At 43.7% G+C, this 72,089-nt stretch overlaps 1 protein-coding gene across 1 annotated transcript; it reads left to right on the plus strand.

The window, feature by feature from the left end:
* The first annotated feature begins 9,413 nt into the window (after window positions 1-9,413).
* LOC144762253 (uncharacterized) lies at window positions 9,414-56,033 on the plus strand. Its single transcript, XM_078647397.1, has 5 exons — window positions 9,414-9,549; window positions 43,221-43,316; window positions 43,871-43,990; window positions 45,295-45,509; window positions 55,989-56,033. The coding sequence occupies exons 1-5, from the start codon at window positions 9,414-9,416 to the stop codon at window positions 56,031-56,033; spliced, it is 612 nt and encodes a 203-aa protein (XP_078503523.1).
* Window positions 56,034-72,089: the final 16,056 nt, after the last annotated feature.

A 72,089-nucleotide genomic window follows, 5' to 3' on the forward strand; every position in this document is an offset into this window, starting at 1 on the left:
CTGGCATATGGGGTCGATGGTTCTTCACTGTGCAAGGGCTATGGCCCACTCAGCATGACACTCTGATGCTGACAGCCACTCCTGGTGTACTGTTGCCTTACTGGGCATAGGTTTCGGCACGATTTGCTCAGTGACAATTACAGTACACTTTGCGGCCCCCTTACAGGCATTCAGGCTCGTCGATGCCTCACTGCACACGGGCTCCAGCCTGATCAGCACAGTGATATCCATGGCTCACTTCACAGTGGCCCACCTTTAGCAAAAGGGAGTCGCCAACTTTGTCCTACGCGCAGGCAATGACCCGATCAGTGCAGCAGCTGTTTCCTTACTTCCTTTCCACGCTCAGGGAATTCATTCAATAGAATTCCCCCAACACTCTCCTCTGAGAGTCGCTTCCTCCAACACTCTCCTCTTCCTTTCAGGGCACACTGGTCTTGGCAAGCAGGCAGGCACTGGTGGTACAGGCTCCAGGGCAGGTAGTATTGGATTGCCTGGGTGATGCCCCTCACCCAGCAGGAAGACTAGTAAGGCTTGGCTCCCAGTCCTTGCTGAGCTTCTCCTCCTCACACCGAACCAACTGGCTGCTTGACAGATGACTATTTTAGAAAACTTAAGCTCCTCTTTTTATAGTCCATTTCCAGACACCAAATGTGATTTAGCCCCCGAATCTTTGAAGTTGATGTTGGGGGTCTGTTTTCTTTGCCCTCTCTTCCTCTTGAAAGCAGACTGCCACTGCAGGAGTGACTCCAAATCTGATAGCCCCACAACACAGGCCTCAGGAGTGACTAGAGCTCACACCTGCATGTCAGCTACAGTGATATGTGTATCAAAGGTTTAGCCAAGGGCCCCAGTCTTACACTTTATGATTCTTTTATCAGCCCTGTCTCCTTCCTGAGATGAGCCCAGGCCCCTTCCTCAAGACCGCTCTTTAAATCAAAGAGCACCCTTTAAAGAGTATGGGGAAGCCTGACTCTCTCTTTGCCAGTGTGTCACAGGTTCCAGGAATGCAGCAATAAACACATCTGGGGGATTCCTCTACCACCTCTCCTCATGTTTCACCAAGCAGCCCTGGGTCTTCCAAAATGGAACCCATAGTCTGCCATGTATTGCACTACTCACAAGGACAAATACAACCTGTACATGCTTATAACATGCACACAATGCATAGTGCTGCATTATCCCTGTATTGTACCTTTCCCAGACACACATAAACACAGTGCAGATAAACCACTCATCTGCTATGCAGCATTCCACATCAAACTGAAGTACGCCAAGTGATGAGTTAAGCACACAGCAGCGGATCTTTGAATGAGTGAGCCTGTAGTACTTACTCAAGTGACACAGGATAAAGAGGGCCTGTTCACTCCTACTGATTAGCATATGACATCACCGCCCTCATGGATCTTAACTCCTGGTAATGGCAGTAGCCTTTCACCACTATGATGGTAATATGATGGCAATGCTTTGGGCACCCCTCCCAGTCCAACAAAACCACAATCCATGAGAAAGTCGTATTTCATGGTGCACACACATGATCTGTGTTTGCCTATTTAACAGAAATCGGCATTAGGGATCCAGACATCAATTCAGTTGGGGGACGCAGGGTAGCAGCTCCTTTATTATGCAGAGGATTTTTCCGTCCCAAGAAACAGAATGAATGCATTCCACCTTCAAACACAAATATCATCCTTAGGGGTTTATGCATACGAGCATTGCTACTGAATCTGCATTCCAAGAATTAATTAAAGAGACACACAAGCTGGAGAGGGAGTGACTGCAAGTCCAGTGACGCTTGCAGGCGGGAGTGGAGGAGATGGCCCCCTCCTTTTCTTTTGGATTTCTCGCTACTAATGGGTCAATAGTTTTACACTGCACAGGGCATCTGGGATGGATATCGAGAGTTTGCAAGTCCCAGTGACACTTGCATGTGGCAGGAGGCAAAGAAGGTAGGTCCCTCCTTTTCCGTTGGACCTCGTGTTTCTAAAGTGCAATCAGATACCGATTGTGAAGGATGCTTACAGGGAGCGCTCGGATGTGGTGTGGGCAAAGACCAAGCCCATCTCATCCATCAGCAGCCAACTGAGACTGGGCTGGGCCATCCCCCTTCCATTTTGTTTCATATCTTGCTTCAAAATTGACAAAAGGAAGGGTTTAAGTAACATCAAAACTCCAACTAAAAGCACTATCATTGACAGTATTGTTGAACTCGCAGTTGGGGGTTATAACTAAGTTAATAGTGCTAACAGAGGGTCTTTAGAAAGAGTGGACCCAGGAAACATTTCTGGGAATATGGCTGTACCACTCCCTGCACTAGTGTTGCAGCAAGTGATGACCTAAGTGCAATTCAGACATCAAGCTCCTTGACTGTCTCATCCCTGTTGAACCAGCAGTCAAACGGAACAAAGGAAACATGTGTGTTGGTTGGGGGACCCAAAAATAATGCCACTTCTGTGTCCATTTTCCTGAAATTGATGTTGAGCCAGCACTCTTGGATGATTTAACGATTTAAAGTTTTCAATTGCAACCAGATTCTCATGGTGGATTGAGTGGGTCCCTCCAGTAAATGTATGAAGGGTGATTGTATTGTTATTAACTTTAGAAGTCCCATCTATTTTCACACCCCATTAGTGCTTTCAAATCTTCCTGATAGAATTTTTTTTTGAATGACTCATCTGCCTCTAGGGTAATTTTACAAACCCATTTGATATGAAAGCTATCAGTGCTTACCACCGAAGACCTATTTCACATAACCAATCGGTTGTCAAAGAACTGTCGCTACTCAATAGATTTGAAGTCTTACAAAACCAAATGACTGTAGATTGACTCAAACAACTTCCTCTAGTGAGGGGCCTTTGATGGAATCAGCATGTTATAAGTCAGATCTTGTTCCGCAAACTAACCATTTCCCACATTCTGTTAATATTCTGTGTTGGAACATAGCATGGATCAACACTAAAATAGCTCACCCTGATTGGATATCCCTGATTGACAAATACAGTATTATATTGCTTACTTGTTACTCTATTCCAGCTTCTCCCTCTAAATCAGAGTGGCCAAAAGGTGGTTTCTATTTGGATCAAGCTCTTCCTAAATGTCCGTATAACTGTTGTGAAGATCAACAACATTGAGATGCAGGCACTCTCAACGAAGGGCTCACAACATTTCCATTCTTATTTAATTATTTTTTGCAGTCATTATTATAAACTGATTTAGGTGGAATTTGTTAAAGCTCATTAGCACTACACACAAGTTAATGTCAATGAACAGTACAGCCCCTGCTGGATTTAATATAATCCTTTGTTGGGACTTAAATGCCAAACTCTTAGGGCCAGATGTAGGAGCCCTAATACCGGTCGGTAACGGCCGAATTCGGCCGTTACCGACCGGTATTAGGGTTTTCTGATGTAGGGGGCCTATATTTTACAGATTCTGTAAATTTACAGAATCGGTAAATTTACAAAATCGGTAAAATACCGAATCGGTATGTTTACCGATTCGGTATATCCATATGTAGCTGACACTCCTAAGAGTGCCACAGGCCCTTAAGAGTCGGTATTTTACCACCCAATCCTATTGGGTGGTAAAATACCGAATTCAGGTGTGCATGCACATCTGTGCATGCACACCTGTGCAATGTGACACACAGACATGCCCTTAGGGCATGTATGTGTGCCACATGTCACACAAGCCTGTACTGGGGTGCTAGAGGGTGTCAAAGTGACACCCCCTGCACCCTTGCAGGATTCGGTATTTACCGATTCGGTAAATACCGATTCGGTATTGCCCATTGATTCCTATGGGCTTCAAGGCCCATAGGAATCAATGGGCAATACCGATTCGGTGTTTACCGAATCGGTAAATACCGAATGTTACAGATTCGGTAATTCTAAATAAATAATTACCTACATCTCCCTCCTTCTAATTTACCGATTCATAAATACCGAATCGGTAAAATTCGGTATTTATGAGTCGGTAAATTAGAGTTACCTACATCTAGCCCTTAATGCTGTTCAAGTTTACCAGTCTGTTTTTCTCCAGACATGACATTGTGGGGCTCCTCTGATCGTAGGGGCACTGAACTGGGTGGGTATAAATCTGCACATGGTTTAATTAATACTCATGAGTCGGAGAATAGCAATGACAACCCAATACCCTCAGTCCATGAGAGAGGTTATTCTACAGTTATGGACATACTTACTATTATTTCATGCAACAAGTTGCTTAAAAAGAGAGCGCAGATATGTGCCATATCCATTAGATAGGGTGCACTTCTGCTCTCTCGCATCACTGACGCAAAATGCAATGTTTATCACCAACACGGGCACACTTACACCATAGTGCAAGGATGCCTGCATTACGGGCAGGATTGTTTTTGTGCTAGAAGGGACATCTTCCTGCACAAAAGCAATCCTTCTAAGTATTTTTTTGTTTCTTTGTGTGCTGCAGAATACAGCACAAGTAGGAAGATTATGTAACGCTGAGAAATAAAGATATTTCTTCTTGTTAAACGTCTGTTGTTTAGTCGCACCATTTTGGTGCAAACCCAGGTTTAATAGTCTGGGTAAATCTGCGTTCATGGGTGTATTCATGGGAAGGGCTATGTCAAACCACGTGATGCCTGCCCGACTCAAAATATCATAAGGCAGCACTATGCACAGAAATGTATTACTTTGTATTTACTAACCCACGCAAAGTGACTTAAGTTACTTTGTTAATGCAAGAAAGCATTTTGTTTCAGGGCTACGCTACAAAAGTGGCACAACCCCGAAGCAAAAATCATAGTCATTCTGGGCCTCTATGCTTTTGTCAAGATGCTTTTAAAATATCTTTTGGGGGCGGGGGAGAAACTTGAATGTACATTATGGGGTTTATAACAAACTGTCAGCCTCTCTCGCACTCCCTTCACCCTTTTGTCTTTTCTTCACAGCCTAGCCAAAATTACTTTCAGCCCACAACCCCAGCGCATTGTTCTTAAATTCATTTGGAATCTCTCCAACCCATGCTCGTTTCTAGCCTCTTCGATTAAAGTCAATCTAATCCATTTTACGGTTTGCCTTTCTGAGGTCAATTAACCTCAGCCTTCATCGAACTTTGCATTACTATGAAAGCTGCATTATACAAGTCTAAACGTAAGTATAATGATTCCCCATAGAGCTAGTTTGAGGCATCCTGATCCTTGGCAAATAGAGACGATTGATTTATACAAGGTGTTTTCGTCTATATGTAATGATCCAGGGCAGGTTTCCGTCTCCCGCTGTTTATTCCTATTAGTCTTAAAGGGAAGGAAAGGTGATATTCAGCAACAGTATCTGGGAAAATTTGCCCACTGCTGCCACTTAAAAAAAATCCCTAGCTATTCCGGAAACAAGTAAACACTGTCAGAGCAAACAAGAATCCAGTACCTGAGATCAGTGGGGTCACATCACAGGTGAGTAAAGAACAGCACATTTTAGGGGAATCTACTGTCCAATTTCCACTTGCGAGCATTCAGTTGATTTTTCTAATCATTCCACCACGGGCGTTAAGAATATTTTTACTCAGGATGAAATCATTTTTAGCTTTACACCAGAGCACCTTTGGTAAAGCTGCTAGACCTGACCGATGGCAATTGATTTATTAAAAGCTAACTTAGATTGTTGAGCCCTTCTCCTAACTGACATTTAATAATGTTAATGCATCAAAATGACCTACTTCTTGGCGACTTCAGTTATGTTCTCAATATACGATGAAGGCAATCATTTAGAACCTAAATGCTATAATCTTATTTCAATCATTGAGTCTTCGGTTAAGATTATTGGAGGAGTAATCTTTTAGAGAATACCCGAGTGGACAGAGGAGAAAAACATATTAAGTCCTGTCAATATGGCCCTAGAAATCTGCTAGCTAGAATAGAGCAGTGCTTAAATCTCAATCTTTTAATGGGAAAATATACTATATCTAAGCGATGCCTTTTGTACCTACTCTCAATGGACTTATCATGTGCTTCCGATAATATAAATAGATACTAACTTCGGTTACCTTCACTTTAACTGAGACTGGATGTAGTTGTAGTGCATGTTCTATCTGTCTTACATCAAGAATCTTCAGCTAGGATAAGATTTGGACCTAATAGAGGGCTTTCTGAAAAGTTGTCTAAAGCATAAATTTAACTAACATTTTATTGCTGGTTTTTTAGATGCACGCTCTATGTTACTGCTCTTGTCCTGTATGCAGATGATGCAGTCCTAGCGGTCCGCACCCTAAAGGCTTTGCAGTGTTCAGTTAGCGCCTTTTCCCAGTTTATATATGACTTAGAATTAGCTACCAACAACTCTAAGTTGCACACAGTGGTTAGTGGCACCATACGCCTAAGAATGCACACTCTTGCTATAAGCAACAATAGACTTAAAAGAGTACTTAATTTCCCTTATCCAGGGTGGTTTTTGATTCCTCTGCGTCCGGGGCAACTACCATTTCTCATCACAGTTTAAAGTTTACCCAAGCAACAGGAGCTCTTTTTAGTTTATCACAATCTCTGGTTGACAAACTGATGATACCACTAATGGACATATATAAAACCCAATGCATAACCTCAGCAATATATGGGGAGAGGGTTTGGGGTTGCACCAACTGCTCTGCCCTACAGGCAGTGGAAAATTAATTTTGAAGATCTCTTTTCCCTACCCCATTCTATATCTCACTACACTTGTCTCAGGGAACTCGCCCTACCCTATGTAGAAAATGTTGTTAAGCTTGCCCCAATATCACTGTGGATTTCACTCTGGCTCATCCCCCATATTATCTTAAATCACTTGATAATCAAGGACTGCCTTTCATATGACAGAGGGTTGAAAGTACCTCAGTTTTCGTATTTCGAGCAGAGTTAAGCAAGGTTGTGGCATTTATCTCGTTCAGAAAATACGTCCTTAGAATGCAAGAGGTAAGGTTGCAGATTAAGCGTATGTTTTTAGAAATGACGGGCCCGATTCACAGAACTAACTTAAGACAAAATCCTAAACTTACTACCATTTTGGTATTTACAGAAGGCACTTACTCATTTTGGTATTCACAGAAGGCACTTACTAATTTCGGTATTCACAGAAGTTAGGAGTCCCAACTTTAGGACTCCTAAATGCCTTCTGTGAATACCGAAAGTTTTAAAATTATGGTTTTTCTCAGTTTAATAGTAGTAAAGTTAGGGTTCGTTACTTTAGAACTCCTAAATGCCTGCTGTGAATACCGAAAGTCTTAAAATTAGGATTTTTCTCAATTTAGTAGTAGTTAAGTTAGGACTCCTAACTTTCGGACTCCTAAATGCCTTCTGTGAATACCGAAAGTCTTAAAATTAGGACTTTTCTCAACTTTACTACTACTAAACTGAGAAAAATCCTAATTTTAAGACTTTCGGTATTCACAGAAGGCATTTAGGAGTCCTAAAGTTAGGAGTCCTAACTTTACTACTACTAAATTGAAAAAAATCCTAATTCTAAGACTTTCGGTATTCACAGAAGGCATTTAGGAGTCCTAAAGTTAGGAATCCTAACTTTACTACTCCTAAACTGAGAAAAATCCTAACTTTAGGACTTTCGATATTCACAGAAGGCATTTAGGAGTCCTAAAGTTAGGACTCCTAACTTCTGTGAATACCGAAATGAGTAAGTGTCTTCTGTGACTACCAAAATGAGTAAGTGCCTTCTGTGAATACGAAAATGGTAGTAAGTTTAGGATTTTGTCTTAAGTTACTTCTGTGAATCGGGCCCGACGTGTCTAAGTAGGGAGAGAAAGGAGTTTAGCAAACCATTGGTGATATTTCTTTGCAACTTTGAAAACTTGTAATGGTATAAAACCCTACTTGATTGCGGTGAGTGGTCATGAGAACAGGGCCTTGTTATTGAGATTTAAAGCTGGCACACTTCAACATCTTTTGTATTTCCCTCTAGGACATCATAGCAGTTCTGTTGCTTGTGTTTGCCCTGGCGATCGTGCCTCAACAAGTCTCTTCTGTACTTTATTTTTTCTGTAAATGATATGACATTTTTACCAAACAATTTTAATTGGCTCTTTTAAAAAACGTATATTCACACAGCGCAGAGTACCTTTATGATTTTTATAATTGCTAAATGATGAGGTCTTTTTTAGTATTTTTTTCTTAAAATCAGCTGTATATAGTTCCACGTCCATGTTTTTTTAGCTTTTCACTGGTGATTATTATGTTTTTTACTTTATCATGTACTTTTATCCCTGTCTCTGACAATCATACAAAGATATTTTTCTTGATTGAAAAGCTAAGAAGCAAGTTTTCTTTAACTGGAGGCAAACCTAATATTGCTAAAATGTGCCCTACTTGAATTAGAAGCTTGACCTTAAAGTGATATGTTTAGAAATTTTTGTCATAACTGCCTAATGTTCTAGTTTAAAAAATGCATTACTTTATCAGCAACATTATATTCATGAACATCAAGAACCACCGGTTTCTCATGTTTGATATAAGGTTTGAAGAGAATAACTTGTGCATTATAGACAACCATTTTTGTTCGTATTAAATGGAATGCATTACCTAACATTGATTTTGCATTTTTGTTAGCAGTTCATTGTTCTCACAGTGAAACAAATTGAGATATAAAAGGTCGACCTATGCTAAAATTCCCATGGTAACTAAGTCTAATACTTCCAGAATCTATCTACGCAAGACTGTAGCTAACCTTGAGATAATTTTGTAAGCCACTTTTATTTATGTGGGAATGGAGAAGCTGACCCAGCTTTCCAAAGAATGCTGCCTTCCTATTGGTCCATGGAGAATGAACCCCGATACAATGTTTTCAACATGTATTCTTGACTTTTACATTAGTGTGTGCTCCTAGGTAGATGTAACAGTTTTCTCTTTTGCCTTGTTGGACCCTTGATTGTTGTGGCTACTGCTGCTACTGTTCCCTTTTTGCTTCACTTTTGCCATTTGATCTCCGACAGATTGCTACTGCAACTGTATGCTGATTTTTTGTGGATATATTCAGACTCAGCTGAGTCTTATGAATTACTCTTTATGGGAAGTTCTGCTGTTCTAATTAGATTTGAAGCTTTATGCTCCTCGGATCTCACTCTTTTCCGATTGAATCAGAACTCTGCATGGGTTCTACATATCTAAATCTCTAGAATAGGTACTTATTCCTTTATGGAACGTACTTATTGAAATATTTGATGCTTTATTCCAACCATTGCTTTGGTGAGATGTCTGTAAATGTATTTGTTTTTTGGACAACTGAAATAAAGACAAAACAAACAGAAGAACATTTACTAATCTCCTAATGAGAATGAACCAAATTTTACTTGTTATTATTGTAAGATAACTTTAGGGCCAGTGTGTGCTATCATCCATTACGATATTGAATTAGCACTCTATTGATATTGGCTTAATTGAGACTAAGAGTTAGTAAAACATGGAACATAGCTCATACTTTGAAAATGTCAGCGAGTTCCAAAGAAAATCTCATATAAATTATAGAAACAGGATATTTAATGCTTCCGATAATGCAGGAGCAGGTCACTTTGCAAAATATGAAAAGAAATACAAAGGTAAAAAGTAAAAAAAGACTTCCAGTTACAATTGACTGACTAATTGTTTACAATTATAGCATCAACATGACTTCACATCAATGATACTCCCATAGAATAATGCACTCTTGATTTGTACCCATAAAGCAATGATACAAGATCTCAAAATCTACTGATCACTAAGAGCTGAAGTAATATCATTCAAGATGAAGAATACCAATTCAAAGGTAATTTCTTAAAAAGCAAGAACAGCTTCACCTGCTAGTGAAACAACTCATAAGGAAGGAACAGTGTGCTGCAACTTACTCTTGCAGAACTCTTGGCTTACTCTTGAATTTAAGGAGTAAACTTAATGATAGTCTGTAGTACCAGAAGACTAAAGGCCTGATGTAAATCTTGGCAGATAGGATACTCCTCACAAATGTGACGGCTATCTCCTTTGCCGTATTACAAGTGCTTTATATCCGATGGTACTTGTAATAGGGTAGACGGGATATCTGTCACATTTGTGATGGAGTATCCCAGATATCTGTCACATTTGTGATGGAGTATCCCAGATATCTGTCACGTTTGTGATGGCCTATCAGCCAGGAGTTAAATCAGACCCTAACTCACACTTACTCATAGCAAGAACTTTGTGAATCAGCCCAAAATAGTGGGTTTAAATAAAATTGGCTACATAAATAATACAGACTAATCCTCTAGGGCCATGTTTACAAAGAGCTTTGTGGTACTTCAGGCTCACTCCTGAATTACCAAACTAAGCACAGACTACTTCTAACACAATCTTTTTTGAACAGGTCCTTAACATTTGACACAGTCCTAATTTAACAATAGTGTACACAAATAAGGGGAAATCAAATAAACAACACTTATGCTCCCTTTATATGGTTGATTATTCTCTCAAATATATGGCTCTATGAACCAAAGTGTAATTATTCATCTAAAATCTAAAAGTATGGGAAAAAATCCGGAGGATATTTCGTAATACTTAGAGACTCATTCACAAACATTTTGTCATGACTCTCTTTTGTAGTATTCATGGTTTACTCCAGAAGAAAGCTAGGAATATTGCAAGAGTGAGTTACATTTATCACTTGGAGGTGGGACCTCTAGATTCAGCGATTCAAGCGCCTACTCTAGGTATTAAGTATTGTAGAGTTAGGCGTGAAATAGACACCATGGTAGGAATGGTGAGCCACAGCTGCTCACAGAAAAATATGTGTGAATCTTTCACTTAAACTACATTAACTCATGGCTCTTGATTGATAAGGCAAAGAAAGGACAATAGGCCTTATTCACAAATATTTTGTTGCAACTTACTCATGTAGTGCTCTTGCTCACTACTATATTCCTGTAGTAAACTGGGTTTAAGCCTTGTTTACTGGTCTGGGTCTTAAAGAGTTTGTTTTCATTAGCTGAGATTTTATTCTAGAAGTATCACGGACTCACTACTGAATTGAGGTGCACTGCAAGAGTGCATCACATCACAATCTTTATGAATATGGGCTTCATACTCCAGGAGTACTTCAAAGTACATCAATACCCATACTGACAGAAAAAGCAAAATAGATTATAACTGCAAACGCTCATATATAAGATGATCAAAGGTACTAATCACCAAAGATAAGGAAATATTTACCAAAATAACCCTCTGTCCAGCACAAGAGCTACGATAGACAGAGGAATTTGCTCAATTTGGTGGATCATGAAGAAAGAAGTACTAGAAGCAGTCTGTCCAGCTGGGCCAGTTGTTCTCCTTCCTTGGCAAGCATCTTCCAGTGATGGCATGATTGTACGTATAAAAATGTAAATACAAAGATTTTCCCCTGAATGTAAATAACAAAAGTGCTTATGAAAATATAGAGGTAAAAAGTCAAATTGTTCTCACCATACATCTGACTTCTACATAGACATGTCTTATTTTTTAACTATCTTATTTCCTTTTTTATCTTAACCATAGTACCAACATGTTTTTCTTTACTCCTTATTGTGTCTCTGCCATTTTATAGTGGTAGGAAGTATACCCTATGTGTTAGCTCCCACGCCACCTTTCTCCTGCACCTCATCTTAAGTTCTATTACCATACATTATTCCTTCACTTACACTTTTCACTAATCTAACCCTGACCAAATTTAAATATAGCTTACAAGAACCCGAATTCTAAGGCACATGCTCAAACATTCTCCCTTCAACCATCTCTCATCATGAACCCAGCCCAAAAGCAAGCTTTGAGCTAACTCTTAAGCAGGAATAATATTTGTAGGACAGCTGGTAAGATGATAATCAGGAAAAGTGTGGTGTGAAACTAGAAGGACAAGACTACTTGTAAGAAAGTGGATAATTTGTTTAAGTGGGTGAGGACTCACTTCAAAGAATAATCACAATACTTGTCAGGGTGAAAGACAAGCGACATTACATAAATCTGCGCTTACCCCGCGATAGACCGGCACAAAGCAGTTAGGCTTAACTTAGAGGCAATGTGCAAAGTATCTATGTAGCACTCAAGCAGCACTCAAACAGTAATATAGTGAAAATAGAACACAAGTGTAATCCTAAATAAATAAATACAATGACACCAAAATGACAAAAATCCATTCAGTAGAACGAGAGTTATGTTTTTTAATATTTTAAGATAAAAATAATACAAAAACATGTGCACAATCAATTGTGGGTATCTTGTCATGTCGGACTGGTCAAAAGTTCAGATTGCTGTAGTGGAGCATCAGTCAGGAATGAGAAGAGGTGAAGCCCACTGGAATTGGTAACTTTTATCCTTGATGCACAGGGTATGTGGTGCTGCATTTTGAGTCCCAGCATCGCTCTGTGTTGGATCCATTGAGACACTAATCAGGAGCTGTTCAGGGCTACAATGCGTGGCTCTGCATCACACTGCATTGGATCTGGTGAAGCACCCAATCAGGAGCTGGAGGTGCTGCAAGGCTTAGCCCTGCTTCTGTCTGCGCCTCACTGCATCCTCTCCTATCCGGTGTAGATGCCTATCAGAAGCTCCAAGCTACTGCGGTGCATGGCCCTGCATTGCTTTGTGCCGTGCTGGGTTGGATCCAGAGAAACTTTGAGTTGAACCAAGACAAGTACACTCCAATTCCGGCCCAGGGTCCATGACCTTGGGGATTACACTTGGCGGATCAGGACTGACTCACACAGAAGTCAGAAGAGGGGATCCGGCCATGTCTAGTTCAGTCTAGTCAGCTGGGAAACAGAAGCCTCTAATTCCTGGTTCCCTGTATTTTAAACAGGAGATCAGCCCACTGACCCTTAGAGTCACTTCTGGGTTCATGACAAGTGCTCCTTCTTCAGACAGAGGGTCAGTAATTCTTCCGAATCTTTTCAGGTCCACGACATTCAGTAGCAAATGTTATGCCCAGTACCAACCTTTCGGTGGGAGACACCACCTTTGCTTAACCCTAAACTGGTTCTGACCAGGTCTTCTCTTTCCACTGGATTTGCCTTTAGCTTTGCTTAGTAAACAAAGAGCAAGCGAGCCCAGGCGTGATCTGCATTAGCAAGTGACAGGGCAGGTATGTTCTGAAATGAGGAAGGGGTACCATTTGAAGCACAGGAAGGGTTAGGTACAATCCCATCAGACCATCCTACTTATGAGAGAAACTCTCCTCCCCACACAAATGTCTTGGCACTCTGAATATAACTGACAAAATGAAAAGAAAATAGCCAACAGCATTATCTCTGCTTTGTGGATTTTAAGTCCATATTCGACTGTGTGCAACACAACCTTCTTTGCAATACACTACCCTTCTGGGACATACCTTCATGCCTTTTAAAATCAATACTGATGCTCTACATTTAACCTGGATAAGAATAAAAATGGGTGATGGCACTTCGCTATTGAGGAAAATGTATACCAATCAGTGCCTAAAGCAAGGGTGTGTGCTGGTATTGGTATATTTCTGTGTTAGACCCATGTTGTGAAGCAGCTTATTTCTTACATTGTCTCCACATATTCCATTTTCAACAGTGACCATTTGCACATATTTACATGTGCAACAATGTTGGATTAGTTTCCCTGAAACTAAACTTGTTTATACATCTAGCTTCACACAACATTATCACAATACCCTGAACATAATGTACAAGGTCTCTTTTCACATTATGTACAAAGGTCTTCTCTATCTTCATCCATGGAGCGACAGAGCTATCCATATATCCATAAGATCAATAATCTATACGCACATCGCAATGGTGCTTTCTATTATAAAAGATGAGCATCCGGATAGATTAGCAGATGAGGCTCTTCCGGAGACACTGAGGGTCCTTGCATGCTGAGAAATCACCATGCAGTGGTCCGACATCTGCTGATGGGTGTCCAGTTCTTGACCTAGACGGTGTCCTTCATTCTCTCCCATCAGGTAAGGGGGTTGGATCATCCCTTGGGGGTATCCTACTCTCTACACCTACACACACTCTCTGTGCAATTAGAGTGGGGCTTGCATAGTAGGAGTACTCTCGATTTCTGCCTTGTTTTATATGCCTGCATATCTACATTGTTTTCGCACCAAAGCTTGTAATCACATTTATCTGCTTCTGTCTATTAATCATTGCAGCACATGTATTGTATACAAGAATAACCTTGATTCTATAAATGCCCCACTGTGTATTCTCTGTGAACTTCTCTGAGAACAAGTGAGCACAAGTGACTCAGCGAAAGGTTCTGCACTGTTACCATGATTCCTGAGGGGTCAGAGTTGTCATGTTCAGTGGTTGCTAGAAAACATTTGCTTCCTGGTATGTTAGGGGGGCTTATGATGGCACTGTGAGCTAGATGGTCTATAGGCCCTACATGTCCTGAGGGGTGTCAGAAATCTGTCATGACAACAAGCCCCTAGTTTGTGTTCTCCAAACAATGCACAGATCCTATGGATTATTAGGAACTACGCGAAATCATCGCACCTATTTCATTTATCTTAGGCTGACATGTTCACATCCCTGGATGAGGCAAATTCTCAAGCCCCTAAGTTAGGAGATCTTCACATTTCAAATATGTTGTATGTGAACAGTGTTATTCTTCTCACACAAACAACAGTCTTACTGACAAACTATCCAGCTGCTCAATAAGCAGCTGCATGACTATAAATAAAAATACAAACTAAAGTCATGGATGTAAGAAACAAAATACAGGAAAAGTTCATTGGGTTTTTACAAGGTCAACAGCTGGAATGTGAAGGAGTAAAAATATCTTTCGCTGAAAAAGGCTCTTCTCGGACACCTAAGCAGGAGCATCAGTGGAAGGGCAGCACTCTTTTTTTGGCATTTCAAATTCTAATAAAAAATCTGTGAGGGCCCAGCAGAGCTCCTTTGCTAAATGTTGTCATCTCAGAATGACTCCTCACTTTAATATATGGAAGTGAAGTGCTATGAGGTAGGGATGCTGCTGTCCTGGAGTCAATTGTCTCAAAAACGTATAAACTCCTATTTCATCTTCCCCCCAATGTCACACCTGCTCAGATTCAGCTAGAGGTTGGACTGGTAAAACAATCAATAACCAGGAAGGGAGCATATATTAAAACCTGGCAGACACAAAAGCATTCAGCAGCCAATCCTTTGAATAAGGCTCTCGTTGGAAAATGCCCCTCCCTGGAGGATCACCCCATAATGTTTGCCTTCCTCCTTTATTTCTGACCTTGTTTTTTGGTTGGCTTTAGGACTCTGAGCACTTTGCCACTGCTAACCAGTGCTAAAATGATGGTGCCTCTCCTTAAAACATAGTAACAGTGGCCATGCCCAATTGACCTATATAATTTACCTGTAAGTCCCTAGTATAGTGCACTACATGGGCCCAGGGCCTTTTATTTAAATGCTACTAGTAGGACTGCAGCACTGATTGTGCCACCCAACCAAGTAGCCCCTTAAGCATGTCTCAGGGCTACCACAGCTGACCCTGTGCGTGCAGTTTTCACTGCCATGTCGACCTGGTAAGTTAAACTTCTTGCCAGGCCTACAACTCCCTTTCACTAAATATAGGTCATCCCTAAGGTAGACCCTAGGTGGGCTACAGGGCAGGGTGCTATGTAGCTAAAAGTAAGCACATCTACTTTTAAGTTTTGCGTATCCTGGTAGTAAAAAACTCAATTCATTTTTCGCTAGTGAGAGGTCTTCCCCTCTCATAGGTTAACATTGGGAATTCCTTAATGCACTTACAGCTGGAATTCCTCATTAGAAAGGAGTGGCTGTGGCATGATTTAGATCTTTGGAATGGTAATGATAAATCCTCTTTACAATTCCAATAGAAGCCCATGTTCACACAAGAACATGGACCTCTATTGGAATGCTCAAGGGCATGTTATCAAGCCCATTATCGCCGCATTAGCAGCAGTTTTCTGCCACTAAACCGGCGGTAATTTTTAACGCTGTTTTTGAAATATACCCAAAGTGCAAAGGCTGTGAGAATAAAATGTGAGAAAAAGAGAAGATAAAAATTGGATTATTAACTGAAGGACAGTGGGTACAGGTTTGAGACCGATATGTAGGATAAGTTTTTGTTTGAATTTAGATGTTGGTTCTATGAAATTGAACAGTTAAAAAGCTTTTTTGTTGGCATGTAGTTAGAAGTCACAGGGAATATGTGATGCAGCATTCTGCCTTCCTCCTCATTAGAGAGAGGTAACACAAATCTATAAAGAACTAATAGATACTCTCACCATAGAGCCTACTAACATAAGTAGAAATGATTACAAGAATTGGAACTTTCGATTTCAGATGGGGAGCGTCATGCATAAATATGAATATGCACTTTCAACCAATGAGCTCAATCGCCAAGGAATTCCCTGGTATTCAATATATCTATTATTCTGTACACCAGAACATCTCCATAAATTCCCAATTGAATGCTCCAAGCTGTGCACCTTGAGGTTGTGTGTGTTTGACTTGGAATCTTCACCCATGTGGTAGCCAGGGACTCATTTGTGTTCTATTTAAATTCAGTTATTTGCCACTTAATGAGTTACAATAGAAAATGACTCCTGAATGGCCCTTTAAAGTAGATCCTAAAATGAAGTAACTTACTATTGAGTTGTGAGTTAGATTTGATATGTTTGTGTCTTCATCATTAACAGCTTAAACATAGAGATTGGAGCTGGACCTGCATAGTTCTAAAGGGCTAATAAATGAAGAAAGTATGCTCCTTGAATAGATGCTCAATGTATTTGTTTGTCATCTCAAGATATTTGTCAAGACATTGGGGTCTTTTCGGGACTGTTTTAAAGTTCTTTAGTTGATAGAGTCAAGGACGGACTGGGAACACAAACCAGCCCTGGCAATTCTGCAGGACTGGCTGGACTGGGGGGAGGGGGTGGGGGCTGCCGCTTTTGTTACAGAGGACCGATATTGCTGCACTGCTGCAAAACTGGCCCTCAGTAACAAACTGGCCCCCACTGCTCGAAAACCGGCCCCCACCCTTCAGGCCCGCCAGGAACATGTCCAGTGCCTACTATGGCCAGTCCGGCCCTGGATAGAGTTGATGGAAGAGTGTGTGATGTTGTGATTAAAATAAAGATTTATAATATATATTAATTTCAGATGTCCTCCTTTGCCTGTCTTATAGTCTCATCTGGGTATATGTGCTTGCTATTAGTGGAACCCATGCACTTTCTGGTAACTAATGAATTATACTGTTTGTATATGTTGTGTATGCTCAGGAGCAGCCCGTGCAGGTAAGAGCAGTGGAGCGATGGGGCAGGGTGGAAGGGAGTACTCGACAGACGACGTCAAGGGAAAATTCATTATTTATTTAATTTCCCCCAACCTCGTCTGTCGAGACCTTCCCCACCCCACCGCTCTAACCTGCACAGCCCTCTCCTGTTTCTCCTTCTCTTGGTTTTGACTAAAGAAACCACTTAACTGCTGAGACAAGTCAATTTTAAATCCCCTGTTTCCAGTGTACAGTCCTCTGCCTCTCTGCAGTAGGCGCTGGCAGAGCAGATGAGGCAAGGATCAGCCTAATATATCTTTTTCTCAAAAAGGCCATTTGACTGAGATGAGAGAGGTTAGGGACTAATGTTAGTCAGAGATCCACAGGGTTCTCTTTGGCATACAAGTCAAGAATATGAGCTGATAATTGAAATAGGAATAATAAAAGGGATTTTGCACATAGCTCGGAAAAGCATCTCTTACCACATTGATCATTTAATCGTTGGAGCAAACAGCCATTACATCAGAAATCACCTTTCTATTCCACTGTGGTGTGCTTAAATTGTGCTCTTGTGGGTATTGCTTTCCTCTCAGTTTTCAAAGATGTTACCTGTAGAACCTGTGTTTTTAAGGAATTAGCAGTGTCCATTACAGTGGTAGTTCTGTCTGGTCTGAAGGTAGCATTTAGCCATGCAAAGTGGCTTAGTGCCACCTTGTAAATATGGAAAATGGCGCTGCACCATGGAGTGTCAAAAAAGTGAGGGCTTGTAAATATGTCCCCAAGTCTGCATGATGTTCAGTAAAGGTATGGCTTGCCTCATGATAATAACTTCCATGCTGACCTCAAAGATTCCAAACATTTTGATGATGTACTGTATAAGTTAATTGCTTTTTTACTCAATAGGCAGTGTAGCATGTAGAAAATGAAGCTGAAACATATCTGTGCCTCCTGTACGACGGCATGTATGGGAAATTCATTAAGTTGCTGCAGAATATTTTAGCTGCTTCAGGGTTTTAAAGAAATTGCTAATTTTGTATAGATCGTATTACAGTTGATTAGCATGTCACGTACTGCTTTTTGTAACCTTTTTGACGAAGTTCTATTAATTGAGGATATGCAGTCACCAAAACAGAGATGTTGGAAGCATTTGTGTTTGTCTTGGCACAGATTTTGTTACTGCCATTGTCTATGGCAGTGAATTCATCCCTAAAAACCCCAGCTTAAAGCCATTTCAGAACTGTAACATATTTTCCATTGATGTATGCAACAGTACTTGCTTTTTTGGTAAACATTTCAATCATTACATGTGAACAAATGATTTTGAAAGCATACAGCTGGTGGTCACACACTTTGCTATTCCCTCGAGAAAGGGTCCAGTGATGCACATAGACTCTATAGCTTGACTACTGTTCCACACATCTTTTGTGAGATGGACGTGTGCATGAAATTCTCCTTTCCCAGTGCACCCACGTTGTGGCGGCTCCTCCGCTGAGGCAAAGGAGTGTCGCCCCACTGCCAGGAGCAGCAAAGAAAGGAAAAAATAAAATGATAATAACAAAATGTTATTATCAATTTATTTTTTCCTCCTGCTGCAGCAGTGTGTGAGGGGGTGGGGCAGAGCAGCAGGGGACGAGTGGTAGAACACTCCTGTGCACAATGAATGTTTGATCGGCCAAAACAGACATCCTCACTTCCCTGTTCTCCATGCAGGCTGCATTACAGCATGCTTGAAGAACATGCCCACCCCTCCAGCCCCTGGCTGTGCTCCTTGTCATGGCGCTCAGACCAATCACAATGCTGCATTGCATCGTTGTGATTGACTTAGGGTTGGGAGCCCGGCTGTTTGCCTCCTGTTCCTACCTGGAGTCGGTCACAGGCGAGCAGGAGAGACGATGCGGGACCCAGCGGCGGCAAGGTATGTTTTATTTTATTTCTTTCCTTTTTTGTTAAACAGCCCCGCTCCCACCCGCACCCACTGCCTCACCCACTGGGTCCCTTCTTCTGTAAATTTGAAGAAAATGGCAAAGCAGCAATAATACCTGGGGTGCACTTAGACCCTGAGGTTCACAGGACAGCATCAGTAAGACAGGAAAAATGGATTAATATTCTGGTTAAATGCCCTACACAGAACACAAGACACCATAGACACCAAACAATATCCATGAAAGTTGAGTATTTGACTCCAGGACAGTTGCAGAAAGACTGAGAAATAACAACAAAATCCTGGAAATATAACATCTGTAACTGTGCACTCCTGGTGGTTGCCACAGAGCTAGAGTACTGCATGGCAAGAAAGGCATGGAGAAAGTAAACAAGATGGCTGACTCCCCTGAAGTCCCCACAACCTTAACCACCAAGCACACGCCAGACGAGGATTGCAAAAAACAATTGCACTTCCATGGAGTGATGAAAGAAAACAATGCAACCAGGTCTGAGGACATGTCATCCAGAACACAGTTCTACAGAAATGCTCCACTGGCAGGACAAACAAAGAATAGTCAATAAAGTTATCGAATAGGGAGCTGGGAAAAGGAGATAGGCAAGAGCAAAGGGGTGACTCAAAGCCCTCTCACTATATGTATATATTAGAATGTATTAGTGACAAGAGGTCTACAAGACGAGCAGAAGCTGTCTGTAAGCTAGACCTAAAAATAAAGCATTCTAGCCAGAGCACATAAGCAATTTTTATGCAAACATCTCCATTCATCAGCATAGGTTTTGTAAACAACTCTGTAATTTCTGTGGCTCAATTTAATATTCTCATATTTTAAAGATAACATCCCGTATTGATGGCCTATATTTTCCATCCTCACGGTGCACAATTGAGTTGCAAATCAAAAACCCTATTCATGAACACATGTCAAGTAAAATTAATATGCTAACATATCACAGCGAGGCACATTTCTGTCATAAATTATTTGAAGCAGTTACGACAGCTCAGAGAGTTACACACTCCCTGCTGAGAACTCTGTGTGACCTTCAGGTCGCAGATTTAGTTGTGGGAAAGGTTTTTAATCATTTGGAGGTCAACAGAATGAATACTAAATAAGCATATCTCAAGGAAAATCTGTTTGATGTGCCTTAGTAAAAGCACTATCTAACTACTAACTTCTTATCATATATTTCCAATATTTTACGGTTTTGGATGAGAATTGACATGGGACTACTACTATGTGATCAATTAATTTTAGTCAATTAGTGATCAGTGACTCCTTTCTAATGGTCAGTAAATGTCATAATGTTTTCCCTTTTAAATACAGCTGTTGCAAATGCAAGGATAGACCCATACACCCTGTCCTTCACGTTTCTTACTACAACATTTTTTTTAAATGAATAGGGCGAGGATTTTTAAATTGATTACTTTCTGTTTTGGGAAGAACAATTATTATGTGTGGATGCCTTACCACAAATTGAGTTGAATAGTTTCATAAATGCTGATATAAAATACACAAACCCTTATTTATGTATTTAAAGTAATTACTGCAGTAATAGTCTTTGGTGGTATCTACCTCACAGGGTAAATTATGGCAAATTTCACTTTATTTAAGAGGTGTTTTGCTCCAGTCTAAAAGGGACACGACATATTTTCAATAAGACTGTACATATACAAATATTGGTAGAACTGATGGACATTTTACTACTCCTCTGCCCAGCTGCCATTTGTAAATGAGGGTTCTGGTTGCTGAATATTGGTTTGCATAGTGGTTTGCAATAGACTTGAAAGCTCGAATATGTTCAGATTCAGCTTAAAATGAAAATTAATTCTTGGCTAAATTATTATTTTTTCATTAAAAAACACTTCAGCGGTACAGTTTAGATGATTTTAAAATACCTGACAATCTCTAGCTTAGAACAAGGACATGAACAATGCTACAGCCTAGTTTACTTTGTGTTCTAAGTGGCATATTATCAAGACAGGCGATAAAATTATCGGCACTTTAGCGGCAGAAAACTGCCGCTAAAACGGCGATAATGGCCTTGATAATATGCTCTATGGAATTCCAATTGAAGCCCTTGTTAGATGTGAAGGACAGCTAACATGGGCTTCAATTGGAATTCCATAGAGCATATTATCAAGCCCATTATCGTCGTTGTAGCAGCAGTTTTCTGCCGCCCTAAGCGGCGATAATTTTATCGCCTGTCTTGATAATATGCCCCTAAAGTCTAAGGGGCAGATTTATGTTAACTGGCGCATCCCCAGGGATGCGCCAGTTAATGTGCGCCACAGTGCGCCACTTCTCCGCCACCCATGGTGCGCCGCATTTACAAGGCAGATAAGATTCGTGACGCATCTCTCGGCGTACAGGCGGCGCATTGCAGGAGTCATGTCGCAAGTGCAACATGACTCCAGCAATGCACAGGGGCCACCCCTACAATGTATGGTGCGTCACCCTTACGCCTGCTTCAAGCAGGCGTAAGGAATTGACGTAGAAAGTGACTGAGTGAAATCTCATAGATTTCACTCAGCCACTTTTAGGAGGCGTTCCTGCGCAGGAACGCCCCCCCTGCGCAGGAACGCCTCCTTATGGCGCAGGGCTTTCCAACGTGACGCATCTTCTAGATGTGTCACGTTGTAAATAGGGTGCATTGTTTGCGCCGCCGTTGTGTCACGTTAAGTGACGCAATTGCGGCGCAAAGAGGCGCAAGGGCCTCATAAATCTGCCCCTAAGGCGATAGGAGACAACTGCACTGTAAAAGTGCTTCTCCTCACTTCCGAATTCCACTCATTACCAAGCAGAGCGGTCCAGTCCGCTGAAAATGGCTTCTAAAATTCATCCAGAAGGTGTTGCTGGGTGGTTAGGACTCTTGGCTTGGTGACGACCTTTGAATGCAAACGACCGTGTGCGATCTGTTCTATTCAATAAAAAGGGCCAAGCAGTGCTCTCTTTACCCAGCTTGGCTTGCTAGCAATCGCCAATGATTCGCATTTTAGAATATTGCCTTGGTTGATAATGTCATCTGGGGTTTCCAGGTCTGTTATGAGGTCATCCACTGGATGGCTTCTTAAAGTTTGGGCAGAGATGGCTCGAACAGTAGACAGGCACGAAAGGGCCTCAACTAAATTCTGACCATCACAGTAAGGAAAAGCGAGTCTGAAATTCCATCAGACTAAATTAAGCCAGTCATACCTGGAAAATGTTTAGATGCTTATAGCATGTTCCACATTTGGGATCCAAATTAATAGTTAATGACTGAATTAACATTTTTGTTAAAGAGACATCGGGTTACTATAGTTCAGTATACAAATTAAAAGCAAAAAATTCGATGTTGACATATGCATTCAGTTTTCAAAACTAGCATCTCCATCACAGTGCAAGCTACTCTGCACATATACAGCTAATTTATAATTAGCGAGTTATTAAAATGTTGAAAGCCTTTGGTGACGGGCTGATGTTGTCATAACCTCACGGCTGACCCCAGCAGTGGGAGCCACGCTCAATGGACAAAAGCGTACCATTGAGAAAGAGCAGATTTCACTGAGGCCTGTAGTGGATTCCAACTAAGTTTTATAAACGCATTTAGCCATAAAACAGCACTTAGAAAGAGAGGCAAATTTGTCAAAATATGGGTAAGATAAGTCCAAGCATCTGTGGTAATTTTCGTAATTAACGCATGGACATGGAATGCACCGGTAAATAACTTCATTGGGTATTCCCTGCACAGATTATGATTGGGAGTTTAAATCGCCCCCCCGCCCCCCACCCCCAAAAAAGGCTATGTGCAGCACGCACACTAATTCATAGAGTTAAGCCATGTGCTGCTGACAGCACGTTATACAAACCACCCCAAAGTTCTGTGCAGGTGGTCGACCTAACACTTGATTGGATCTGAAAGGCCTTCAAGAGGGAGGGTTCAATAACAGCTGGAACCTACCCTTCAAGAGCCTGGAGTGCAGTGAGTTTAAACCAAGGCTCCGCACGAAATCACCCGTGGTGACCTACGTCCTGATTTATACATTGCCAGTAAGTACACTCCATCAGAACGGCGAAAGATTATCCTTACTACCAATAAAATGCTCCACCTGCCGAATTTAAATGAGGGTGGACTATAGTTTGGCAATGGTGGACTCTACTCCATCTCCACCGTAGTCAAACATTTCCGATGGCGAGGCTGAGTAAGGCCATCAGAGAAATGGCTTTATGCAGGCCAGTAGCCTGAAGTAAGAGTTTTGGGGGTCTGGACCCAAAGGATATGTATACAAGAAAAAGGGTCTTGGGGTGGAGAGAGATCTGGCTACCCCTACAATAGCTTTCAAAACACAAGACACTGAGGTTTTAAAGAACTCAATGCATGTGTCAGTAGTTTTTTTTAATGTATTCTACCTTGCCAGCTATATGCGATAAGTAATAGGAAATTGTGCCCTTAATGCACAGTGAGAAACGAAAGGTGGAAGCCTTTCAGGAACTGTGTGTGAAATGATGTTTTGAAAGCGCGTCTAAAAAATCCTATAAAAAGTTGAACAGAATATGAATGCAAGTATACATGGGATTATGAAGTCTCCATCAAGGTACCTTTGGGGAAATGTGTAGCAAACGCTGCCTTTACAGCCACATGTTAGTAGCAATCATTGATAATAACAATGAGTTTTAAAGGCAGTTCTAAACACATTGTCACACATGAGAGTACACAGACACGATGCATACAATGATGTGATCCCACTGCTGGTCAGCACTAAACTAACTGCATCTAGCTCCTGTAGGAGAGACCTCAGTCTAACAGTGAGCAAAACAGAAAGACTAGGTAAGCAGAGGTTGTTGAGGGAACTTGGGCATAGCTCAGCAAGCAAGTGTGGCAATGTGTCTACCAACACTAGTCAAAAGGAGATTCAACTAGCCAGGCAGATGCTCATCCATCATTCCACATCATTGGACCATTGCTTTATCTGTGTGGATGATTCAAGGTGGTGGGCGCACGGAATCTTTTTGAGGCCCCAGACTTAGCTTTCAGTGTTAGACTTTCCCCATACCGAAAAACAATAAGAGATACGAAACATGAAAAGGGAAGTATAGGGAAACAGTTATAAAAGGGTACAGTATTGATGAAAAATAACATGTATGAGTAAAAAAAAACTAGACAGTTAATTGACATGGTAGAAGAGAGAGTGAAGAGGTGGAATCCAAATTAGGCAGGCTGAGTATTCATCATGAGGGTATTCAGAAAAATGCTATGACGGCCTCCTAAAAAATACCTTCATCTCTCCAGTAACAGATGAACAGATTTAAAACTGTTTAGATTCTACTAGTAGCAGAGAGTGGCAGTGATACACTTTGGGGGCAGACCCTCACATTATTGTGGTCTCTTTCTTTCTCTGGCTGCCTGCAGAGTGCTTCAACATTGACTGTACAGGTGGCAGGCAGTGCAATTTAAATGATGATGCAAACCCAAGCAATACAAAAAGAAGAGCCTGTCTTTTCCTTCAAATGCAGCAGGCCTAGTCTACATGAAGCCCCTCTTTATTTACTGTAACATCAGAATGCATATGATATCCATGCACCACCTTCATTTTTGGCAATGTCTATTGGCTGAGATAGCCTTCTGGTTTATTTTGGCAGGGCTAAGGAATTATTTTGCTTGGACAATGAAAGACTGCTTTTTTGTCTCAAGAATAAAACGTAGGAAATATTGGTGATGATCAGCAATTGCAATGGTATGCCCTCTTATTGCTAAGGTGTCCTCTGCATGGTAAGAGACATGTACCACTGCCCGAGTGCCCAATTGTTCTATTGTCTGGATCCCTAATGCAGATTTGTTTGCAATAGGCGCACACAAATCCTGCAGTTGCGCCATGACAAAAGCCTGGCTCACAGGTTACAGTCTTGTTAGACTGGAAGGGGCACTCAAAGCTCGATCTTCATAGTGGTGGAAGGTTACCCCTTCACCAGGAGTTAAGCAGCACAAGTGTGGTGGTGGCAGTACAGCATGTAGTGATCAAGAAGTAGTGAACAAGACCTCTGTCCTGTGTCAATGGAGCGAGGCCTACATTCATACTGTTTTAAAAGTTCTGCTTCTGTGTACTTTACTCACACTTGGCCTACAAAAAGTAGATGTGGAGTGCTGCATAGCACCAGAGTAGTGACTAATTTAGTTGTATCCATGCGTGGGAAGAGTACAGTACAAGGATGGTGCAGTACTGTGCAGTACATGTGTGGTTAGTACATGCGAGGTTTGTATATATGCCTAAGAAGAGTACATTACAACAGAGATGTTCTACATGTGGGCGTAGGACAGCATGTGCTGAGTGCATGTGTCTTTGGTGAAGGATAATACCTGAAGGGTGAAGAACTGTGCAGCAATTTATTTATTTTTTATTTATATTTGTAGAGCGCACTGTAACCCTGCAGGCATCCTGGCGCTGAAGAAAGGTGCAACGGAGACCAGTCAGTCTTGAAAGCAAGAGGAAGGTGTCTCAATGAGGGTCTGTTACTACTACCCCTGGGGGGGGGGTACCCTTGGAAAGAGCCAGGTCTTGATTTTTTTACGGAACAGCAGTAATTCGCTGATTTTCCTGATTTCAATTGGAAGGCTATTCCAAAGGCGGGCCACTGCTACGCTAAAAGCTCTGCCACCCTGGGTCGCTTTTCTAATCCTAGGTACTCTGACAAAGTTAGTGGAGGAGGAGCGGAGGGCCCGTGTGGGCTCGTACCACTGGAACTTGTCTTGGAGTGGTTTAGGGCCCTGACCATGTACTGCTTTGAAGACGGTGCAAAGGGACTTGAAGAGGATCCTCTGAGGCACTGGGAGCCAGTGCAGGTCAGCCAATGCTTGAGTTGTAGAAGATTGGCGGGCTCGTGAGAGTGCCAACTTAGCTGCTGCCGCCTGGATACTCTGCAAATCAGATATCCAGGTGATTCCAGTAATAAGGCATTGCAGTAGTCCAGGCGGCTGAGGATGGTACTCCTGACTACAGTTGTTCTTGCCTGTACCGGTAGAAAAGGCAGCACCTTAGCAAGCACATAGTGAATGTGTGAATTGTGAAATAACACACCCGGGTTAAAGAAAGTAAATTTCCGGTGCTGAACAGTGTGCGGAGACTGAGTGTGTGTCATAGTGACAGTGATGCATGGTAAGTGTCTTCATGCTGGTGCCCAGTAGCATGTAAGTATCCATGTGTTGGGGCATCCCTCATCATTGTCCCAATGCTGGTGTGCTTGTGTCAGTGACTCAGCATTACTATTTTTTGACTTCCCAGTGTTCCTGGGTAAGTCTCCCAATATCAGTGTTGGTACATATGTGCCAGTATTCCAATGTTTGTTTCTCCCATCAGTGTTCCAGTGTCATGTTCAGTGCCACTATTTCTTGGTCTATTAAGTGTCAATGCCAAAGCATCAGTGTCTCAGAATCAATGTCCGCATACCAGTTCCTTTGGTTGTGTTACTGTGACAGTAAACCCTTGAAGTGTTGCAATGCCCAGTATAAGTATAAATGCCTGTGCTCCTATGTTACTGTTTCCATGTCAGTGTCCCAGTGTTAGCGTCCCAGTGGCAGTGACCCATTTCAGCCGCCACAGATCAGTACTTCAAAATTGCTTCCCTCCAGTGAGTGTTCTGGTGTTGTGTCCTAGCAAAAGTTTTTTTGTGTGAGTATCCTAACATCCCCTTTTCAATCACAGTGCTACTGCCCTGCACCTACCAATGTCCTAGTATTGATGTTTGTTTGTGCTCCCGTCGGCATTCCAGTGTTGCATCCTGCATCTGTGTACCAGTGACTATATCCTTTTACCAGTGTTGCACTGTGTTCGATGGTGCCCCTATAGCAGTGGTTCCCAGTTTCATTGTTGATTCCAAAAAGTCAGGGCCCGATTCACAGAACTAACTTAAGACAAAATCCTAAACTTACTACCATTTTGGTATAAACAGAAGGCACTTACTCATTTCGGTATTCACAGAAGTTAGGAGTCCTAACTGTAGGACTCTTAAATGCCTTCTGTGATACCGAAAGTCTTAAAGTTAGGATTTTTCTCAATTTAGTAGTAGTAAAGTTAGGACTCCTAACTTTAGGACTCCTAAATGCATTCTGTGAATACCGAAAGTCTTAAAATTAGGAATTTTCTCAATTTAGTAGTAGTAAAGTTAGGACTCCTAACTTTTGGACTCCTAAATGCCTTCTGTGAATACCGAAAGTCTTAAAATAAGGGTTTTTCTCAGTTTAGTAGTAGTAAAGTTAGGACTCCTTACTTTAGAACTCCTAAATGCCTGCTGTGAATACCGAAAGTCTTAAAATTAGGATTTTTCTCAATTTAGTAGTAGTAAAGTTAGGACTCCTAACTTTACTACTAGTAAAGTCTGTCTCCCTTTCTATTTCTCACTTGCATCTCCTTCTACACCCCTTGCTCTGCCTACATTTATGTAAGTCATCAACTGCCCCAGTTCCTGTGTTCTGGTCACAATTAATTCTCTGACCTCACACCTGCAATGACAGTAATCTTTATCCATTAATACCGATAGGGAAAAGAGATGCAGTGAGAAGGGGATGGTCTTCCTTGTATGAAATAATCTCCTTCCAGTCTAATCTACTGCATGCATTCAGCATTCAGTGTCAAGTGTTGGAAGCCCTATAAGGCGAGTATATATGTCTAGTGTTTAGAGGCTGACTCTTGCATTTTGATATCAGACAACCTTTTTGTTTTTGTAGTGCTCATTTGGATTGCTGTTTCAAGTTATGGGTGCTCAGATGGAGTTTTTGTCAATTCCTGGATGTCACCTATCTTGTGTTTTGTCTGAGGATCATCTAAAGAAGTCCTGTTTCAAGGGCCTGTGATGATGCCTGCAGTGACAAATGAATGGTTGGTGAATAAAAATAATTGGGAATGGTTTGTGTATGGTAAATGAAGGTTAAATGGATGAATGCCTAATGGTGCGTAGTATTTGAGTGGATTGTCCACAGCCACCTTGAACCTTGAATAGATCCTGGGCTAGTAGTAAGATAGTATTGCCCCTCAGAGTGACCAGATATTTCTTATTGGCTTCTATAGTACCTTTTTTTTTTAATTATCTCTGGTGCAGATGTAATTACATTTTTCATTAAACGAAATACTTGCTGCGGTTGTGCGAGGTCAAGATGAGCACAAGCATGATGTATAAAATGTTGCTCATCTTCACACCTTTATTGGACCCAATCTCATGTTCAGCATGGTACAAGGACAGGTAACCTTTTACCACAGCCCTACCAAGTTTACCAGCTTTATGTGTGACTAGCTGCTCCAGTCTAGGGTGTTTTTCCTTGCAATTTGTTACTTCTAGTCTTGTTTATCCCATTATAAAGCTAGGACTACATGTCCCACAATGTCCTGGTTTTCTGTTTTGAAAGCCTGGTCACCCTACAAATTAGCATAAATAAAATCCATTTCCAAAACTCGAGCAAGTTCTCCCTCAACTACTGCATAAAAATGATGTTGATAAACTTGTATAGCTTAACACACCTCATAAAAGCTTCTGAACACATTGAAGATGATGCTAGTATAAAACAACAGCAGAATAAACCATAGTGGGACTTGACTAAGTTACCCAAATCAGTAACACTACCTACCACTTCCGTTATGATGGTGACAGAGATGGAAACGAAGTCAGAATGACACAGATGAGAGCACCTCATACTCTACCATCAGCAAATCAGAGCCACCAAATGCTCTGAGCTCACCTCCGCACCAAGATTAGCACCAAAAGCAGGGAGAAAATCTTTGCCGTACTGAAAGACTTCACCTCTCTGGCTGCAAGCTCCACCAGCGTAATACCCTCTGAGGACCTGTGCACCTAGCTGTCCCTATTGTTCAGCAACAAGATTACAAGCGTCTACAAAAATGTCAAGCCTCAACTGGAACTTTCCACGCTTGCAGCCCTCCTGCCCACCTCTACCAACACCAAGAGGATCACCCTAACCACATGGCCCAGCATCACCACTCAAGAGACCGCAATTGACCTGCATTCCATACACTTAGGAGCACTCTCATATTCTTGCCTTCAAATCATCCTCATTAAAGGACTGAACCCTATCAGTGCAGATCTCACCCCAAACCTGTGGCAAGAGCAACAGGGGGAGGCAGCTCTGATAGGCTGTGGCTGCAAGTTCATTAAAAGCTGCAGCACCACTGTGGAGTCCTCTGCTGCCTGTCACTTTGACACTGTCTGCTAGACTGGGAGAGGAACAGAAGTCGTTCCTTGGGTTGCACAGTGCATGTGGAGCTCTATGCCGACTCCACAAATTTGATGATTTCATTACTGGAGGCAGAGAAGGGTAGAGCGAGGCAGGACATGTCCCACAGCCCCTACTCTACCTTGTTTGTCAATTAATTTACCATTTTCTCTGCATAGGGAAATATCCGTCCTACGGCTTGAAAGCAGCCTCCTCCACTATCCTCTCAGAGAAGCTCCCACTCACCCATAGCCATTTGTCAAGCTAAGAGGAGCAACGTGCAGTGGACCCAAACAAAATAATATTCGTAATGCCAAAAAAAAACACCATAAAAGCTTGGAATATTTTGAGGGGGTGCACACACAAATATGGGCTGGCATAGCCCCACTTGTCACTCCGGTGTCTACTGCCCTGGCTGCCCACCCAACTAAGGGGCCGATTATGATGGCGGACGGACCTGAGTCCGTCCGCCACCATAGAGCAGGAGGGAACCTCAGCATTGCCTGCGGAGTTCCCTCCTATGCAATTAGGATGTGACCGCCACCCTGGCGGTCACATCCTCTATTTTTACCATTGCGGCGGGTGCGGCTTCAAGCTGCATCTGCCGCAATGGTAAAAATGCATACATTGCATTTGTATGAAGAAAGCAGCAGGCACCGTGCGGTGCCTGCCGATTTCTGCATACAAATGCAGTGGGGTACCATAGGTACCCCCAATGTGCACCCCACACCCCAGCCTTCACCTAGGGGGCCCGCAACGGTCCCCCGCAGTGAAGTTACCCATGCTTTTCCCAGGCGGAAAACCCGCCGAGGAAAAGCATTTTTTAAAGCCCTTCCTAATATTTTGCGGACGGTGTCTGAGAGACACCGCCACCATATTAGAGCTTTTCCGCCGCGGTTGTAAGCCAACCGCGGCGGAAAAGCTGCGGACGGAAACCAGGACCCACCAGCCATCCTAATGTGGTGGTGGGTCTTTGGTGGGTCCGCAGAGGATTTTCCGCATCCGCCGGGCCGGCGGTGGCTTCCCCCGGCCCGGAGGATGCGGAAAATCCTCCATCATAATGTGCCCCTTAGTTGGGCAGGTATTTAGCTGTATTTTACTGCCCATCACCATGAAGAAAAGCCTGGCAGTAAGAAGCAGTAAAAAACTAAAAATGCACCTCTCACCATGGAAGATGTCTCTGATGGTAAAGGGGTTGAAGGAGGGTTCCTAAGTTTCAAAAAGAAAATACTGGGGGAATATTATCAACGCTTCGTGTTAAACATCGCAAATCACGCTTAGCGCGAATTCGAATATCGACGCCTATCGCTGGTTTACATCGCCGTGTTAGCAGCTTATTTACAACGTCTTGCTCAGAGGTGATGTACAAACCTGCGATAGAAGGCGACATTCATCATTAGCGTGTGAAATCAAGCGATGATTTCACACGCTAAGAAAAGCTTGATAATAGGGGAGTGTGGACGTAACCAAACAATCCACCTCCCATTCAAAACATGCCTAAGTCAAGTTTTGACCAGGTGTTAAGGTTCCTGCAAAAACCATGATTAGCGAGGCTTTCATCATCGGTTCGTGGTTCCGGTGCCACGTTGTAAATAACGCAATGTCCTGTTCGCGACCTTTCGTCATGGTGTTACAGGAAGGTACACCTACTTTGCATCTCATTAGTGATGTATATCGCTAAGATGCGTGGCGTTACAAATACGGCAGCTAACATGCACTAATGCATTTTAGCGCCGCCTCGTTAATGGGCGATTACATTATCACCGCTTTAGCGGCAAAAAGTGCAGCTAAAGCACCGATAATGCCCTTGTAAATATGCCCCCTGGTTCGGTATTTTCTTTTTTTAGAAAAAAAAAAAGTTTGATGGACAGCTCTGTCATGATGATGCACCCATGCGCAAAACTGTGAAAAGCATTGATAGGACAGTGGCTCCTTCCAATACTTTAGAAAAGTACCACTAGCTTGGTGGTTATTTCTGAATTGAGCTGGTGGGGACTCCGTCAGGGCAATGGAGGAACTTACTTTGTTCCCATGAGTGCGGTAACCCCGTCCAACAACATATAAATTAGGGTCGATATCTCTATAGGACCTTTCCTAAGTTGAGGTGCAGTTAATGACCATCTCAAAGGTCTCATTTGACATTGAACCGATGGCAGACGTTTAGCGCGTTCGAAAGGACAAAGGGGCACGCACGCAAACCCCCGCGTCCCCGTCTGTGTACATACGTCCTTTGTTGGCACAAGAAGCGGGCGCAATTGTGGATTGCATTGGCCTGGATACTTATGTTATCCAGCCCCTAAGTATGTTGTGCAGAGTATTTGCAAGCTGAGCGTTGACAGAGGAGGGACATGTATTATGACCATTTTGAGGAAATAAGCGTGGGATGTAATATTATTTAAAACTGATTCAATTTCCTAACCCCGGACATGTGAAATGTAAAAATAGCTTTTAATAAATAAACGTAGTGTTAGCATATAATCGCCAAGCCTAGAATGTTTGCAATACCACACAGTTATGCGTTGAATGTATGCAGTCCATGCATAAGTCATATTTGCATGTCGGTGAATTTGCAAACATATGTAATATTTGCACAGTTGTTGGTTTGTCTTATGGGAAGTTAACAGGACAAAACTTTTCCTCATTCACTCTGATGAGCCCCCTTGTATTGTAGCTTCCATCTTTTCTGCTTAACTCCATACACCCCAGTTCAAATGGAAGATGCATCACAAGTTTAGGGTCTGATGGAACAGAAAAACAAGGACAATGGAGGGGAGGTTCTTCCCTAAACGTTTCCTCTTACCAAAGATTTATCCCTGAATGTCAAACATTACTTTCGACAGCTAATGAAAGAATTGCTGCTCGCAACCATAAAGTGATTCAAAAATAGTCACTTAGCTTAGTTCCTCTATAATATGCTCTTCCCATGACTTTTATTTTGTAAAAATGTTCAAGCGTCTCTAGTGGTTTACCAATCTGCATAAAATTTGCAGTGAAATCACTTTTCTCTGCAAATCTTTTTGGAAGTCATCCAAGTAGGACTAACAGGACTTTCAACCTTTGTCTGGAATACAATATGTTCTGTTTTGACATTATGTTCATCGAATTAGCTAAATAACCTTGAGCCACTTTTAACAAGAAATGCATTCTGCCTTTGCCAATTCAGTGGCTGGCTATTTTAGTGGGTGCCAGTTAATGGTATAATGCACACAATCCAAGTTTATTCAAAATAGGGACCCACTGTGATCGCTGGGTGTTGGAAATGGCTCTTTTTGCAGGATTATCCCCAAACATTTTGCTTCTCCCTCCTATTTTTTCCTGACCTGTGGTTGTTGGTTTTAAGACTCTGGCACTTTAGCACTGCTGATCAGTGCTAAAGAGCATATGCTCTCTGTGTAAATTGTTATTGTGATTGGTTTTCCAGGATTGGTATATTTGTTTTACCAGTAGGTCCCTAGTAAAGTGCACTGAGTGTGCCAGGGCTGGTAATCCAAATGCTACCAGTTGGCTTGCAGCACTAATTGTGCCACTCACATGAGTTTGTTAACTGCTATGTCGCCCTGGCAAGTGAACCTACTTGCCAGGCCCTACTCTTCCCTTTCTGTGCACATAGGACACCTCTATAGCAGGTCCAAGGTACCCCCCAGGGCAAGGCAAACCCCTATAGCAGGTCCAAGGTACCCCCTGGGCAGGGTGCAGTGTATTTGAAAGGTAGGACATGTACTGATGTGTGTACCATGTCCTGATAGTGAAATACTGCCAATTTAGTTTTTTCACTATTGAAAGGCCGTCTTGCCCATAGGACAGAATGAGGAATGCCGTGTAAAATTTGACAAGCATATCTTCGAGTATGGATAACATGGAGTTTAGTATGAAATCAGAATTTAAAAACACACCTTTTACTGGAGGTGGTTTTTAAATCATGTGTTTGAAAACAGCACTTTTAGAAAGTGGCTATTTTCTTGTCCAACCTTCCCGTGTGCCTCTACCTGGTTGTGGATTGACTGTCTGGCTTTGGAAGTGACAGGGGTTGGGGGAGTGCTATGGCTCCAGGAGTCTGGGTGAGTCAGCCCTAGGTTGAATAGGCCGATCTACATTTGGAGTGGAAGGAGTAGCACCTATTCCTGAATAGGGCTGTGCCTGCCTTCCACAAAATACTGGCTCCACCTCCTGCGGTGTGTCTGGGACTCAGGCCCTCACTGACAAAGGAAGAAGTTGTGCACTGGCAGAGTGCACCCAGAACTGGTTAGGACTGAGTTCAGAGCCCCCTACACAAAGAAAACAAAGACATTTTGAGGTATAATTATTGGAGCTGAAACCCCTGAACATTAGACTACTTTGTGATCAAGAGGAACCTTTTACCAAAGAGGACAGCTGAAGAGACTGGGGAGATATATTACTCTTGCTGTGTGTCTGGGGTTGGCCTGCAGTTTGCTGTTTCTGCTGAGGAGAGGACAAAGGGACTTTGCTGTGTGCTCTGTCCCCCCTGCTTGAAGAAGGACTTTGCTGCGTGCCTTGTCCATCTATGACCTGAAGAGAAGTCTCCAAGGGCCTGAGTGAGCTGCCCTCCTGTTGTGGAAATAAGGACTAACAAAGTTTCCAACCTCGTCTCAGCCACGCTGTGTGCATGTGCTCTACCTGCAGCTGAGACCGTTGTGAGGCCTACACTGTGTATGTGTGTATGAACACAGCCTTGACCGCACTGTGACTGGCAGCGTGACCATCGACGCGCTGCAAGCTTATCACCCCCACCGGCCTGAGCCGCTCTCTGTAAGGAGCTGCGTGTGTTCTCCCGCCGCCGGCCCGAGCTGTGAATTGTAAAGGAGTGCTGCAAGGTGTCACCACTTTGGCCCGAAATCAAGACGATTCAGAAAAGGGGGTGGTGATGGACAGAGCATCTGAATTAAGCAGAACACTCCTACCCAGTCAAAAGATCAGGGCGTGATCCATCACCGTTTTTTAGCTCACTGCACCATCCCAGTTCAGAACCTGGCTACATGCAAATTAGTCTGTCCCTGGCCCAGTGCATCATGGGAACAGGGCAGACCAAACTACCCAGCCAATTCTTTACTGGAAAGGAAACAAGCTTCCGGGGACCGGTTTCTGGCATTACAGCCGTCTTCGGCCCGGCTTGCTTGAATCCTGATGGTGCAGTGAGCAAGGAACTCATGTCTGAGCATACCCTTCCACTCCTATAGTGGCCAAAACGATTCAGAAAAGGGGGTGGTGATGGACATAGCATCTGAATTAAGCAGAACACTCCTACCCAGTCAAAAGATCAGGGCTTGATCCATCACCGTTTTTTAGCTCACTGCACCATCCCAGTTCAGAACCTGGCTACATGCAAATTAGTCTGTCCCTGGCCCAGTGCATCATGGGAACAGGGCAGACCAAACTACCAAGCCAATTCTTTACTGGAAAGGAAACAAGCTTCCGGGGACCGGTTTCTGGCATTACAGCCGTCTTCGGCCCGGCTTGCTTGAATCCTGATGGTGCAGTGAGCAAGGAACTCATGTCTGAGCATACCCTTCCACTCCTATAGTGGCCAAAACGATTCAGAAAAGGGGGTGGTGATGGACAGAGCATCTGAATTAAGCAGAACACTCCTACCCAGTCAAAAGATCTGGCTTGGTAGTTTGGTCTGCCCTGTTCCCATGATGCACTGGACCAGGGACAGACAAACTTGCATGTGCAGTGAGCTAAAAAACGGTGATGGATCAAGCCCTGATCTTTTGACTGGGTAGGAGTGTTCTGCTTAATTCAGATACTCTGTCCATCACCACCCCCCTTTTTGAACCGAAATCAAGAAGCACCCGAAAAGGAGCGGCACAGTAAATTGATTCGCTGTGAGGCGTCATGTAGCAACCGGGATTCCCCAGCGAGGAACAGCTGCTGGCGTTGGAGCGGCCCAGCAGGACGTGGAGCTGCAAAGGAGGGAGAGAAAGGAAGCAACCACCAGGTAACGCTCGAACCGAAGTCCAGAGCCACTGCGTGAGAAATTCTAGCTCCCGTACTTGCCCTTGGAGAGGCGGCAGTACCTGGGCCCCTGTTGTACTAGTTACCTGATTTAAAATCATTTGGGGCATAACTTTTGCTAACGCTGACTGCGGAGACAGCAACCTTGGTGAGAAGTACATACCCACAAGAGCACGGAATCTACAAGTTATTTTTGATAACCTGAAAAGGTATTTACTCTAAATGCGCATATGTTGGATTTTTTTTGTCATTTTAGTCCTGTCAATGTTTAGATAAAGATACTTTTATTTTCCTAAACTGGTGTGGTGTCCATTTGTGGTGTTATCACTGTGTTACTGTGAGTGTTGGTACAAATACTTTACACATTGCCTTGGGGATAAGCCTGTCTGCTCGTGCCAAGCTACCAAGGGTGTAAGCAGGGGTTATATAGAGTGTGTATCCCCCTTACTCTGACTAGAAGCAAGGATCCCTATTTGGACAAAGGTACCTACCTCTGCAATCTAGAGCCCCCTGTTTCTAACACTGGGTGAGCAATGTGTAGCGTGAGCTTGTTCAGACATACATCTAAAGAGAAGACAGTGTGCAGCCTGTTACAACAGCATTAGATAAGTAAGGAGTGAAAAAGCCAGGAGCTGTGGCATTCTTAGTAAGCTAAAGTTCCTCTGCTTTGAAGGGCAAGTCTGCATACTTGTCCTCATTGAATGACTGAGTGGGGGGGCTGCTAGAATGACAACATGCACCATAAAGGCAGTGCACGCTTCCCTTTCATATAATGGCAGATAAAACATGGGCATCAGTACTTCATCACACTGAATATATGGCAGGTGGGCCTCCAGGGAGGCTGCATACTGCTATTGCACTCCATGAGCATGTACAGAGAAACCTGGACTGGGTATGTGCTGCAGGAAGAAATGGTGCAGGCTGACATTAATCCTGTAGCTGCTCCAGTCCAGGCCCTCGAAGGAGGGAGTCACTAAGTACATTTGAATAAGAGTGAGAAATAGGCAGAAAGGTGAAGACAGTTATCTATTTCTACCTGTAAATGCACTATGGGCTGGTGCCCTTGTGGGAAGTTAGTGCAGCTCCAGTATGACTTTAAAGCATAAATGTTTGCAAAAGTCACCTATCTGCAAGAGCAGATCGAAACACATATTTTATGCAGTTGTTAAACCTGGCTCTTTTTGCAGGGTAATCCTCAGCTTTTTCCTTCTGTTGCAGAATGGGTTTTTGATCGTCTGAGGTCTCTAACCAGTACTAAAGTGCTTGTGCTCTTCCCTTAAAACATAGTAATATTGAACTACACCTAATTGGCACATTCAATTTAATTTTAGGTCCATTGTAAATGGTGCTACCTGTACCCAGAGCGTGTAAAATAAATGCTATTAGTGGGCACTCAGAACCCACTAAAAAAGCCTTTCAAACATGTCTTAGCCTTCCACTGCAGCCTGACGTGGAGTTCTAAACGGCCAATTTGGCCAGGAAAAAGCAAATAACACTTTTTTCAAGCCTAAGCCTTCTTTTTTTAATACTTATATGTCACCCCTAAGACAGGCCCTAAAGGCTCAGAGGGCAGGTTGCATTGCATTAAAAATCTTTCACAAGTCCTCGCAGTGAATAACTCCTTAATTAGTTTTTTACTGATGTATGGCCTATCTTTTCCATTAGCTAACACTGGGTTACCCTTTGGCATTTAAAATGTAATGATAACAAAAGGAGGACAAAGTTCCTATACAAGCGTGCAAAAGTCACCGGTGTATCAGGGTGCAAACAGTCACCCATGCATTAAAAACAGGGAAAGAAAAGGGAAAGGTAATCCTAGGTATAAAGTACCCTAATATGAGAGGGAAAGGCATTCAACATCCTCTGCTGCCCTCACACACCCCGAAGGATGTCATGCTTCATCATCGGGCATTTTGCTCCTCGTAGGGACGGCGCTGCAATTCCCTACGGGTCCCCCGAAGGGTCACTTTATCGGAGATCTTTTTGAGGAAATGCCGGATGTTGCATGAGGGTTTGTGGGGAAGGGTAAAGATGGGTAATTCATGTACGTGCAAACGTAATAGTGTGATAAAAATCCAAGGGTATAAAAGCAGCGTTAAGTTTTTCTTGGTAAACCCTTGGCAGTTAAGAATACTGCTTAAAAATGACTGACCCCAACAGGCCCACTATGCCTGGGTGTCTATAGTCGCGGTCAACATGTTTCGCGCCTCTGTCGCCCTCTAGGTCATTGGCGCTTCTTCAGGACCAAACAAAAAACAGTGAAGTGCACGTGAACATAATACATAAAAGTTAAAATGAGAACCCTCTTAGCTCAGCCAGGGCGGGTAAGGAAGCCTGTATACCCTCTATGTAAATTCAGCTGCTACACAGAAGCTGCTCCTGGTTGATACATAGGAAACAAGAAAACAAGATAAACTACATGTGAGCGTCAGTAACTACTTGATGCATCACGAGGTGCCACTTTTGTGTACACCTAGTTTCACAGAAAAATTGAGCAGGCACACGGGAAAGGTCCAATATGAGAAGGGGGCCGTAAGTACAAAGAGCAATTAGCTCAATTAACGCTTATATTGGTAAAATTGTTAAAATAAGGCACCTAGACTCGGCTACATGGAAGTGGTTAAACGTGTAACAACTATGAGGCAGGAGCCTGCCAATGTTGAAATATGGTAGAATTACCAAAACGTGAAAATAGGTGGAACACCATCACCATGCTTACCAAGCACTAGTAAAAGCACTCCTCCAATGGTCAAGAGAATGGACGCCCGCGTATAGTCGGGCTGTGGAAACAATAGACACAGGCCAGGTACATAAATAAAAATATGAAGGCACCAATGGAGTTAGGTGAAAATGATGTCAACCATCAAGTGACTGGAAAGAAATGGTACTTTCAAAGATATACGGGTGCTGCCTCTAGTGCACCTACCCCTATCCAAACGCTCGCCGTAAGTAAATTAAGAACGGCGAAACGAGGGATTTTAAATCAACAAGTCGGGCAAGGGGAGAGGTGGAAACTCTTTCTGGTGATGTCTAAATATGAAGTATCTCATTGCGCATGTGCAGCGTGGCGGCGAAGAGGCGCATGCGCATCAATCGCATACACTCTTCCCTCGCTCATGCGCACTGGCTTGAATGAAAAGGAAGGTGTCAGTACCGGTAATGTCTCAAAACAGTTATCAGGAATCAAGCAGTTCCTCTGGTATTTTGGTACCCTTCAATTTCTTGGGCATCACCGTGTAAACCAGGTCCTAATATCATTACCGGACCACACCTCGTATATAAATGGCCTGTGTAGATGTTCCCTAACAAAAAAACATCCCGACGTGGATGCATGGGCCATATCGAGGGGCTAAAAGGATACGCCCAGGTTGCCTAAAAAGGGGGGGGGGACTGTGATATGCGTCCTAATGTTTATTTAATTGCAAAGAATTAATTGACCAGGAATTAACTAGGCCCAAATTTTCGAGCATGGCTACAAGTCAGCTCCCACTGACCCCAAAGACCAATCTCGTGTGCCCGCTGGAAAAGGGGGGGGGAAGGAATAGAGTAGGTCCCACGGCCAAACTGCCGTGCATAATCAATTAAACAAAAAAGAGGGAGGACCAAGGAGCTAATAAAGGTCCAGTGTCCATGCTCCAAATGCAAGTCTGATAACAAAAAGGAGGACAAAGTTCCTATACAAGGGTGCAAAAGTCACCGGTGTATCAGGGTGCAAACAGTCACCCATGCATTAAATACAGGGAAAGAAAAGGGAAAGGTAATCCTAGGTATAAAGTACCCTAATATGAGAGGGAAAGGCATTCAACATCCTCTGCTGCCCTCACACACCCCGAAGGATGTCATGCTTCATCATCGGGCATTTTGCTCCTCGTAGGGCCGGCGCTGCAATTCCCCACGGGTCCCCCGAAGGGTCACTTTATCGGAGATCTTTTTGAGGAAATGCCGGATGTTGCATGAGGGTGTGTGGGGAAGGGTAAAGGAGGGTAATTCATGTACGTGCAAATGTAATAGTGTGATAAAAATCCAAGGGTATAAAAGCAGCGTTAAGTTTTTGCGTGGTAAACCCTTGGCAGTTAAGAATACTGCTTAAAAATGACTGACCCCAAAAGGCCCATTATGCCTGGGTGTCTATAGTGGCGGTCGACATGTTTCGCGCCTCTGTCGCCCGTAGGTCATTGGCGCTTCTTCAGGACCAAACAAAAAACAGTGAAGTGCACGTGAACATAATACATAAAAGTTAAAATGAGAACCCTCTTATCTCAGCCAGGGCGGGTAAGGAAGCCTGTATACCCTCTACGTAAATTCAGCTGCTACACATAAGCTGCTCCTGGTGATACCTAGGAAACAAGAAAACAAGATAAACCACATGTGAGCGTCAGTAACTACTTGATGCATCACGAGGTGCCACTTTTGTGTACACCTACGGGCGACAGAGGCGCGAAACATGTCAACCGCGATTATAGACACCCAGGCATAGTGGGCCTTTTGGGGTTAGTCATTTTTAAGCAGTATTCTTAACTGCCAAGGGTTTACCAAGAAAAACTGAACGCTGCTTTTATACCCTTGGATTTTTATCACACTATTACGTTTGCACGTCAATGAATTACCCTCCTTTACCCTTCCCCACACACCCTCATGCAACATCCGGCATTTCCTCAAAAAGATCTCCGATAAAGTGACCCTTCGGGGGACCCGTAGGGAATTGCAGCGCCGGCCCTACGAGGAGCAAAATGCCCGTTGATGAAGCATGACATCATTGTGGGGTGTGTGAGGGCAGCAGAGGATGTTGAATGCCTTTCCCTCTTATATTAGGGTACTTTATACCTAGGATTACCTTTCCCTTTTCTTTCCCTGTTTTTAATGCATGGGTGACTGTTTGCACCCTGATACACCGGTGACTTTTGCACCCTTGTATAGGAACTTTGTCCTCCTTTTTGTTATCAGACTTGTATTTGGAGCATGGACACTGGACCATTATTAGCTCCTTGGTCCTCCCTCTTTTTTGTTTAATTGATTATGCATGGCAGTTTGGCTGTGGGACCTACTCTATTCCTTTCCCCCACTTTTCCAGCGGGCACACGAGATTGGTCTTTGGGGTCAGTGGTAAGCATGGGCGGATTTAGCGAATCTGGAGTACGCGAACTTGCGTATTTACGGATTCGCAATCCGCAAAATCTGCGAACTCTGGCGAATTTGCGGATTTTTGTGTTTTTTGTGTTCGCAAGGGTTCGCGAGGATTTGTGTACCAGTTCGCAATTGCGAACTTACTTGTCGGCTCGCAACGGCCGCAACTATGTTGTTTCTACGTCTGGTTCATCATCACAGGTTCACAGCACCCTCTGTTTCACCACTGCCACCCTCTGGTACACCGATGCCACCCTCTGGTACATCCTCACTGCCACCCTCTGGTTGGTTTATCACTGTAAATTATGGGGGTGAAAAAAAGCAAGCACACCTGCCCTGCTTCAACTGCCATGAATTAATTTGGGGTTGATTAATGTGTCAGTGATTTTGAAACTTCCAGTCTGGCTGGCACCTGCTTCCTTCCTTATCTGTAATTTGCTTTCTGTTGCAGTGCAATTTTTTTTTCACAGGACCTTTATGGCCTACTTGTAGCTATTCTATGAGCCTGCTGTTTGGGTCAGAGCAGGGTCATAGAATAGTTGCAAATAGGCAACTGAACTCTGGAGGGGCCCCTCAGGAAGCACTAGAGTGAATGGTTACTAATGTTAAGATTGAACTTTTGCACCTGCTGATTGCTTTCAGTTCTGCAAAAATCAATTTTCTGCAATTTCGCGCGATTTGCGGGGCGCGAATCCGTGCGAGATCGATTTCGGAAGCCGTGAATTCGTGCGAATACACGATTTGGTTTTTTTGCGGCGTGTATGTTCTCGTGATTTTGTGCGTGTTCGCAAGGCGCTTGTAGCGCTACGTTTGCAAAGTTACCCTAGCGGTCGTACATGGGCGCGGCCATCTTGTTTGCGTGACGTAATTCCGTTTCCGGCCGCTATGTGTAATCTCGCAAAGTGTGCGGCTCGCTTGTACAATTTCGCGCGTGATCGCGAGGAAAATCTCGCGCGAACTTACCCACGCGGTCGTGAACGGGCGCGGCCATCTTGTTTCTCATTCATTGCTATGGTTCTGGGCATGCTCTCTGTATCCTTTCTTAATCTCTGCCATCCTTTGCTTTTTTGAAGTTTTTTTTAATCTATTTTACTTATTATCTATCCCTCTATTTTTCTAGCTCTATATTTTTGTGTTTTCTGCTACTTTTTGTTAATTTTGAACTACTTTTTTAAACGCTTTCCTTTTCTTCTTCCCTGTTCTATTTCTTCTTTCTTATTTTGCTTCCTTTCTGCCCAGACCATGGCAAAGGGAGCCGGGAAGAAGCCCGCAAAGGGGAAGGGTCCCGCACCCCGTTCCCGGCTCCCGTGCGGGCGTTTGAGGGGGGAGACAGTGATAGCTCGGGAGATTTTTAGTGCGGAGGAGGTGGCCGCACTAATATTTCACGTCCAGCGCCGCCTCCCCAAGACCATCATGGGAGGCGGCAAGATCACAACCGGCTACGGCATCCGGGAGCGCCAGAAGCGGTGGGAGAAGGTGTGCCGGGCCATGTTTAAACTCTCTGGGGTCCGGCGCACTTATAACCAGGCCACCCACCGCTGGACGGATGTCATGTACCGGGAACGCGACTTGCTGGACGTGCTTGGCGTAGAGATCCCCGGGCTTGGTGAGTAGTAGTAGCTATTTCTAGCTATTTCATCACTACTCTGTTTTATCCGGCTCTGTTATTTGCAAATGTTTGTTTTTTACCAAGAGCAATAATGCTGCCGATTACCTTGTAGGTAAATTATATTTCAAAATCTTCTATGCAAATTCAGGTGCACTGCTCTCCTTCTCAGTAGCCTTGCTACTATGCTTATTTGTTTTTTATTTTGTGTTCATTTCATTGGCCTGAGAATTATGTATGAGTGTAGTGTAAAGAACTGCGTAATGCTAGACACTAAGGGTCATATTTTCAATTACCGGTGCATCCCTGCAAAGTAGCAGGGATGCGCCAGTAATTGTGCGCCATGCCACCACCACCCATGGGCCCAAAACGTCACAGAAGCCTTACGCATCTGTGCCGTAAAGGCGGCGCATTGCTGGAGTTGCGTGCCAACGATGGCGCAGCTCCAGCAATGCTCTGGGGTGCCCTATCTCCCCAATGCTGCATCAAGCCGTACGTCGGCTTCAAGCAGGCGCAGGGTTTGAGTCACGCATCATTGTCCTAAAAGTGACTGATTGACATCTTGTAGATTTCCCTCAGCCACTTTTAGGATTCGTTCCTGCGCAGGAACGCCCTCCCTTGCGCCGGAACGCCCCCTAATGGCGCAGGGCCTTACAACGTGATGCATCTCCCATATGCGTCACTTTGTTAATATACGCCGCACCATGGCGCCTCTTTTGTTCTGCCGCTGCATCACAAAAGTCACGCAACAATGGAGCAAAAGAGCCGCAAGGGGCTTCAAAATCAGCCCCTACAGACTCAAGTCCAGTCCTTCCTTTAGACACATGGCTATAAGAAGAAATAGTGGTTGTGGTCGGTGGATTTATAGTTTGAGTATTCACTGATCTGCAAGCACGATGGACTTTGTCTGTCATTTCGCGTGCTGCGGACTGCTGCCTGCCAGGCCAAGGTAAACCTTTTTAGTAGTCTGTTTAGTGAGTTACATAGGAACTTTCAAAGTCAACGGTCCGCAAATCAAGCAATACTAATAACGTAGTATACCACATGAGATCGGTCAATATATCCCATGGAATAGTTGTCTATCTATTTGCTATTTCGCCAAAATATTTTGTATTGTTATTTTGAAATGTTTGATTTGGTTGACAAATATGATCCATGTTTTCTGGTCTTTCTTTCTTTCATGTTGTACATCAGCTCCCCCCAGGGGCAAGAGGACACAGGAGGAGGAGGAGGGTGCTGTTCAGGATGCAGGCCAGGATCGGGCAGGCGAGGGCTCCTTTGCTGGCCCCAGTAAGTTTTAATTTTAATATAGAGGACCTATTTTTTCCTAGCGTTCCTCATTCGATTTTTTCTAAATCGTCTTTGATCTTCTTGTAGACTGGATCTAAATTCTTATCCTGCCTCGACTATTACTCCCTGTGGTATTACTAGATTATTCTTATTAGTCTGTCTGTGTAGCTAACTAAGATTGCACATTTGGCAATTCCATTGGACTCCCATTCTAGTCAGCAATAGCTCTATGCACTGAGTGCAGTCCTCTGGGATTGTCCATAATGTCTTTTCAAGTCTTCGAAATGTTTATGCTTTGACAATTGCCAACAATAAAAAGGTGAATGACCACCAAGAAAGAATAAGATACTACTTTACTTTTGGTTTGGATACTAGGACAATCCATTCTACTACTGTTGCAGGGACAAATCTGCACAAACAGAACTATGGACACGAAATAATGCAATAAATTATTACATTGTATTTAGTTTTTTTCACATTTCTTTATTCCTCCTAGACCAAATATTATATAGTAGTGAGTGGTGTATTCTAACATTCTTAAATGTACTTTGTAGGTGGAACATCTGGTGGCGGGGCCAGCGCGGAGGTGGTGGTGTTGGACGAGGACTCTGGGGAGGAGGCGGTGCAAGTGCCGGACGTTCCTGTGAGGGTTCACACGGTGGTGGCGGGAAGAGGTAAGCTATATATTCCTTACTTATTGAGATTGAAGACTGCATAGTGTGCTTTCTGCACGGGTGTATTATAAATCAACCAGGTAGTAGCCTCCTCTAAATGTACTTCGACTTAGCTGTGAAGTTTTTGGCGAGAAGAATCCCAATAAGATCTGAGATGAACTTGATGGATGGGATGAACGAAAAGCGAAAGAAGGGTGTAAGTAAGTGTGGAAGGACGAGAAATTTAATGATGGCTGGCAAAGAAGAATGATATGTGTTTGCTTGGTCCATGAGGTGGCTGGGAAGGAAAGAAAATGGTATGGTGCATGGCTGGGTGAATGATGAAGCAAGGATGGGTGGAAGCAGAACATCCTGGGTGGGTGAAACAGAAACTGTATGTGTGCATATACTTTGAATGGATGGATGCCTGGAGCACGGTATTATCTGACTCTTAGATAGCATATGTGTATCTAGAGAGAGTAGACGGTCACTGGATGAACTAAGTGTTACCTTGAAGAGCATGTAACACCGCACCCGCACGTCCGTTACAGTGTAGGAAAGGCAAGGAAAAGAAGTTGTAATTTTGTCCAAATACTACCATGAATAGTAGCAGTAGTTTGTATTGCAACTGCAAGCACAGCATATATCCGGTTCTTACGGTGGACACTCCCTACCTCTCTTAATAAGTTTAGTAGTAGTACGTCATTCATGTGTGGGTGTATCACTGTTCACTCAATAATAAGCAAAGCACCTAAAGTCATCCCATATGTCATCAAATACATCCCATGTGAAGTGATAGATAATCAAATTATTTAGCTTCTTCATTTTCCTTTTCTAGTACTCATTTGCACTGTAGGGTGAAAGCCAAATTAATTAAGCAGTAGCTCTTGTAACAGAGTATTCTCAGTGCCACCCGTAATAGAAAAGGAAGAGATTTACCACCTGCATGTACTGGACCGGTACAGTAACGCAAGCCTGTCTCACTCATCATGGTGTGCGTCTGTTTTTCTGGCATTATGCTGGCTTGCATAAGATAACGTACCAATTTTCCTAAACAAGAGAGAAGAAGAAGAATAAGACTGGTGGACTGTCATAGTCGACTGTAATGGAAGTCCATAGTGCTCGTAGAATTAGTTCCTTAAACTCCCACTAATGTTAGAGCAAGGATGATGAAGTGGGAGGTTAGATAGATACTGTCCTCAATAGTTATGTACTGTGCTTTCAATTTGCTACTTGTACTGTGACACAACTTTGTGCTCAATCACTTTGTGTTATTATTCTTAAGGAGCATTGGTTACAGACTATGTCTTTCTTTCTTCATATAGTTGCTCCTTCCAAATCAACTAGACCATCACGGAGGGAGCAGGCTCGAATGGCCCGGCAACGGAGGCTGGATGCCACTGTCGCCGAATATCGGCGGCTGGTGGCCCTGGAGGAGGAGGACACGCAGTCAACCGGTACGACAACAACAACATCTACTGGGACAGCTGCATCCTCCTCCGTGCCCCCACGGGCTGCCAGCCAGCGCAGTGCTCCAGCGGTACGGAGCCGGGCTACCAAAGCCAACCGCCACCGCCGAGCAGCAAAGACACCAGCTGCCCCGCACAGGAGTTGCAAGGCACGCCAGCGCCGCTTATCCCTAAGAGTGTCCTACCTGGAGCAGGAGGTCCATACCTACAAGAACTTGGTAGAGGGCCTCCGCTTCGACCATGCCACCCTCCGCAAGGAGTATGATGCCCTGGCCGCCTAAGTCAACAGCACCCTCCCGTAGTGTAGTGTCCCTTGCCCCTTTTTTAGAGACTTTTGGGGGGTGGGAATTGGGAGTTGGGTTGTGGGACTTTTGAAGGAGAATCGTTGGGGTTAGGGAGGGTCTTGCGGGAGATTATTTTGTTAGGGCTACTAAAATATACTTTTTGAAACTTTATCTGACCATACCTGTTTTTTACTGCTTTTGAGTCTGGTGGGTGGGGGTTTAACAGTAAGTTTGTTTTCCTGAGGAGTCCTAGTAGTACTACCGTCAATCTCTCGTCTATTCCTAATACTTCATTATACTACCTCCCACCAAACGCTTATCTTACCTGTAATTTGTGTTTGAAAGTAGTTCTACTCCCAGGGCTGGCTCCACAGGAAATGGCGATTAAGGTTGGCAATCCTGGGCGGATGAAATGTCCTCATTGCGGTGGTACTAGTGGTGTGACACAGTGGCAGTTGCATGCATATGGAAAAAAAGAAAATGAAACCTGGTTTGTCCTTACTATAGCATTACAACGGTACGATAGAGAATATAGAAGGTGACAGTTCACTAGAACAGTGCCACACAGAGCCTAACAAATGGTAAAGTAGAAAGTATAACTAGTACTTGTGTTGAATTTCTTTGACATTGGCTACTACTACAAGAAATAGTACTGAAGCTAGCTGAGTAAGTCTAGAATATATCCTCGGTTTCCTTCACCAGCCTGTTGCTATGACCTTATCCCCCCCAGCAAGTGTGTGGAATTATTGATGTCATTTAGTCACACATCAAGCAAAACCACACAGCCCGGGGGGAGACGGTTAGGGTTTGGAAAATGGATGGGAATGGGGGTTTCTTTTTGGGTAGGTTTTGTTGAGAAAAAAAAAAAGCACAGCATTGACAAACAAGAATTGAAGATAAAGAAATCTTTGGGTACAAAGCTAACTATAAATCTTTTAAGTGACATAAATGAAGTGCATGCCCTACTGCATGCATTGTTACTGAAAAGTAAGTAGTACTAGAATGCAACAGTACAGGGCTGCAGCGTTTTCACTTGCCTATCTCTGCACTCGGAGAAACACTTCTTGCATTAAATGAGGTTTAAAAATTAGCCGAAGTAAAACCTATAGAATGGCTGTAGGGATCAATTTAGAAGCAGAGAGAGATCCAAGAAATGCAGTCACACTCAGAGAAGAAAACAATGGATACTGTATCTGTATGTTGTTGTAGTTGTCCTGTTGAATTTGGTAAGTAAGTTGCATGCAGCAAACAATTCCTCTTATTAGCGGCACTCCTCCATTCCAGCTGACGCTGCGTCCAGCAATGTTGGTGACCAGAAGACACCCTATCCACTGCCTGCCCGGCGGATGCTGAATTGCGGCTCGCTAATGTGAAGCCTGACTCCATCCTTTTTCCCCCATTGCACAGACTGAAACCCGGCCTAACGAGCCCTAAGTTAAGAATAGTGGCAAAGGCTTTCTTTAACTATGCCAAATCCCCCCTTTCCCACCATACTACTGCTTTTGAATCTGGTGGGTGGTGGTTTAACAGTAAGTTTGTTTCCCTGAAACTTAAGTCTGTGTCATTTTCTTCCTTTAAGTGTAAATGTCTAAATCTTTTGAACACTAAGTGCCTCTCACAGAGTAAGTGATCCCCCCTTTCCCACCATGGATTTTCTTCAAGTCGCTTGCAACAAAAATTACACATTCCCACGAGTGCTCTAAAACCCCAGAACTCAGTTGCAAAAACCAAGAACACCCCGAAACACATGCAATCCTGCTGCTAGGGCTAACCCTAACGAACCCTGAGTTACAAAAAGTACCAAAACCTTTTTCATCATGGATGTTGTTAAAAGCAGTTTTATCCGGTATTAGACCTTCCCAGCAATGGCCCCAGAGCCGTCAACCCAGGCGAAAACAAGTAGAAGACCCCCAAACTGCCAAAAAGCAAAAGTACAAAAATGTGGACTTAGTCACTTTTCTGAAAATTTGCCAAATCACTCCGCGCGCGCTCTGCAGCTAGGCCCTAACTCCCCTCTGCCTCCATGGATTTCCTTCAAACCTCTTGCTATCTAAACTATCCATACCCAGTAGTGCTCCCAGGCCCCGAAACCCACCCACAAACACCAGGAAGCCCCCCAAACAGACCCCTGAAAACGCTACATTGAGCAAAAAGTCAGAAAAGGCAAAACCTTTTTTCCTCATGAATGTTGTTTAAACCAGTTTTATCCGGTATTAGACCTTCCCAGCAATGGCCCCAGAGCCGTCAACCCAGGCGAAAACAAGTAGAAGACCCCCAAACTGGCAAAAAGCAAAAGTACAAAAATGTGGACTTCGTCACTTTTGTGAAAATTTCCAAAATCACTCAGCGCGCGCTCTGCAGCTAGGCCCTAACTCCCCTCTGCCTCCATGGATTTCCTTCAAACCTCTTGCCATCTAAACTATCCATACCCAGTAGTGCTCCCAGACCCCGAAACCCACCCATAAACACCAGGAAGCCCCCCAAACAGGCCCCTGAAAACACTACATTGAGCGAAAAGTCAGAAAAGGAAAAACCTTTTTTCCTCATGGATGTTGTTTAAACCAGTTTTATCCGGATTTAGACCTTCCTAGCAATGGCCCCAGAGCCGTCAACCCAGGCGAAAACAAGTAGAAGACCCCCAAACAGCCAAAAAGCAAAAGTACAAAAATGTGGACTTTGTCACTTTTGTGAAAATTTCCAAAATCACTCAGCGCGCGCTCTCCAGCTAGGCCCTAACTCCCCTCTGCCTCCATGGATTTCCTTCAAACCGCTTGCCATCTAAACTATCCATACCCAGTAGTGCTCCCAGACCCCGAAACCCACCCACAAACACCAGGAAGCCCCCCAAACAGGCCCCTGAAAACGCTACATTGAGCGAAAAGTCAGAAAAGGCAAAACCTTTTTTCCTCATGGATGTTGTTTAATCCAGTTTTATCCGGTATTAGACCTTCCCAGCAATGGCCCCAGAGCCGTCAACCCAGGCGAAAACAAGTAGAAGACCCCCAAACAGCCAAAAAGCAAAAGTACAAAAATGTGGACTTTGTCACTTTTGTGAAAATTTCAAAATCACTCAGCGCGCGCTCTGCAGCTAGGCCCTAACTCCCCTCTGCCTCCATGGATTTCCTTCAAACCTCTTGCCATCTAAACTATCTATACCCAGTAGTGCTCCCAGACCCCGAAACTCACCCACAAACACCAGGAAGCCCCCCAAACAGGCCCCTTAAAATGCTACATTGAGCGAAAAGTCAGAAAAGGTCAAAACCTTTTTTCCTCATGGATGTTGTTTAAACCAGTTTTATCCGGTATTAGACCTTCCCAGCAATGGTGCCAGAGCCGTCAACCCAGGCGAAAACAAGTAGAAGACCCCCCAAACAGCCAAAAAGCAAAAGTACAGGTGATTAAAGTTTTAATTATATTAACTTGTGCAAAACAAAGAAAGACAGAAACACAGGAATAAAAGTCAATAAGTACGAAAAAGAAAATGTCTGAATTCCTTGGCTCATTTTCAGGCCTCGTGTCAGGGAAGAAGAGTTCATCCTCATACTCTGCGAAATCATCAGGCAGGAGTAGGTCAGTGTCACCTAACACAGAAGAAATTCCCTCATCTAAGTTGCTGTCCTCGTCTTCTTCCAACGTGCGATCTGGTACTTTGAAATCTGGTGGTATGAGGTGCTCATTCATCTTGATCATTGTCAATATCTCCACATTTTTGGGCGAGAGGCGGGTCCGTTTGCAAGTTACAATGCCACCAGCAGCACTGAAAACACGTTCAGAAGACACGCTTGCGAGTGGGCAAGACAAGTAATGTATAGCCAGGCGGGAGATCTCTGGCCACAATTCTTTTTTCCCATGCCAATACGCCAATGGGTCAGCATTAACATAGACCTCTGTTGAGTCATTCAGATAGTCCTGCACCATCGACTCAAAGTTCTTCACGTTTCCTCCACTTTGCTGAATTTTCGCTCGGACCTTTTCAGAACCATAACCAATCTCAGCTAACCAATCCTCTTCATCACCCGATATTTCTGTTGTGTCTGGTGCAGATGATGCGGTTGCCGGTGTCTTTAACGGCTGAGAGGTCACTTCTGCCACAGCCACAGGTGCAGAAGTGGAGTCTTCTGACTGGGGATGGCCTGCTGATGCTGATGTACTGCCTTTTCCTTCAATTTGCTTCCGTTCTCTTTCAAACCTGATGGCTGACCAGGCTACCCAACGTTTGTACTTTGTAGCATCTTCATCCCTAAAAGGAAATAATGCAGAGCCTGCCAGCGCCTTTTTGTAGCGTGGATGCAGAATAGTAGCACAAATGTAATGCTGTTCTGAGTGGATCTTTTGAAGACGTTCATCGCCACGTAGACGCTCTAATAATTTCTCCGCCAAAAGAAAAGCTTGTTGCTTTTCTTCATCGTTTTTAAACTTTGAAGACACCGCCTTCATTTTGTGCTCCAGCATGCGCAACAATGGGATAGCTTTTCCCAAATTACAGTCCTCCCTGCTGACTGCACGCGTGAAGAACTCAAAAGGATGAAGCATGTCTGTCAGGCTTTTAACTAGCTCCCATTGCGCCGCATTTAACCTCAGGTCCTCCTTCACAGCTGTACCCATTGTTAAGAAATACTGATTGAGTACCGTAAACTGCTCATACAGACGCTCAAGCATGTAGAACGTTGAGTTCCAACGTGTTGGCACCTCCTGGATGAGTGCTTTCACTGGCATTCGACGTTCATGTAGCAGGCTCCTCAGATGCTTCCGGGCCTTAAAAGAATGGCTGAAATGGTTGCACATTTTTCGGCAGGTGACCACTAACTGGCATGCTGGACTTTCTTTCTCCAAGAATTCTTTAACAACCAGGTTTATACAGTGCGCCAAACACGGCACTCTGAAATAGTCACCCAGTTCCATGGCCTTAACTACATTGGCACCATTATCCGTGGAAACATAACCAATGCTGCGTTTTTTGGGAGGGGAGACAGCCAGTGAAAGACCTTTGTGTTGAACTCATTCAAAATGTTTTCTGCTGTATGACTTTCTCCAAGCCAAACATGGCTAGTGTTGCATGTTTCCGAGCAGCTTTAAAAACTTGGTCCAGGTCAGCACCTGCGTTTAGCTTTGCTTTAACCCCTGAAAAAGAGACCCAGTGTGCAGTGATGCACATGTAATCAGTGCCTGCGCCACTGGTCCACATGTCTGTTGTGAGATGTATAGTGTGAACAGCACTCTTCTGCAAAGCTGCCCCAATCACCTCCAGCACATCTTCATGTAGTGCTGGAACCGCAACTCGGGCAAAATAGTACCGGCTAGGAACCTTCCATTTAGGGCAGAGCGCTGCCACTAATTAGAGAAAACCAACCCCTTCTACAAAAGAAAAAGGTAGAAGATCCAGCGCTAGCATTTTAGCCAGCTAAGTATATACAGACGCACCATTGGGTGGTTGCGGTCATATGGCGCGTCTGAAAACAACATTGTTTTAATGTTGCCCTGGACCATTTTACGGGATGATAATAATGACTTCTTCGACCCAGTTACGCTCGCTGATGAACTTTTTCACATTGGTGTCTCACTCTGTCCCACACTCTTAGTGTGGCTCCCAGGGGTACTGGTTGTAAGTGAAGTGTGTGACACTTCTTCCTCCTTGTCATCATCAGATGGAACATCAAGGTTTTCTCGACTTGCAATTCGGGCTTCCTTGATCTGCTTTAGGTGCTCCAACCATTGGACAGTGTGCTGTCTCTTAAGATGACCTCTCTGGCCCCCAGTCCCATAGTTGGTACCAAGCTTACCACGACTAACTGCAAGCTTACAAATGCTACAAATGGCTATGTTTTCCCTTTTTGTGGAAACACTAAAGAAGTCCCAAACTGCGGACTTGAAATGTCTGTGGGGGCCGGAGGGGGCGATACTGGTGGTGGCCGTGCTGCTAATGCCAGATGAAGTGGAGTATGTGTATTGCTGAACTTTACTATGTTGTGCACTTTCACCACCACTAATTGAGGTCGAGGTGGATGGAGGTCCCTTCTGGCGAGTAAGAAATATGGAAGCGGCACGTTGTGGTGTACTAGTTAACATCAATGATTCTGGTGTTCCCATTGCCTCCTCGTCGACTTCATCATCACGCTCAGCAGCTTGTCGGGCTAGGGTCAAAATGTCTGTTTGCTGCATGCCCGCTGGGGCTTCAGTGACGTTAGTGATGATGACTGCGTCGTCGTCGTGAGAGTCTTCAGCAGCAGGAGTATACGCCACTTCTTGTTGAGCGTCATCACACTCCATAACTTTGAGAGTTTCGACGACCTTCCTTTTATGCTTTGCTACCTTTGTCAGATCATGGTGTGCCTCCTCAACCTCACTCTCAGACGGCAGTGGTGCTGGTTCCCAAGTAAGATCCATATCATCAGAAGGAGGTGGGCTTGAAGAAGATGTAGACACCAACACCCTTGATCTTTTCCTTGCTCGGGATGTGGACGTCAATGAATGATCATCAGGAGGAGTGGCTTCCTCGAATGATACCTCGGCTTGATTGTCGATTTCCAGATGTGCCCCTACTTCTGGAGGAACAAGTATTGTGGCCACTTGTTGTGCCCCTCCATGCACCTCTGCTTGCTCCTCTCCTTGCGCCGCCTCCTCTCCTTCCACATGTACTTGGGCTTGTACTACTTGCACATGTGATTGTTGTTGCGGCTGTGGTTGTTCAACACTCGTCAGATGAGTTACAACAACCTGTGTTGATTCTTGAGGGACATTGCTGCTACTTTCTTGCGATGAGCCAACATCACTGGTCGATGGTGATTGAACAACTATACTGGCTGCCTCTGCAGCACTCAAGGGCTTGGACCTAAGTTGGCGTGGTGGTGGTGGCACTGAGCCCAATGGAGCGGAGGTGCTGCTTCCAGCTTGGTCCCCAGCAGACCCCGCTGCTGCAGCAGACGTACTTTTTTTCCCCAAAAAATGTGGCGGTCGTCATCACACCAGTCTCCTTGGCAAGTGGCGCCACTTGCTTCTTCTGCTCCTTACTGGCAACTTTCTTGCTAGAGGAGCTACGGGCAACTTTTTTTGGGTTTTGGGGCCATCTTCTTCAGATGTCACTCTGAACAGCAGGCCACAGTTGTACAAGTTGCAGAGTTGTCTGTGGCCACACGTGACGTTGTGCTGCACACACCGCAGCAGGACTTCTTCCTGGCACTGGTGGTTCTCTTTTGCACCTTCAAGCAATGGAAGACAGAGGAACATCAGTTATACACCCCAAAAAGTCGAAAAAACACACAAAAATCAGCACAATCCCAGCCCATCCATGGCCTCAATGGTGTTTAAATTCAAGAAGACAACCCACAGAAAGACTAGGCTTATGCACCACTCACTACCCCTGGCCAAAAGGCCCCACCAGCAGCCCCAAAAAAACGACAAAAAACACAAAATTTAGCACAATCCCAGCCCATCCATGGCCTCAATGGTGTTTAAATCCAAGAAGACACCCCACAGAAAGACTAGGCCCATGCACCACTCACTACCCCTGGGCATAATGGATGAAAGCTAGGCAAAATAAGTGCAGGCCTCAGACACTGCCTCTCTTCAAAATGGCCCCTTGCACCCCAAGCACATGTTGCCTGCACAAGATGGCCACCACCACCACCCACATGGCCAGTCCAAATCAACAGTAGCACCCCAAAAAAATGAAAAACACACAAAAATCACCACAATCCAATGCCATCCAGGATGTTTACATTAAAGAGAGTGAGACCACCACACAGGCAGACTCAGTCCGTGCACCACCCACTACCCCTGGGCAAAAGGCCCCACCAGCAGCCCCAAAAAAACGACAAAAAACACAAAATTCAGCACAATCCCAGCCCATCCATGGCCTCAATGGTGTTTAAATCCAAGAAGACACCCCACAGAAAGACTAGGCCCATGCACCACTCACTACCCCTGGGCATAATGGATGAAAGCTAGGCAAAATAAGTGCAGACCTCAGACACTGCCTCTCTTCAAAATGGGCCCTTGCACCCCAAGCACATGTTGCCTGTACCAGCACTCAAGATGGCCACCACCACCACACACATGGCCAGTCCAAATCAACAGTAGCATCCCCAAAAAAACGAAAAACACACAAAAATCACCACAATCCAATGCCATCCAGGATGTTTACATTAAAGAGAGTGAGACCCCACAATCAGACTCAGTCCATGCACCACTCACTACCCCTGGGCAAAAGGCCCCAACAGCAGCCCCAAAAAATCGACAAAAAACACAAAATTAAGCACAATCCCAGCCCATCCATGGCCTCAATGATGTTTAAATTCAACAAAACAGTTGTATAATGCATGCACCCATAACCAACCCTGGTCCTAGTGGATACTGTGGCTACCCACAATATATTTTATTTAATGTTCTGAAAAAGTTCCAAAATTGTAGTTGCAGCAACTGTAATGCCCCAACAAACTTACTTGTGAAAGTTGATTTCTAATCCAAAAGTGATCCAAAGAAAGTCAAAAAGGCCTCAAATCCAAATATCCAGCAGCACCCACAAAAAGTAATCCTTCCAGGTCAAGGTCCAAATGAAAGTGACCAGCACATGAAGAAAGCACTGGGAGGAGCCTGCTGGACAGGAACAGGAAGTTGGAGACTGTCGTGCACTTCCTTCCTCTCCCCCCCCCAAAAAAATGGACTCCTTGCAACAAAAAAGTGCAGGCAAATGTCAACCTGAGTAGTGATTCTGATAAAAATCATCATTTTCTGAAGGTTTATGCTGTTTGCTGGTGGATTTCTTGTGCAGAATTGCAAAATCTCTATTTCGCGAGTGCGAGATTGTTCCTGCCCGCTGCACCTATGTGTTCGCAATTGAGAACTCTCGCGATGCGTGCTGTGCAAGGTAAGGTGGCAAGCCGCGATGACGTATTCGCGGGTGCCAACTCCCGCGGGATCCCGCAGCAAGATCCAATATGGCGCAGCACTCGCAAAATATCGAGAAAAACAACTCGGCAAACGCTGAATGACGGAAAGTGAACGCCGTGCGCCACGCCGCGCGCCGCAATATTGTATCACCAAGCAAAAAAATCCGCTGCGTGCGAATCAACGGATTTTCGGCAAATTCGCTAGAATTCGCGGATTGCGAATTTACCGAAAATCCGCAAATTCCGCGAGCGGAACGGATTTTACGCCCATGCTTAGTCAGTGGGAGCTGACTTGTAGCCATGCTCGAAAATTTGGGCCTAGTTAATTCCTGGTCAATTAATTCTTTGCAATTAAATAAACATTAGGACGCATATCACAGTCCTCCCCCCCTTTTTAGGCAACCTGGGCTTATCCTTTTAGCCCCTCTATATGGCGCATGCATCCACGTCGGGATGTTTTTTTGTTATGGAACATCTACACAGGCCATTTATATACGAGGTGTGGTCCGGTAATGATATTAGGACCTGGTTTACACGGTGATGCCCAAGAAATTGAAAAGTGCCAAAATACCGGAGGAACTGCTTGATTCCTGATAACTGTTTTGAGACATTACCGGTACTGACACCTTCCTTTTCATTCAAGCCAGTGCGCATGAGCGAGGGAAGAGTGTATGCGATTGATGCGCATGCACCTCTGCGCCAGCCACGCTGCACATGTGCATTGAGATACTTCCTATTTAGACATCACCGGAAAGAGTTTCCGCCTCTCCCCTTGCCCGACTTGTTGATTTAAAATCCCGCGTTTCGCCGTTTTTAATTTACTTACGGCGAGCGATTGGACAGGGGTAGGTGCACTAGAGGCAGCACCCGTATATCTTTGTAAGTACCACTTCGTTCCAGTCACTTGATGGTTGACATCATTTTCACCCAACTCCATTGGTGCCTTCACATTTTTATTTATGTGCCTGGCATGGGTCTATTGTTTCCACAGCCCCACTATACGCGGGCGTCAATTCTCTTGACCATTGGAGGAGTGCTTTTACTAGTGCTTGGTAAGCATGGTGATGGTGTTCCACCTATTATCACGTTTTGGTAATTCTACCATATTTCAACCTTGGCAGGCTCCTGCCTCATAGTTGTTACAGGTTTAACCACTTCCATGTAGCCAAGTCTAGGTGCCTTATTTTAACAATTTTAACAATATAAGCGTTAATTGAGCTAATTGCTCTTTGTACTTACGGCCCCCGCCTCATGGTGGACCTTTCCCGTGTGCCTTCGCAATTTTTCTGTGAAACTAGGTGTACACAAAAGTGGCATCTCGTGATGCATCAAGTAGTTACTGACGCTCACATGTGGTTTATCTTGTTTTCTTGTTTCCTAGGTATCAACTAGGAGCAGCTTCTGTGTAGCAGCTGTATTTACATAGAGGGTATACAGGCTTCCTTACCTGCCCTGGCTGAGATAAGAGGGTTCTCATTTTAACTTTTATGTATTATGTTCACGTGCACTTCACTGTTTTTTGTTTGGTCCTGAAGAAGCGCCAATGACCTACGGGCGACCGAGGCGCGAAACATGTCGACCGCAACTATAGACACCCAGGCATAGTGGGCCTTTTGGGGTCAGTCATTTGTAAGCAGTATTCTTAACTGCCAAGGGTTTACCAAGAAAAACTTAACGCTGCTTTTATACCCTTGGATTTTTATCACACTATTACGTTTGCACGTACATGAATTACCCTCCTTTACCCTTCCCCACACACCCTCATGCAACATCCGGCATTTCCTCAAAAAGATCTCCGATAAAGTGACCCTTCGGGGGACCCGTAGGGAATTGCAGCGCCGGCACTACGAGGAGCAAAATGCCCGATGATGAAGCATGACATCCTTCGGGGTGTGTGAGGGCAGCAGAGGATGTTGAATGCCTTTCCCTCTCATATTAGGGTACTTTATACCTAGGATTACCTTTCCCTTTTCTTTCCCTGTTTTTAATGCATGGGTGACTGTTTGCACCTAGATACACCGGTGACTTTTGCACCCTTGTATAGGAACTTTGTCATCCTTTTTGCTATCAGACTTGTATTTGCAGCATGGACACTGGACCTTTATTAGCTCCTTGGTCCTCCCTCTTTTTGTTTAATTGATTATGCACTGCGGTTTGGCCATGGGACCTACTCTATTTCCCCCCTCCCCCCCCCCTTTTCCAGCGGGCACACGAGATTGGTCTTTGGGGTCAGTGGGAGCTGACTTGTAGCCATGCTCAAAAATTTGGGCCTAGTTAATTCCTGGTCAATTAATTCTTTGCAATTAAATAAACATTAGGACGCATATCACAGTCCTCCCCCCCCTTTCTAGGCAACCTGGGTGTATCCTTTTAGCCCCTCTATATGGCCCATGCATCCACGTCGGGATGGTTTTTTGTTAGGGAACATCTACACAGGCCATTTATATACGAGGTGTGGTCCATTAATGATATTAGGACCTGGTTTACACGGTGATGCCCAAGAAATTGAAGGGTGCAAAAATACCGGAGGAACTGCTTGATTCCTGATAACTGTTTTGAGACATTACTAGTACTGACACCTTCCTTTTCATTCAAGCCAGTGCGCATGAGCGAGGGAAGAGTGTATGTGATTGATGCGCATGCGCCTCTTCGCCGCCATGCTGCACATGCGCATTGAGATACTTCCTATTTAGACATCACCGGAAAGAGTTTCCACCTCTCCCCTTGCCCGACTTGTTGATTTAAAATCCCGCGTTTCGCCGTTCTTAATTTACTTACGGCGAGCATTTGGACAGGGGTAGGTGCACTAGAGGCAGCACCCGTATATCTTTGTAAGTACCATTTCATTCCAGTCACTTGATGGTTGACGGTGCCTTCACATTTTTATTTATGTGCCTGGCCTGTGTATATTGTTTCCACAGCCCGACTATACGCGGGCGTCCATTCTCTTGACCATTGGAGGAGTGCTTTTACTAGTGCTTGGTAAGCATGGTGATGGTGTTCCACCCATTTTCACGTTTTGGTAATTCTACCATATTTCAACATTGGCAGGCTCCTGCCTCATAGTTGTTACACGTTTAACCACTTCCATGTATCCGAGTCTAGGTGCCTTATTTTAACAATTTTAACAATATAAGCGTTAATTGAGCTAATTGCTCTTTGTACTTACGGCCCCCGCCTCATGGTGCACCTTTCCCGTGTGCCTGCGCAATTTTTCTGTGAAACTAGGTGTACACAAAAGTGGCACCTCGTGATGCATCAAGTAGTTACTGACGCTCACATGTGGTTTATCTTGTTTTCTTGTTTCCTCGGTATCAACCAGGAGGAGCTTCTGTGTAGCAGCTGTATTTACATAGAGGGTATACAGGCTTCCTTACCTGCCCTGGCTGAGATAAGAGGGTTCTCATTTTAACTTTTATGTATTATCTTCACGTGCACTTCACTGTTTTTTGTTTGGTCCTGAAGAAGCGCCAATGACCTAAGGGCGACAGAGGCGCGAAACATGTCGACCGCGACTATAGACACCCAGGCATAGTGGGCCTTTTGGGGTCAGTCATTTTTAAGCAGTATTCTTAACTGCCAAGGGTTTACCAAGAAAAACTGAACGCTGCTTTTATACCCTTGGATTTTTATCCCACTATTACGTTTGCACGTACATGAATTACCCTCCTTTACCCTTCCCCACACACCCTCATGCAACATTCGGCATTTCCTCAAAAAGATCTCCGATAAAGTGACCCTTCTGGGGACCCGTAGGGAATTGCAGCGCCGGCTCTACGAGGAGCAAAATGCCCGATGATGAAGCATGACATTCTTCGGGGTGTGTGAGTGCAGCAGAGGATGTTGAATGCCTTTCCCTCTCCTATTAGGGTACTTTATACCTAGGATTACCTTTCCCTTTTCTTTCCCTGTTTTTAATGCATGGGTGACTGTTTGCACCCTGATACACCGGTGACTTTTGCACCCTTGTATAGGAACTTTGTCCTCCTTTTTGTTATCAGACTTGTATTTGGAGCATGGACACTGGACCTTTATTAGCTCCTTGGTCCTCCCTCTTTTTTTTTAATTTAAAATGTGATACCTTTAGATTCGGAGTAACGACAAATATATTGTTCACACGCAAAAGTCTTGTAATTTAAAATCCTCTATAAAGGTAAAGTCAAATTTCAAGTCACAATTCTGAAAATACCATTTTTAGTAAGTTGTCTATCATTATGGGGAGGGATCCAGTTGAGGAAATGGGGGTGGGATTGATCTAATTTGTTATTCAAAACGATGTCCCTTACACCATAAATTAATAACTGGTACAGTTCTACAGACCCATGAAGATTCTATGTCTCACTGGCCGCTGAAGGTCTCTGGTTTCCTTGTTTTGTTTACCCTGCTACTCCTCACTTGGCAATGTTTTTGGTGTTGATGTACCAGATAGATTTATCCCTTACATGGTATTGGCATGTATGCAATGGACAGACAGTCATAAACAATAAAACGTTCTGTAACAAAAATACTTTATTTTTGTGAATCTCCTCTTTTTTATCAGAACACTAAATACATTTTCCATACAGTGTAAGATAAACAATTTGCATTATCCACATTTATAAAGCCCAACTTCAGTGTTACTTGAGCCATACAGTCAATTCGACATTACTCAGCAAAAATAAAATTGACCTTTTGTGTGTATCCACATAGATAAGTGTCCAACACAGATCAAGTGTCCAACAAAAACAATGAAAGTTTAACACAATCAATATAGATCAGTGTCCAGCATAGATAAAGTGTCCAACAAATGCAGTTTTACAAAATCCATCTTGCTGCGGATACATAGTTTTCTCTCAAATTGCTGGTCCTACTGGTACCATGTGGCCCCCAGTGGTTGTGGTTTATTAACTGGTTTTACTTTTAGTCAATCTAGGGAATATAAATGTTCTACCAGATCTTCCCTTTACCTTCTTTGGAGGGATGTATGCCACCTGACCACACCTCAAAGTATGTCAACCCATTTCCACCTTCCCAGTGGGCCTCAGACATTTAACAAAGTTCTTCCTTACCACCCCCATGGCACAAGTACCCATGTTGTCGGGCCAGTAGGATTTCAACCACCGGTTGATGCTCCCCACTATAAGAATATAGATATTATTGGAGATATGCTTAGCCAGTGGCAGCCCACCCGTCCCTTGACCTCTCTCAAATAAAGTTAGAAGCCTTTCACGTGTCCTGCCCAAAATCCCAATCGACGAACAGTAGGTGCTGGGTGTCATTGATGCAAATGTATTATAGGAGACCATGGGAGTGGCTCAGTCGAGACAATGTCTTAATGCAGAGTCTCAAAAGAGAAGGGGAACAAGCTGAGACACAACACAACAACGTGCTCTAGGTGGAAGAATAGGGGAACAAGGAGCCTCCTTGTTTATGATTCAACAGGAATGGGACACACCATAGGAGGAATGTGTCTGCAAACCCAATCTCATATATCCTGGGGCGGAGAATCTGATGTAATTGAAACACTGAAACTGCTGGAGTCAGTGGAGATGGTGGTGAGGCTGCAATGTGGCACTTTGTTAAAATTATATAATGAGTGTCACATGTTTATAAAAGTATGCTCGTTTGTTGGACTTTTTTTAACGTTGGAGCATTCTTCTTGTTTATTAATGCAACAGCTTGTTACAAGGATTTCTGCTTGTACACAGAACTGTGCACAGATCCCTAGGACATAAGTGAATTGTGGTGTACCAGAAACTCACCTCAGTACCTAGAAAACCCCAACCAGACAGCATCAGTGTCACATTAGCTCTTCGTCCTATAGCAAAGTAACCAACGATTAGACAACCTAGACTTAGGACAATCTCAGGAATGGTGGGATGTGAGAACACTCTTTTGTTATACTCTCATACCAGTCCACAACAGGAGTAAAAAAGAGACTCTGTAAGTTTAAAATATTTATTTTACCAACGTGATCTCATGCGCAGTATTTTAGTCAACATAAGCAGACATATGATTAAGAATAATATGGTGAGCATGGTTATAACAATTCCATAAAATACAAAAGGAGGAATCATATTACAATGATAGTGCAAACAGGTTACATAGTGCCTAGTTTTAACACCCTCCCTATATAGGAACTATGTATTATAAACTAAAGAAGGTCTCTTGGACCCCATTACCTTTCCGCTCAGTAAGTGTAAATTACATCTGGATCAGCAAGGCTCTTTGCATCCCTGGAATCTTCCAAGTGTGTGAAATCATGGCAAGTGTGCTATGATAAAGACGCCAAAATCTTACTTGGCTAGCAGCTGCCAAAATCTTGTGTCTAGAATGTGTTACATGGACATGCCGATAAACAGGCTCACATGTTATGATAACCTTGACGGCTCAGCACTCACTGTGCAGACCAGGGGCACAATGTATGCCTAGAGAGGTCGAAAAACAAACCTTTTCTCATGTGTAGACCTTCGTGAAGGCTATCTTACAAAAACAGCTTTGCAGTGCCGTGTGCAAAAGCAGCAAAAGGTAAAGTGCCACCACCAGACAATCTCACCCCAAATTGGCATATCTACCCACCGGGGTCTTTATGTTAGCAATATTGAAGCACTTGCTCGTAATATGTATAGGAATTGTGGTCACTCAGTATGTATTATTCTTATATGGGATATATTTGACTATTGACAATGAACTGGATTACGATGTGAGCCCAACTTTGCTTAAGATATGCCAATTTGGGGTGAGATTCTCTGGTGGTGGCAGTTATCCACGCTAACTGTACTGTACTGGATACAGGATTGAACTTACTTCGCATTGTGGTTAATATATATGGGAAGGCGCAATGTGTTTACATTCCTCCTAGCGATATGAGTAGTAATACTCTGCATGTATACTGACACCACTTCAAGATGGCCGCCATAGTGGATGTTCCATGTCCTTTGTTAATTTCTTACTTTGGGAGTCACATGTGTATTTTGTATTTGTGTAAACTTTTTTAAAACATTCGATTCAGTTTGAATAGCCACCCGTGACCAAGGCGAGTGTGTCGCCGAAACGCGTTGGGTTTGTTCCATACTTCGAACTATCATGCTGGAATGAGATGAATAAATATTCACCTGGGATACACGCTTGTGTTTGAAGCAGTAATTGTGTAAAGGACTGGATTTGGAGTGCATTGGCACAGCATTTGTTGTGCTTGGTGAGAGCTACACATATATATATATATCAGGAAACAGTCGCCACCACTAGGAAGACAACGAGGAACTCAGCGGGCAGTGGAAGGTAATTGTGAACAAAGATTCGTAAGGCATGACGCGTTTCGGAATTCGTCCCTCATCAGATGCCTGTGCTCCCCTCCTGGCTCCTTGCAGCAGTCCCTTTTGAATGTTGAATGCATCCTCCCCATTGGGGGAAAGATGGTGGACTGCAAGTACCAGCATCCCTAGTGGTGGGATGTTTGAACAGGCTGCCAGGATTCGGAAAAGTTCCGCTTGGGGCTGTAACAATTAACCCCCACTTCCCAACACCTTCTGCAGCCTCCGTTGCGGGCAAATACGGTAAGCCCGTGGCAATATTCTGGGCTTCACCGCGAAGTCGCGGTCCCATCAGGGCCCGGTATAAGCCCTCCCATGGCTTGCAGCGCTCCAAGCACACCATTGCTACCGCAATACTCCTCCTGTGTGCCACAAAAGGTGCTTGGCTCGTTAGGGCCGGTTACCTTCATTGCGCTGTGGCCTCGCAAAAATATCAGGAAACAGTTGCCTCCACCAGGAAGACAACGAGGAACTCAGCGGGCAGTGGAAGGTAATTGTGAACAAAGATTCGTAAGGCATGACGCGTTTCGGGATTCGTCCGTCATCAGATGCCTGTGCTCCCCTCCTGGCTCCTTGCAGCAGTCCCTTTTGAATGTTAAATGCATCCTCCTCATTGGGGGAAAGATGGTGGACTACAAGTACCAGCATCCCTAGTGGTGGGATGTTTGAACAGGCTGCCAGGATTCTGAAAAGTTACGCTTGGGGCTGTAACAATTAACCCCCACTGCCCAACGCCTTCTGCAGCCTCCGTTGCGGGCAAATACGGTAAGCCCGTGGCAATACTCCGGGCTTCACCGCTAAATCGTGGTCCCATCAGGGCCCGGTATAAGCCCTCCCATGGCTTGCAGCGCTCCAAGCACACCATTGCTACCGCAATACGCCTCCTGTGTGCCAAAAAATGTGCTTGGCTCGTTAGGGCGGGTTACTTCCATTGCGCTGTGGCCTTGCAAAAAATATCAGGAAACAGTCGCCTCCACCAGGAAGACAACGAGGAACTCAGCGGGCAGTGGAAGGTAATTGTGAACAAAGATTCGTAAGGCATGACGCGTTTCGGGATTCGTCCCTCATCAGATGCCTGTGCTCCCCTCCTGGCTCCTTGCAGCAGTCCCTTTTGAATGTTGAATGCATACTCCTCATTGGGGGAAAGATGGTGGACTGCAAGTACCAGCATCCCTAGTGGTGGGATGTTTGAACAGGCTGCCAGGATTCGGAAAAGTTCCGAATGGGGCTGTAACAATTAACCCCCACTGCCCAACGCCTTCTGCAGCCTCCGTTGCGGGGAAATACGGTAAGCCCGTGGCAATACTCCGGGCTTCACCACGAAGTCGCGGTCCCATCAGGGCCTGGTATAAACCCTCCCGTGGCTTGCAGCGCTCCAAGCACACCATTGCTACCGCAATACTCCCCCTGTGTGCCACAAAAGGTGCTTGGCTCGTTAGGGCGGGTTACCTCCATTGCGCTGTGGCCTCGCAAACAATATTAGGAAACAGTCGCCTCCACCAGGAAGACAACGAGGAACTCAGCGGACAGTGGAAGGTAATTGTGAACAAAGATTCGTAAAGCATGACGCGTTTCGGGATTCGTCCCTCATCAGATGCCTGTGCTCCCCTCCTGGCTCCTTGCAGCAGTCCCTTTTGAATGTTGAATGCATCCTTCTCATTGGGGGAAAGATGGTGGACTGCAAGTACCAGCATCCCTAGTGGTGGGATGTTTGAACAGGCTGCCAGGATTCTGAAAAGTTCCGCTTGGGGCTGTAACAATTAACCCCCACTGCCCAACGCCTTCTGCAGCCTTCGTTGCGGGCAAATACGGTAAGCCCGTGGCAATACTCCGGGCTTCACCGCGAAGTCGCGGTCCTATCAGGGCCCGGTATAAGCCCTCCCGTGGCTTGCAGCGCTCCAAGCACACCATTGCTACCACAATACTCCTCCTGTGTGCCACAAAAGGTATATATATATATATATATATATATCATAAAGTATGTTGTAATATGCACCCTTCTCACTACACTCCCTTACACAGTTTAATGTGTGTTCAAACAAGTTATCCATGGCTGGTTTTGGTTTCCATGTACAAGAACACTAAACACATAAATAAACTACCAGTTCCATAAAGCTCCAAAGTTTCACAGCTTCATATTGCATTTTAGTAGTTAAATATAAGAAAAGTGAGACATTCAGGAACAGATGAAAGGTTGCTGTCTTTCCTCTGGGCTTTAGTTTTTACATGGACTAGCAAGGTACACGAAATGAGTCAATACACGAAAGGAGCAACACTGGCAAACGTGCAACAGTAGAAAAGCATCAAAAGAGAAGGGCGAGCTCTCTTTGTGGGAGATTAAGAGAGGTTCCAAAGCAGAACGATATCCTTTAAAAATAAATTCGAGTTATGTCAGGTAAGATTGACCTTTCACACTCCTACACATGCAACTCTCCCTGACATTGATGCTCATGGTAGCTTAGAGGTAGGAGATAAATAATGTGCGGGCAAAGAACAACACGTCAGGAAACCCCTCCACGCCCACAAATATATCTATATATCCAGACGTAACAAGAGCATCATTAATGCTGGCCTGTTCATTATTAAGCCTGCATAGCTACCACTAAACTCCCAATAAAAAAATTAGTATTCTGCACATTTTTTGTCTCTGGAAAGACTAAGTGACCATTCTTCTGTTTTTTTTTTCGTTTTTTCTAAGTGGTCCTTTTTGAAAGCTATAGGCTAACTTGCAGGATTTTGCTATGACCAAAAAAGAAACACCAAGGTTGGTTGCCCATGGGTGCAGGAGGGACACATTTTTTCTTTCGCTAACTGGTTGACTGGATCGGGAGTAATTTGACAATAGCAAATTATTTGTGTTTGTGTGCTGTTATTTTTTTTATCTGACCCTGCCTTGGAGTGGGTTCAACGATCTAGTTCCACAGAGTAGACTGGCTATAACATAGTTGCAACAAACAGCGGCAGCCCTAGCACCTGAACCTGGGGCAGAGTAAAGAGTAGAACCCTAACAAAGGTTCAAGTACTGCATTACACAAGACACAAACTAAACAGTTAAAAAAATACAAATTATTAATAGATCACATAGAAAAACGATACCTTACACAGTAACAAAATATATGCAACATTTAATTAAATAATAATATACAATCACAGGACAGTGGTGTTCACAGGTTTCACCCAAAGCACACAAAATAGGAAATTAACAGTGTAATCAAAAACAGTGGCTGAGGAAAAATTGTACATAAAGACTGTTATACCATTAACGAAACAAAAGTAGCAAAGAAAGCTTCTTCTTCAGTAGAAGCCACGGATAGGCGTTGGAGGCATTTCACCCAAACTAAAATGGTATGGTCATCATTAGGACAAATAAGACTTATATACAGAGCATCCAACAGTAAGGTTTGATTAGAATTGCATGGCAGACATGCTCATGGAACAATACTGACTGTCAAATTCATGAACATAATCAATCCAAAATACTCAGACCAAAGATATTTAACCTCGGGGCTGAGACCAAATCACATCCCTCATGAGACTTCCAATACAGGCTTGATATCAGTCGGGGAAAAGAGATCCAAAAGAAATGCCACAGCCCGGAAATACGGGCATGCAGCCATCTCAGAAGCAGTACAAACAGGGGTATTTCTTCTTTTATGTGTTTTGTGTGTAACCCTGTGAGCACTATTGTCCTGTGATTGTATATTATGATTTCATAACATTTTGTATATTTTTTGTTATCGTACAGTGCAGCCGCGGGCCGTGGAGGGAGTTACGGTGGGGCAGGGAGGCGGGGAGGGGGAGGGGCGGGGTGGAGGGTGCTAAAAACAGGCATATGGATCATTGCAGGTAAGTACACAATTTAATTAATAAAACGAAATTCGTAGCGTGCACAGCATTGCTTTTTGCCATGCAGTGCGCGCTACGAATTTCGTTTTATTAATTAAATTGTGTACTTACCTGCAATGATCCATATGCCTGTTTTTAGGACCCTCCACCCCACCCCTCCCCCTCCCCGCCTCGCTGCCCCACCATAACTCCCTCCACGGCCCGCGGCTGCTCTCGAGAGCTCCCGAGAGTTTCCAAGTGTGCAACTGTCCCGTTTATATCTTGGTGTTATTTGTTGTCATTGTCGTGGTTCTGTAATAGAGTGCGGTAGGTGACGGGCAGTGAGGAGGTGTGGGAGCGCTCTCCAGCCGCGGGCCGTGGAGGGAGTTACGGTGGGGCAGCGAGGCGGGGAGGGGTGGGGTGGAGGGTCCTAAAAACAGGCATATGGATCATTGCAGGTAAGTACACAATTTAATTAATAAAACGAAATTCGTAGCGCGCACTGCATGGCAAAAAGCAATGCTGTGCACGCTACGAATTTTGTTTTATTAATTAAATTGTGTACTTACCTGCAATGATCCATATGCCTGTTTTTAGCACCCTCCACCCCGCCCCTCCCCCTCCCCGCCTCCCTACCCCACCGTAACTCCCTCCACGGCCCGCGGCTGGTACAGTGCTATCGTGTTTCTATATGATGTATTAATAATTTGTCTTTGTTTGAACAGTCTGGCTATAATATAGATCATCTATATGCCATGGAAATTCATAGCAGATTTGCAGGACTGTAGAACAAGCCACTATAGGCCACTATTAATACTGAACTTAGACACCAAAATAATGGGAAGGTATAGGAGGCTAGAATAAGAAATGTCTTAAAGCTGTTGGTATAAATCCACATTGGTCTTCATGCACCAAGTGGAAAAATGGCACAAAATATTAGATGGGTGATGTGTGTGACAAGAGGATGATAGAAAGCGAGGAGGAACTATCAATTACATGGTTAAACAATGAGAAAGGGTTTAACATATTATTATGCTGATATGTATATGTGGTGTTATGAATTTTGGACAATACTTATATGAACTGAATTTAGTTGGTATATGATACATCCATACCAAAAACAAAACAAAAGAGATGCAATCCGATAGGTGGGTAGTTGCTCTGTGGCAATTGAACCACTGGTGAGATCCCCTTTAGAAATAAATTCGCATGGGTTCAACAGTTGAACAACAGGATAATTCAACATCATTGTTTGCTGATTATGTGCTAGTGTAGCTCGAGGGGCATAGGGTGACAATTGAAGAAATAATGTGAAAGTTGAAAGACTAGTTTCATATCAAACCTTGGGATTTATAAACATAAATTGGTGCTGTTCCTCATGCGTTAATTGAGGGCAGATCTAATACAGGATCCCCCATTGCTCCCACTTTGGCAGAAATTAGATAGTCACAGATATCTGGGAGTACACATTACACACACTGTAAAATGTTGCCATGCCCTCATTATTGAATAAACTACTTCAGAATTTGAACATAGAAAAACCCTGGAAGTTTGAAGACATTGTTGCTTGTCACAAATCCAATATTATTGCCCAAAAGGATAGTCCTGCTATATTTCTTCATCTTTTCCAGTGTTGTCTATTTATAAAATTGGGCCGGATATTTAAGATTTAAGATGTTAGCTAGTTTATTGATACTATTGTAAGAGGAGCAGAGTCAGACAAAACAAGCTCAAATTAATCTATGAGAAAGGTGCCCGGTAACTCCAGCGGATTCTCTTACTGAAGAGAAGAACATAGCGTTATATGTATTCCTGGATCATGGACTTCCTAAAACTTTTTTAAAGTTACTGTGCACCTCACTGTTACCTCTTATGAGCCCATGTAGATGTATGCAGATAGCAATGGCAACACAACTTTTATAAAGCAGTCACCGGTATGGAGCTCACTAGATGGAAAGAAGCTGGTGGTCTCATGAAGGGCAGTTTGCATTACAAAGATATGTTGATGTTGCTTGATTGGCATGTGAACACTGTACATAGGGTAATAAAAACTGTCTCCACTACAGAAAACTTAAAAAAGATACTGGATGTTTCTCTGACCAGGCACCATCTGCACTGCAGATATTATCCATACTGTCAGATGGTCCTGTGGGCACAGCCTATTTATTTATTTTATTTTATGTGTTTTATAGAGCGCAAACATGACCTGTTAGGGTATCAGAGCACTTTACAAGAGAGCCAAGCAATATACAGACAGACTTAGAAGCAACCAATTACAGCTCGAGTAGTAAGGGGCACTTCTTTACATAAGGTAAAGAGGTGCATGTATTTACAGTTTACATAACCAGTTACTCAAAGCGAGATACTGATGGCGCGCGGAGTTACCATACTCATCTGGGCCCATAAACATATACACTTTGAACAGGTAATCCGGCCTTCACCTTTACCTATCAGGATTTTGTTTATGTTAGGACATATACCTATACACTTTGACTTACAAATCTTGTCACCTGTATTTAAAGTCCTAAGGGATCGGAAAAGGAGTTAGCATATTAGGTAGACAATAACATTTACCTTTATAAATAACCACAGACTTGAGAAAAGTTTAAACACTTTATCTATGTAAATTCTCATTTGCAAGAGTCCATAAAAGTTCAGGTAAAGACTTTTCAAGCAAGAAAATGATAATCAAAGTGAGGATCTGTAGAAATATTGCGAGATTTCTATCGGACATTTATACCTGGGAAGGGTGAAAGAGGGAAACAGTACAATGACATACCACACAGATTATATTTACCTAGAATGGTGTGAAGACCAACCCTGGCCACGGGCTAGGTAAAGGAAACCAGGACTTCCCTCAGTTCAGGTGCAAAGGAACAAGACAGGTGCAGATCAGGACAGATAAGGACCAGAACAGGACAGATGCAGGTCGGGACAGAAACCCTTAGCTAAGTGCAACACTAGCGTCACACCCCTCTCTGCGGCTAACTGACGGACCAGATTGGGTTATCGATTCTTCTCCCTCAGCAGTTCCTGATTCTTCTGACAGATTGCTCCGCCAGCACCACTGCTCTCGATCTCCTATAACATGCGTTGGGTCAGAGACAGGTCAGCTACTCGGACAAGTCGGACAATTTAACTAGCTAAGCCTACCTTAGTTATACCATTTTCCAGGGCAATGTACCACCGCCCAGTGTTGCAGATTTGTGTATTTCCTTGATTTGATTGGTCAGAAAGACTAAGAAAGGTCATCACACCATACCAGTTATGAGATCATCTTCATTCAAAAATAATGATCAATGTTCCCGCCCATAATTTGCTTTCCCATGATTTTTATTCCACCTAGCAATAGATGTTTCAATATTGTACACAAGGTATTCGATCAGTTCATATTTTCTTCCTCTTGAGCGGTCAAGCGGTCATCTTCCGGGGAATATTGCAAGTAAGTCGGGACCTGTCTGCATTTCAATGCCAATGCTTCAGAGATTTAGAGTTCCTCTACGCAGACGCAGCTCTTTCAAGATGGAGTTCAGAAATACCCTTCAGGCCCAAGTACGAGCTAGTAGCAAAGTCAAAGAGAAACAATTTAGAACAAGGAAATACATGAATGCACTGTATATAACTTATCTCAACTCTATACCCATTACTTTATTTTAACTAAACCATTAATAGTTAAGCAGAACAAACAAAGTTTAGTTAAAGCAGCAGCAGGTGCTGTAGTATGTGAAACATGAAGCATCCATCTTAATTCTAGTGCGCAGCTGCAAAGATTTCCCACCAAGCAAAAGATACGTCACACCATGTGAGTGTGGCAGATGCGTGCGCGTTAAATTCCTGTGTTTTCAGCAGCCATTTTAATGCATTCGAGTTACTGTTAGTAAAAGCACATTGTCAAGCTTTCCCTCGATATTATGAATGTTGTGTGGTGCAATTATTAGTAAGACAAAACATATTGATTAATAGATTACTTGTTATTTTGAGAGGATTGAATCTAAGCAAGTCTCTTTACGTATGAAACCTTGCTCCATCAATACCATATTTACAAAATATGTTTACAATTATTTAGATCAGGTCCCAAGTTTCTGATGTTTCAGGTGACCCGGTGGTCAGAAGGGAGGTAGTGGATGTCCATTGGTCGGGCCCTAGAAGTAGTTGAGGCAATATTAGCCAAGAAATGTGCCCATAAGGAAGGTTTTGCTATCATTTTTGAAGCGAGTTAGTGAGGGAATTCTTCTGATGTCGGGTGGGAGAGAGTTCCATATTCTTGGAACAGCCCCTGAGAAGGCCCGATTATACGTTTTTTTTCCCAAAAGCGTGCGGGTTGGAGCAAACAGTCTCTGGCAGATCAGGAGTTTCTGGTTTCTCCGGAGATCACAAGTTTCTGTGTCAGGTATGCAGGGGAGTTAGAATGTAAAGCTTTGTGCGTGATGCATGCTAGTTTGAGCTGTATTCTTGCCTCCAGGGGAAGCCAGTTGAGAGCTTTCAAGTGTGGTGAAATATGATCGTATTTCCTTGTGCCGGTAAGTGGTCTGTTCAAGTTCTTGGTGTCTCTGATCCAGCGTTTAGGAATCGTCGGTTGCGGTGCTTTTGTCTTGTCGGCGCCAGGTACATGGAAGGTGATGGCATGATGGTCAGACCAGTCGCATGGGTCAATAGATATAAGATTGACAGTTGATTCTTTGGAGATGATCCAGTCGAGGGAGGCCCCTTTTGAGTGAATTGGTAGTGAGCAGGCTTGATCTGCCAGGAGGTCTTTGATGGCGTTGACATGTGGATCCTTGGGATTGTTCCAGTGTAAGTTTAAATCGCCTAGGAAAATATCTTTGGTATTGGTGGAATCTTAGCTGTGATGATTTCCATGAGGTGATCTGTGAAAGAGTCGTTACTGCCTGGGGGTGGTAAAAGATGTGAAGGTTGCATAGTTGGGTGGAGTTGCTGCAAATAGCGAAGGAGTGGTATTCGCAGGATTTGGTGGTGTCCGCCTAACGTTCCATGACAAGAAGGTTAGAGCGGTGGATGCAGGCGATGCCTCCTCCTTTCTTGTTCGATTGTCTGTCCAGACTTGCAATGTTGTAGTGGGGGTACTAGGAAGTCCAGGCATGGAGATGAAGATTAATTGAGCCATGATTCTGTTAGGATTGCTAAGTCGAACTTTTTACAAAGGATGAGATCAGCAATATCTGCGGCGTGCTTAGCTGCCAACGGCAATTGATTAAAAGACCAGACAGAGAAGATTTGGACGGAATTTCGGGAGTCTGGGCAGACAGATGGATGAATGCTAGATTACTCTTGACCACAGTTCTGTTACCAAGGGTGGCTGACCTGTTGGGGTTGATAATGACCGAGTGGATGGCCTGCTCGGCATTCCCGTCAAGGGGAAGAGGGGTGGCTGGGGTAGATAATAATCTCAGAGGATGGCCAGGATTTCAATTTCAGTGAGGTCTAGTGGACTTGGAGTGGCAAGGGAAGAGGTGTAGGAATTACAGATGGAATTACTCTCTTCTATAGAGCTGTTAGGAAAGATACTGTGAAATAGGATATGTCAGTTAGAAAACAATGATAGGAACGCTGCAAGGTAGAAATAACACCACAAAAATGGGATGATTTCCTTCTTGATACAAAAAACTTCAAATACTGCCAAATAGTGTTAAATATATTTTAATGCGTTGTACTTCACCTACTTTACTCGTAGATACACAGTTCTGATAGATCACCTAGACGATCAAGATGCAGTAAACCTATGGCAACCTCATTCCACTTAATGTGGATTTGCCCAAATATTATGACGTATTGGGCCGTAGTGAACGATAAATTTGACATACATATTCAAATGACGCTCCAGGTACCATCAAAAGCTATTCTGTTAGGAATCAATTAATTTTGGACAAACATAGGACAAGAAGCAAGCAGCACAATTTCTTTAATTGTTAGTTTAGAAAAGGATAGCTGTTTGCTGTCTGTCTGGGAGGACGCATAAGGGATTATCATAGAATGGTCAGTGGCTGTAGATCCTTCCATAAGACTAGATGCCATATTTTGGTGCAAGATCTATTGCGCCTTCTCTGATGAGATTCCACCTCAAAACGTAGAAGATGATGTACCTGACTTACGGAATATGAATATTATCAATTACTTGCACTGTGATTACCAGTTTTTTACCTCAGGGGTACGTTCCCTATGGAAATGTTTATGGTACTGCACACTTAGCCTCAGATGTTCTCTTGTTTTGCCTCTTCAACTCGAGAATTGCAATACTGTTATGCATTGTTTGTCTGATTGAAAAACAATAAAAATGCTTTTAAACACCACCTAATTGGCTTAATAGCAAGACCAGGTTTAGCAGACTGAAATATTGACCTGACACA

Source organism: Lissotriton helveticus, chromosome 6 (assembly GCF_964261635.1).
Source record: "Lissotriton helveticus chromosome 6, aLisHel1.1, whole genome shotgun sequence".
Classification (NCBI taxonomy): Eukaryota; Metazoa; Chordata; class Amphibia; order Caudata; family Salamandridae; genus Lissotriton; species Lissotriton helveticus.

Coding starts and splice junctions, on each gene's coding strand:
- LOC144762253 (XM_078647397.1), top strand. CDS start 9,414: ATGGAACATAGCTCATACTTTGAAAATGTCAGCGAGTTCCAAAGAAAA. Junction 9,550..43,220: donor ATATGAAAAGAAATACAAAG/GTAAAAAGTAAA, acceptor GTTGTACATCAG/CTCCCCCCAGGGGCAAGAGG. Junction 43,317..43,870: donor GGGCTCCTTTGCTGGCCCCA/GTAAGTTTTAAT, acceptor TGTACTTTGTAG/GTGGAACATCTGGTGGCGGG.